The sequence below is a fragment of the Pelodiscus sinensis genome, chromosome 1, assembly GCF_049634645.1.
Source record: "Pelodiscus sinensis isolate JC-2024 chromosome 1, ASM4963464v1, whole genome shotgun sequence".
In the NCBI taxonomy this organism is placed as follows: Eukaryota; Metazoa; Chordata; order Testudines; family Trionychidae; genus Pelodiscus; species Pelodiscus sinensis.
Window position 1 is genome coordinate 263,102,222 of NC_134711.1, and position 72,089 is coordinate 263,174,310.

The following is a 72,089-nucleotide window of genomic DNA, read 5'->3' on the forward strand; positions in this document are numbered from 1 at the left end:
ATTGGGGCTGCCGGAGGGGGCCTGCAGGGTGGCAGTGCTGGCCTCGTCCTCCGATGCACTGCTGATGTCTCCTTCCCCCACCTCGGTGGTCCTGGTGACGGGGGGGGGAGGGCATGCTGCTGTCCATGGGGACGTCCGGTGCCTCTGGTGCTGGCTGGCCCAGGATGGTGTGGAGCCATTGGTAATGGGGGCAGGTGTCAGCTCCTGCTCCCTGGCCCTCGCTGTCCCAGACGTAGCCCAGGCGCAGCTCCTTTACTTTAGCCCAGACTTGCTCCAGGGTCCGTGCTGGATGGCCCTGCTGGGCTAGCGCCTAGGTCATGCAGGAAAAAATGTCCGCGTTGCGGCGCCGGGAGCGGGTCTCGTGCATGGCCTCCTCCTCCTGCCAGTGGTCCAGGAGGGCTTCCAGCTCCTCCAGGGACCAGGATGGAGCCCTTCTTTTTCTGGCCCTGGGGTCCTCCTGTGCTGGGGGTGCGGGTGGCTGATCCCCACCTGGAGCTGCCATCGTGCTTGGGGGGTGTCTGCTGGACGGCAGGGGCCACATGGCAGAGCTGTGGCCAGAGGTCAGAGAAGGGCTCCTGCCTTGTGACCTCAGCAGCATGCGTCTGATTTAAGGGGGCTCGGGTTACCAGAAAGTCCGAGAACTGATTGCCTATGGAGCCTCCGAGCGTCCAGTACGGCTTTTTTCTGTTTAGCCTGCTTTTGCGCAAAATGTCTTAGCTGCCTAACTGGCCCTTTTGCTCAAAAACATTTCTGCAAGAGGGCTTTTTCCGAACGGGAACGCCAAAGCATTTGCACAAGAAGCACTGATTTCGGACAGTAGATCGTCAGTACTTTTGTGCAAAAGCAAGCGGCCAGTGTAGACAGCTGGCAAGTTTTTGCGCAAAAACAACTGCAAAAAAAAACTTTTGCACAAAATCTTGCCAGTCTAGATGCACCCACTGTGTATAGTGTTACACACTGTATCTTTTATTAACTAGTCACAACTACGCCCATTACTTTGATATCAGAGTGCCTACTTGACACTATCTTAAATCTCTGCAGTGAATAGTACTACAGATGCCTGGCCTCCCCAACATGTCCCTCTTGCCTCTGTCTCTGCCCCTAGCCTCTGTGCTAGGGCTTGCTGGGGAGCAACATTGAGCAGTGTATGTCATCTTGCACAAATCCAGCTCAAAAGGGATTATTCTGTGGTCCATATTGGTTTCTAATGGCTCTCTGACACTGTTTCAGCAGCATGCAGGGATCATAATGAAGGAGAGAATCCTTTTTCTATATAGAAACCTTTCTACCATGACAGGGCTATCTTTTAGTAAAGCTCACAATGTGATAGAGGAATACTTGCTTATTATACTTGTTTATAATCAATCATTCAACCCAATGCTTTAACTAAGATCCAATATTGTCACTGTCTAGATCTGATAAATTGTCTAGAACAGACTCGTCCACCCTGTGAGTGGTCAGACAACCAACACAGGGTGCTCCAGGGATGGAGCTGGCATTTGGAAAGTAGAATAAGGGACCCTCTGGAGGTGGGCTGGGTTCTGGAGTGTTCCAGGGAATAAGGCATCAATTTTGGACATCATAGTACTTTCCTATTTACCAGCTGCTTAATTTTAGTTGTACTATAGTGAATATTGTCAGTAGTAAACTTAGATAAAGGTAACCATTATTGATGGAACCAAAAATGAGTCAGAATTTATAAGGACAAAGTACAATCCTCCCCAAAAAAGGACAGGGAACATGAGAATGAAAACTTCAGTTAATGAATCACCGAGAATCTGAAATCAAAAGGAAAAAGACAATGCTCTTAAAATCTCCAGGCAATGCTTGCTCAGTGTTATGGAAGGAATCTATTTATACTTGTACTGTGACAGAAAAATTCAGAGGAACAATCAGCCAAGCCTGGCACATATGACATTGAAGGGTAGGCTGTTTAAGGTGGGTGGCACACCTTTCATTTTTGTCTTAAATTGTTATCACAATTTAAGAAACTCTCAACTCAACTCAATGCCTATTATGCCCGCTGGCAAGTAGGGCAGCAATGAAGATTCTCCATTTTTTCCTGTCTTTGGCCATTTTCTGTCTGCCTCAATTGTACGCTGCCATGTTGTCTTGGGCCTCCCAAGTTTCCGTTATCCTTCAGGCATCCAGTGAGGTGCTATCTTTACAGTGGCATCATCCTCCCTTCTCATCATGTACCCTATCCATCTCCAGTGTCTTCTCATAATGATAGTGGTCATGTCCTCCTGGTGACAACACAGGAGCAGGTCATGGTTGGAGATTGTTTTTGGCCAAAAGATGTGAAGTATCTTATGAAGGCTGGTGGTGTGAAAGGATGAGAATTTGGCATGGTCGCACTCTGTCATCCGCCAGCACTCTGAGCCGTATAGTAGTGTTGATATGACACAGCTCTGGTACAGCTTAGGCTTGATGTAGACACAGTACTGTGTAGATCTCCATACATTGTTCATACTCCTGAGGACATTTCTGGCCTTACTTAGTCTGCTCTGGATATTGTTCTTGGTGCCTCCATCATGGTGGATGATGCTGCCTAAGTACGTAAAGCTGTCTGTGCTGGGTAAGTCTGCATCATCTATCTTGATTGGTGCTGGTGAATCTATATTGAAAGTCATAATCTCTGTTTTCTTCTGGCTAACTCTTAGTCCAATCTGGTGTCCAAAGGTGCATAAGCATTGTGTCTTTTCCTGCATGTTTTGATGGATATGGGAAAGCATTGCAAGGTCGTCCACAAAGTCAAGATCTTCCAATGTGGAAAAAGGTGTCCATCCGATACCCCTTGACGCATCTGCTGTAGTTCTCCACATCACTCAGTTGATCACCATGTTGAAGAGTAGTGCAGGCATGAACCGAACGAAAGACCGATCGCAGTATCCCATGCTGCATGTGAAGTTGGTGTAAAACTCTTAATGAGCTGGACCACTTGTAGAGGGATTCCATAGGTTCTCAGAATGTGCCAAAGGCTTTTTTTGTGTATGCTGTCAAAAGCCTTCTCAAATTCAGAAAAGTTTATGGTTGTTTATGTCTCTGCCACTCTGTGCACTGCTCTATGATGTTTCTCAGGGTGAAAATCTGGGCCATACATCCTCTTCCTTTGTGAAATCCAGCTTGTTCTTTCCTCAGAGACTTGTTGACAGCATCTGAGATCTGCTGGATGATGACCTTGGCTGGGATCTTGCTGGGTTCGGCTAGAAGGGTGATCCCATGCCAATTGTTGCAGTCTCTGAGTACTCCTTTCTTAGGAATCTTGACAATGACTCCTTTGGTCCAGTCCTTGCGTAGCTGTTATCCTTCCCAAATTGCTACAAACATTGGTTGGAGAATGGTGGCTGCAAGTTCTGAGTCTACTTTAAACAATTCCGTGTCCAGGTTGTCAAGTCCTGGAGCTTTGCCATTTTTCAGGGCTCTGATGGATGCACTGATTTCTTCTTTCTCTGGTGGATCAATATTAATATCAAGGTCCTCCTCAACTTCCTGAATGTCTGTGTCTTCTTCCGATGGTGGTCTATTCAGAACCTCTCTGAAATGTTCTGTCCAGAGTACTTCTTGCTCTCTCTATGGTGACAGTAACTGCCCTTGTTTGTCCTTAATGGGGGCACTTGTCCTGCCACGATACTTTCCACAAACAAGCTTGGTGATTCTGTACATGTTTCCTTGCTCCCCTCGATTAGCTGCGTCTTCAGCATTTGTTGCCAGGTCCTCCATGAACGCTTGTTTGTCTGCCCTCATTAGCTTTTTTACTTTTCGATATACCTCTCTGTAATTCTGCTTGTATCTTTCTTGAATTCTGGCTGATTTGGTGTCTACCTGTCTCTTCTTTATAGCCCATCTCTCTTTGATGCCTTTCCATATATCAGGCTTAATCCACTCCTTCCTCTTCTTCCTATCCTTGAACCCCAGACAGGCCTCGCCGCTCTTTGTGTAGACTGATGAAATCTGTTCCCATGCCATGTTGATTTAAGAAACTAGCCCATAATAACATCCCAGGCCCAATTGTTAGTTATTGCATTCCTGCACTTGGGCAAAAGTAGGAAGATGGGAGGTAAGCCAACTTTGCACTTTGTGATTTTTGGGCTGCACAGCCCCACAATTTAAGAAAGACTCAAGCTACAGGACAGCTTTATTTATGTTCTGCTTCCCCTGTTCCCTATTGGCTTTGGGGAGTAGAGAATAGCCATAGTGCAATGAATCTGACCTTTGATTCATGACTTCACTGGGGACTGCAAATTCTTACATCAGTTTTAGGCTGAGCTCTGGATGTTCTTGGGGCTGGCTCAGCTCACTTTACAGCTTCTTCACTCTATCTGCCAGAGTGGGATACATAGGTTTCAATGTACCTGCGAATCAGTCCACTTGAGATGTGATGAGACTTCAGAACTGCTTGATTTAAGAAGCACGCAAAATGGTTTATCTGCTCTTAAAAGGTATATAAATTATCTCAATTTGTGCATGGGGGAATAGTTTGTTTGATTATCTTGGAAGGAAAACAAGAACTTTTAATACAACTTATATGACTGCCAGCATAATCAATGGTTGTAAATTACTCACATGTTGCTCATTCCTCATTTGATTAAATTAATCGGGAGGAGAAGAATTAAGGCCATAATTTGCAAGGCACAAAATGTACATGGCAATCTTTTTAATTACTTTTTTGTAGCTTTGCTATTTATGAAAGGGGAAAAACAATATGAAGAAAGAAAATGAATAAATTAAATATTTATCAGAAACAATATACTATTTTAATGTTATAGCTAGGATTTTATATTGTACAATAATGAAGTTGCTAGTTTATTGTTCCCTGGACAAGGGTAACATCTGTTTTTTGAATGCTTTAATACTTAACTCTCAAAAAGCATAATCCAAAGCCCACTAAAGTCATTGGAAAGACTCCCATTGCCTTTGGAGGGTTTTGGATCAGGCCCACATTGCATTTTAAATCTCTTAAGTGCACAATAGACACATTGTCAATGGCTGCTTGCCTAGCTCACGGAAGTTTAATGGGATACAGTATGTGAGGAAGGTGAATGGACTTGGCAGTTAAACTGTAGGGTTACCAGGAGTCTATTTTTTTGACCAGAATGCTCAGTCAAAAAGGGACCCTGGCAGCTCTGATCAGCACTGCAGACTGGGCCATTGAAAGTTGAGTTGATAATTCTGCGGGGAAAAGGAAAGCTAGTCCTAATCTGACCTGGCTCTGTGGTGTGTTCCCAAAGCAGATATGGCTTCTGGAGAGGGAGACAGGGACTTCATGCACTGTCCCCACCCCTAACACTGGCTCCACACTCCCATTGTCTGGGAACCATGGTCAGTGAGAGATACAGGGGTGGTGCCTGTGGGTGAGAGCAGTGTGCTGAGCATCCTGCCCCTCCTCTGGAAACCAAAGCTGCTGGATGCTTCTGGGGCACAGTGTGAAGCCAGGACAGACAAGGATCCAGCCCTTGCTATTACACTGACTGGAAGCTGTCCAATGTAAACCCATGCCCCAATCCCCTTGTTCTAGCTCTGACCCCACCAAACCCAGAGCCTCCTTCTGTACCCCAAACCCTTCATCCCTGGCTCCAACCCATAGCCTACAGCTTTAGTTGGAGCCATCATCCCTCTCATGCTTCACTACCCCCATCTCAACACACAACCCCCTCCACATTCCCAATCATTTGGCCTTACTCCACCAGCCTGGAGTCTCCTTCTGTATTCTAAACTTCTCATCCCAAGCCCCACTTCAGAGCCCACAACTGCAGCCCAGAGCCTGTATGCACTCAGACATAACAGCCCTCTGCCTCAGTATGGACCCCTTACCCATTCCTGCATCCCAACTCCATAATCCAGCCCAGTAAAAATAAGTGAAGGTAACAGTCAGTGACAGTGAACCATGAAGGGAAGGGGAATATTGTGGGCAAAAGATAGAGCTGTACGGAAGGGACGGGGCTAGGATTTTTTTTTTGTGATCAGAAAGTTGGTAATACTAGTAAACTGATACCTACCTCCATGGGTCTTCTGAGTAAGCATTATAGTTCACATTTAACATATAACAAAAATCCAGAAAGTTTAACATCCGTAGCCGACTAAAGTATGTCTAAGGTCCGACCCTGGGTTCCCAAAGTACAAAATATGCCACACAGGTATCTGTCAAACACAAGTAGTTTATTTCCTGACAGCTAACAGCTGTGCCCCATAACTGGAAGAACAACATAACAAAGAAGCGGCATTTCTTACATCCCTTCCTGCAAGCCTGGAACCCCAGGTAGGCTACGGACGAAGTGGGAGGTTGTCTCAGCTTCTGAGGTGCTGGTACCCAAGGCCCATCGGTGAAGTTCGATTTGCTAGGCTCTGAAGCAGCCTTAAATACAGTTTTCCTGCCTTGTTCGGCAATTTGGAAATTTCCAGGGTTTACTCATTACGTGCTGATGTAGGGCTTAGCTGTTAGTTATCGATCTGGTTCTGATCTAGTTCTACTTGTTCTCCGGCCCTGTTTATGTGATCAGTACATTAGAGTAAACAGAATTGTTTATGTGTTCTTGCCCTTTACCCTTATCTCATACTTGTTCTTGCTATACTGGCAACAATGCTTATCTTAAGTAGCGTATGTTCCCAAAGACTTGCTTCTGACTCATCAGATATAGGGAAAAGGGAAAGGGGGGAAGGAATGCAGGCCTCACCATCCCTAAACTAACACGTACAAAGTTCTTCTGCAATTGACCACTACAACATCCATATTTTCAAAAGCAAATTCTAGTTTTATGTGCTTTTGTTTTAGGTGCCCAATATGGGTGCCTCTACACAGCACCCTAAACTCAAACTAAGATACACAATTTGCACTACACAAATTCTGTATCTTATTTTGATTGAATTCCGAAATAGCGTATTTCCAAAAGTGCCAAATTTCAAAATAACACACTATTTCAAGACATCCCTTAAGCCTCGTGGAACGTAGACATACCCTATTGAATTTCTAATGCCTGGTTTTACAGAGTTGCTGAGCACTCACAATTACAGCTGGTGCAGGTGAACAAGATCTGAAAATTGGGGCACATGTGTCTCTCAGATGGGGTACTCCAAAAGTGAGGTGCATAAAATTATAGGCCATTCCCAAAAACATCCATAAGTGACATGCTCAAGGCACGATGGTAATTGCCACATGAGATGTGATTATACATGTAGTTTGTGAATTCCTGGCTCTTATTTCTGTGCTCAGAAGTCTGAGAAAATCTCTGTAGCATAATCTATTACTGTCTATACTGAACAATGCAATTGAATTATGGATGCCAACGAACCATGATCCAGATCTTCAGCTAGTATAAATCAACAAAAAGCCATCTGAATCAATGGCTCCCAAAATATGACATTTCCTGATTTATGTGCACATCACATCTCAGTTACTATGGTGTCTTATTATAGTTGCCTTTCAATGTCCATAGATATTTTTAATGATTTTTATAAAATGGAGAAAATTATATATGAAGATAAATACACAACTGTGAGTCTGAAAAGAACATTTATTCCCAAGATATAAAAAAAGAAAAATAATTACATATCACACTGAAAAAGACACTACCACCTTGTTTATACTTGAAAGTTTCTTACCCACCCAAAGCAAACTTTGATAACATGTGCCCAATCTAAATTTGAGCTTACCTAGTTAGTGATGCAATGCTGCTAACAGTGAATAAGTATGCTCTTAGGGTTGATATCATTTAGATGTCCAATTTTTATTCCTGCCCTACAGAAATTCCATTTTTATTCCTGCCCTATCTGAAACCCTAATTTGCTTCAACCAGGCCAGGAAATAAAGGTTTGACATTACATATTACAGCTCAGTGTACGACTTGAAATGTAAGTGGTTATGCATTGAAACAAGTGTATAAATTCTAACATGTAAAATCACCTGACGCTTGATGAAACATCACACATGTTCATTTAAATGTAAAGAATAAAATGAATTAGAGGATTTATTTCTACATGCACATATAAAAATATGAGCATAATAGTCATACATGCCATATTCAACTGTCAAATATTTTACTAATTCAGCAAAAGGCCACACTTCTCTGGCGAGTTGGTGCACCAACTCAAAGATCAATTTGGGAAAAACCACACAGAACAAAAAATACTAATAAGAATACTTTCCCTAAGAAACATATGGGGAAAAATCATAATTAGAAAGCTCAGAAATGCTCTTTTTTATTTCTATCCAGTTTTACACCTATTACACTCAAAATTTATTTTATGATTCAAACCATTCACTGTCTATTCAACAGTATACATACTATGGATACACTTGAAACTGTGTGCCTTGGAGGTAAAAAAATATTTCTCACATAGAGAGGAGCTAGCAGTCCACAATTCCTCATAATACAATAAGTAGAATGGCTGAATAAGAAAAAAAAAACCCTATAAGATGGGTTTAGAAATCTTTTCTGCCCTCAATCCTTAGTCACCTTGATTGGCCAGTGCATCAAATGCTTGTCATGACTAGCACCTTCCCCTCCAATGACCTTCTTTAATGCCAGTTTCTTTATAGATTTTGATGATCAGGACAGGCTTTATCTGGATCCCAACTGCAGCTCAGCAGGGAGTAATTTCTTTATTTTCTTCTCATAAGAATTTATTTTGCAGTGCCTCCACCCCAATCACCACTTCCTGGCAGGGTCACCAGGGCAGCTTGGAAGAAATATTCTAACCATCGGGTAACTCCTACTTACTTACCTCACAATTGTAGACTGTGAAAATATTCAGTAAATGAACCTAATATATTTAACAGGGTAATTGTATTATACAGGAAACAAATACAACATAACAGAGTAAAACATCACTCTCAGATTCATTGACCACCATACTATTAAGACACATTGAGCCCCCAATCACATGACCTGCTATAGTGGGAGGATGGCATTCATATTTTGGACATCCCCTTGATGACCCTACAACAATATCTTCTGTAGCAGGAACAAGCATTTTGTGCGGGGGGAGAAGGGAAAGTAAGATGGTACGTCCTTCTACAAGTTTTACAGGCAGCAAGTAATGAAACTTGCCCCAAACTCTTACCCCCAGCTTGAGGGCAAAGTTCAGGGAATAGGGCAGGGGAGGGCCAAAAGCAGCCCATAGACCAGGTGCACTTCATCAGGCTTAGTCCCTGTCAGGCTACCAGACACTTTATTTATCTGAGTGTTCACAGCTATAGCCACTCATAGTTCCCAGTGGCTACCGTTTGCTGTTTCCATCCAATGGGATTTGCCGGAAGCAGCACAGGCCAAACCACTGCTTCCCGCAGCTCCCGTTGGCCACAAATGGTGAACTGTAGTCAACAGGAGCATCACATGTCCACACTTGTGGATGCTCAGGTAAATAAAGAATCTGGCAGTCTACCAGGGCTAACCCTGGTGAACCACTTGTGGACCATGGCCCTTTTATTGCCCACCCCTAAAATAGGGGTTTTCATAAACATTTTCCTGACTGATTATCTGGATATAAGATGGTTCACTCCCAACTCCAGGAATGATCCTCAGCTGCCTAGCTCAATCAGGATTCCCGAGCAAAAGCAAAGGGACTGACAATCTCAGTTGGCAGGTATTCTCTTTATCTGGGGATCAGGTTCCCTCAGTTCCCAAAATTTCTCATTACCATGAGGTTCAAGTTGTAATGACTATCCTAAAAATCTCAGCTCTAATCTCCTACCATAGCATGCCGATGCAATCACAGCAAGTAGGCAACATGAACTAGCAGACAGTATAACACTTTTCTCTTGGTAACTAATTTATCCAGAAGATAAAAGATTCTGGCTAGTTAAAGAGTTTTCCCAACAAAACTCATGAACCCAGGATTCCCTTCAACAGGGAAAAAATCAAGCTGAAAGATCTTGCTTACAGGCACCCAGAGGCAGTTCTCAGGTGGAAAATGTCATGCGCTCTGCAACTCATGAGCTCACCAAATAGCGAAACCTCCTATTTGAGTGGCTAGCTCTAAGCTCCTTCAAAATTGCTTCTTTGCTCTCCCAGTGCTCCCTTGGGTGGAGATAGCTCATTGAGGACCTTCCTTACCAGTCAAGGTAGTTCTTTTTCCTGGGCTTTTATTATCATTTATTTGACTCTCAGACACTGATTATCTTCTGAAAAATCATGTTGAATGGCTATCCAGTCACACCTCTTATCCTCATCTGACCAACAGGGGCCCTATCACTTGAAATAGATTATCTCCCTCTTTGTTACCTAGCACACTTTCTTCCTAGCAATCTGTGCTTGCTCTCTCCTTTCTCCCAGCGTGCTGCTCCCTGAATTACTAGCATTAAGAGAACCAGAAACCAAGGTAAGCTCCTTGGGAATTATAGTTATAAGAAAGCATTGAATGGAAAAATGGTTGCTGAGGTTATTAGCAATTCATATGAGTAATTATGTGGAGGGAAAGAAACTCTAGAAAGGGGAAATGAGTTCTTGCCTTGGCCAAGACTTACCCACCCCCTATAAAGGTATTTTGCTGATGTATCAAAGCTGAGGCTTAGGGTTTATTGAGATGATAATTCATACAAGTTTATGATTTACACCATGATTTGCCAATGTCTATCTCCACTAAAAAAAACTATTTAAAGCAAGATAACAACATTTTGAAATAGTGTCATGATAATATTTAAAAATGTACAGGCTGAAGCCAATTTGAATATTGCTCCAATTCATAAAAATGATTTGTGCAAAGACAGAAATCTAAAGCAGTCATTGGATCATTACAGAATATAATGCATATTTTTTAATAAAAAAGGGGGAAAATATTATTCTCAGATGGAAAGCTTGTTTGTAAAATGTTGTTTATGTTCGTTAGATATACCTGAGGTAGGATTAATGATCTTCTTAATTGTATGAAGAGAAGATTTACACATGAATGACAATGAATCCATATTTCAGTCTCCAGCTAACAGTTGCATTTTAACCAACTTCTTTTCTCATGTTTAGAAGCTTACGTGTTCTCAAAGGATTACCTTTGCAATAAGTAATCTAGCAGAAAACTTCTCAACATTCAATAACTGCTCTCAGAACCAATGCTGGGATCCTTTGCTGCTCCCCATCACTATACCATTCCCCAGCCTTGAGGTTGCACTGTTAGGCTATGTCCACACTAGGAAACTATTTTGAAATAACTAAATTCGACTTAATAACTTCTGATTTTACAAAATAAACATAGTGGGCTCGTCTACATTGACCCCTTTTCCGGAAGGGGCATGCTAATTTTTCAGATCGTAATAGGGAAATCCGCGGGGGATTTAAATATCCCCCGCGGCATTTAAATAAAAATGTCCGCCGCTTTTTTCCGGCTTTTAGAAAAGCAGGAAAAGAGCGTCTACACTGGCCCCGATCCGGCCCGATCCTCCGGAAAAAAGCCCTTTTCTGGAGCATCTCTTATTCCTACTTTAAAGCAATTTAAAGTAGGAATAAAAGATCCTCCGGAAAAGGGCTTTTTTCCGGAGGATCGGGCCGGATCGGGGCCAGTGTAGATGCTCTTTTCCTGCTTTTCTAAAAGCCGGAAAAAAGCGGCGGACATTTTTATTTAAATGCCGCGGGGGATATTTAAATCCCCCGCGGATTTCCCTATTACGATCTGAAAAATTAGCATGCCCCTTCCGGAAAAGGGGCCAATGTAGACGTAGCCAGTGTGTCTCCATTATGGGAATCCCTTGAAATTAGTCCAAGGAAGGCTTTGTTAAAGTGGATGTGTTACCTCAACTTAGAGCCCCAGGAATCTCTGGGGAGTAATTAGTTTGAATTACTTGGGGGAGTAATTTTTTCCAAATAGCAGCACCAGAGTGTCCACAGTAGCACTATTTCAAAATAAATATTTTGAAATGAGTGTTATTCCCTGAGAAAAGCAGGAGTGTGGATATCTAAATAAATGGCCCCTTGCTTCAAAATAACTGTCTTGGTAGTGTGAATGCTCCACTTGTAAATTTGACTTAAGGGAGGATATTTTGAAAGACAGCCCTAGTGTAGACTAGGGCACAGAGTTTCCCTTTATCCCAGATCAGGTGGAGAGTAAGATACAACAGGAAAAAAATGAAAGAATCAGTAGGAATTAGCTCCTTTTATGTTACAATGGTCTAAATAAATTTTAAATGCAAATCAAAATATTTTTATGACCTACATTTCACATTCTTTGAGAAATTTTGTTTTTTAAAAAAAGACTTTAGATTTCCAAGTGAACAATATTGAGGCTAAACCAGTTCTGTGAGTGAAAGTCATAGGCTGTGTCCAGACTCAGGGTTTTTTTTTGAAAAAAGTAGCCTTTTTTCGAAAAAACTTCACCTGCGTCCAGACTCAAGCCGCGTTCTTTCAAAATTAAATCGAAAGAACGCGGCTTTTCTTTCGATGGCGGTAAACCTAATTCTATGAGGAAGAACGCCTTCTTTCGAAAGTTCCTCTTTCGAAAGAAGGCGTTCTTGAATGTAAATAGGGCTTCCTCGAAAGAGAGCATCCAGACTCGCTGGGTGCTTTCTTTCAAAAAAGCAAGCCGCTTTTTCGAAAGTTTCGCGTGTAGTCTAGACGCGCTCTTTCGAAAGAGGCTCTTTCAAAAGAGGCTTGCAGTCTAGACATAGCCATAGTGGGAATAGATACAGCACGTGCAGCATACCTGTCTGCAGCATTAGCTATCATCTCTCCATAATAGGGCAAACTGAGAACTTATCATCTGTGTTGTTCTTACAGTTCAATTCATAAAGGTATATCCCTAGAAATGCTATTTCAAAATTCAATAGACTAGTCTCCTACACTTAGGCAAGTAAACAATGAAGAATCATTCAACTTGAATCACTAAGCAGTAAGAATGTCAGATATTGGGAGATGAATTTGAACAGCAGATTTTCTTTTTCCATGAGCTGAGGTGCATACTCTTCCAAAAACAGAGTTTGACTTTTCTACTTCAAAGTGCTGTATTTGTGGTATATACTAGTTAACTCCAATATATCTTACAGGTTTACTGATAGACATTATTGGACCTTATTCTCCACTACCTTTACCCTTCTCGTTCACACTATTCTGATCTACTAATATTTGATACCCACAAAGACCAGGTTTAGCTTATTGCAGAAGGATGGAGGGAGTCTGACTCAATACAGTACATCTAGGTCTTGTAGGATTATACAAAATCACTAGAATAAATATCCTGAGTTACATATAATGGTCAGTATTTGTTTCTCAAACATGAGACATGTGCAAGCTCTATTCCTGGAACAGGCTACTTGGTCTTGATGGCATGTTTATGTATTGTTTCCTTCAGCCATTTGGATGAAAAAGACTATAGAACCATTTATCAACATCTTCCCCCACCATAATCCACTGTAGATATGGAGGGTTTTTTTTACCATATATGGCAATTTAGTTAGCGTTCCTATCTCAATTATCTTTAAGTTTCAATGTTAACTATCATAACTATCAAAGCATGTCAATGGAACATTATTCTTTGCCACAATGTCTCTCTGATTAATTTGAGTGGTTTTGCATGGAAAATATATAGCAAAAATCTGCACTGAATTACACCTGTGACTCTGCTCCCCATATTTTTCATAGTGAATACATTAGGAGATGATTATGCATTCGTGCAAGATCACCAACAGCCTCCGCGGGCCTGAGGCAAGGTAAGAGAGACCTGGCTCCACACTACAAGAGGGAGTGGGACCTCAGGCAAAGGGCTTGGGCTAGGGGACAGCCACATCTCCACATTGCCTGGAGCACACCACCACCTATAGATCCAAACCAGTCCTTAGCACTTTCCAGAGCACGGCAGCCCCCAGCACTCAGAATTTCCAGTGGTTCTGTGGTGACAATTTAAAGGGCCTGGAGCTCTGGCCAACTCTGCTGTTGGTGGCCTACATTTGTGCAAGACTGGTCACGTAAGGTGTTATTAGAAAAGTTTTGATTTGTTGAATATTCTATGTGTAGGCATGTGTCATTTTTGTATTTGAAGCTATAAATATTGACTATGCATCTTTATTTCAAATGTGATACTGAAGAAGTCACATAGTGCTGATCGCTCCTCAGCAAAGACAATGGTCCCTGGAAGAACTTACCTTCCTGTGAACATTTTGTCCAGTCTATAGGTAATGGCTGCTATTACTCCATAAGAACATGTGATCAGACCACATGTCTCTGGACTCCATCTTGGGATGTCAGTAATTTCCCACAAGCCAATGTTGGAACTGAGTTTTGAGACACAGTTTTTCTACCATATGATAAAGCTATATAGGGCACTAAGTGACATCATCCAGAGTTCCTCACTCCCCACCCAAGAAGGATCCTGGAAAAAGCTAAGTAACAAAGACTGAACTGGGGGGAGTTCTGTATGAAAGCTAAAGGGATTTCTAGCCTGCACATGAAAGTACTGGAGCTTTCTAGCTGTAAAGCAAGCTCAGCTTCTGCTAACGCATGACCAATGTAAAGCTTAGTTTGCATTTTTTGTTTATTCTCCAGATAGTCTCTTTTGATCTGTTTGCCCTCATTTATAAACTTGTAAAAACTATATTTTGTAGTAAATACATTTGGGGTTGTTTTAATCTAAACCAATGAGTTTTGACTGGAGAGCATAGGGGGAGGGTGAATATTTGCTTCGTTCCCACAAATGGGCTTTATTCTCTTCACATTGAGGTAGAGGCAAACCAGATATTAAACCCATAGACTGACCAGATTTGATCAGGACAGTATTGCTCTGGAATTCTAGTCTGGGAAGCTGGTAATTAAAAAGCTTGTGTGTAACAGATACTGTATGTGTCCTTACGTATATAAATGCTGGGGAAAGTGCAAGCTGGAGGAGTTTGCACTTTGTTATAGCCGTACAGTGAGAGAGAGCCCAAGCTGGTGGATAAGAAGGCTCAGTGGTGCTACAGTTCCAGGTAGCACCCTGGGGAGAACCCATCAACAAGACCCATATAATTCCACTGAAATCTGCTGGGATGCATTGGTGTCCTTCAGACTAGTGATGGACAATTTATTCCCGGGTGTAGTTCAAGTGTCTTCAGCAGAGTTACATCAGGGATTAACTTGATTTATAGACTTCATTAGATTTTGAAAATGTTGCAGGGTCTTTCAGTTGCTAAGCAACCTGCTGGTTTTCAAAAACAAATCCTGTTCCTGTTTTCCCCTTCTGATGTGTGAGTTTAAAAAAAATCCTTTAAGAATTGTTTTGTTATGGAATCTTACATGTTTGAATTCTAAAGCAATTAGTCCAGCACTAAATTCTTCTTAATAAACAAGAAAATTACATGATTGAAAGGCACAGCTTGCCTGAAACACAGAATTAAGTCTTTCACTGAGCATCCCTGCTGAAAAGAGTCCCATGGCAGTGCTGTTTTTTTTTTCTCCAAAATCCTTGTTTTGTAAGATATACTTAGGCTGGGACAATTATGCAGAACAATTATTTAGTTATTGCTCAAACACAGAGTTCTGTTTTCTGAAATCTTGTGTTGAGGTCATGCAAGGATGTGGCACAATAGGTCTACAGATGTGCATTGAGCATCCTGCATGCCAGGGAAATGGATTTTAAAGTTAGGCAGGAAATAGGAAACGTTGACAGTTTTAATATTTTTTGCTTAAATTCAAATCAGGAGATTTTTCAAAGTTGACCCTTTCCCGTGAACAGTTTTGGTTTGGACAAATCAGAATTTTCTAATGAAAATTTTCCAAAGAAAATTGTTGGGGAAAATTCCTCACCATCTCTGGTTTGCCTCTCCCTCAATGTAAAGAGAATAAAGCCCATTTGTGAGAACCAAGAAGATTTAGTTCTTAGTCACTGTCTGGCTTTCACTTTTACTGGAGGGCTTGGGGGACAGGGTGAATATCTGCTTGACTTTCACTTTACCAAAACCTTGTACTTTCTCAACAGATCACCTGTTTTATCAGTACCTACGTGCAAAGTGATTACCGCCTTAATAAATCACCATAAGTGACAAAAATATAAAGCAAAATTGCCATAATGATCCAATAAAGTTTTACAATTATATCCTGTCTCTTTAATGATTTAAATACCCCCCAACCCAATGAAAAACAAATCTCAATTGTGTGTTGGTTTCAGTTGTGCAGCAGAACAAAAAATTCTCCATGGGATTTAAACACCCCAAAGGGCCCAGTGCTGCCTCCGCCTGAATAAGAAGAAAGAGTAAATAAAGGCTGTAGAAAGGGTAAAGTTCAGAGGTACAAGTTGGCATACTACTGCCTTTGATGCTGGGACAGCACGAGCCAACCAGATAGAGAGGGACCTGATGCCCAGAGCTGTTGCAAACAAAAGAGAGATGGAACCTCATCCAAGCAGGCTGACAGAGAGAACAGCTTAGCTTGCAAGGTGGGTCTATAGTGAGAAGAGAGAGTCCAAGTACAGCTAGCCAAAGGAAGAATTTTACAGTGTTGAAATTGATCCAGAAGAGGCAGGTCATATGCAGTAATAAAAAAGATAGTTCCCTGTGACAGAGAAGACATCCAGTAGGAGTAAATTCCAACAAGACAGCAGAGAAATGTCAATTTTAATGATCAATGTTAGGCTACATCTACACTGCAGTGCTATTTCAGGATACCAGTGCTGTCCTGTAATAGCTATTCCACATCTTTTGAGCACAACCGTTATTTTGAAATATAACAGGTTTGCTATTCCGATGTCCCTGTAAACCTCATTCCACGAGGAGTAAGGGACATTTCGGAATAGCAATTTCTCTTGAAATAAGTGCTGTGTAGTCAGCACCAGATTTCAAAATAAGCTATTTTGAAATATCATCGAAATAAGATACGCAATTTGCGTAGCTCAAATTGTATCTCTTATTTTGACCTACATTTCAATGTAGATGCACCCTTAGTGAATTCAATGATAATCAAAAGTAATGGGTGGTATCCCTCAAAAGTTTGGAGCAATCAGATCTGAAACACCATTCCAAATGAATGAATTCAACTTTGTAGACAGTGTTGGACTGTTGAAGGCACATGGACTGCTGAAAGACCTACTGTCTCCAACTGTGCCTGAAATTATTTTGCACTATAGGTACTGTAACCATACAGGAACATTTTGCTCCTATCCCTTGACTGATGGGAGAATATTATCAGTTTCAAAAGCCTTATCAGAAAAGTAGAGAATCAGTATCAAAGTGAGTTGCTGCTATACAGAAGTAATCAGAGTACAGTGAAATCGTTGTTATCTGTACTCGGTTAACCAGAAAACTTTGTTAACTGGCTCTGCCCCCAGCCACAATACTGTCACATCTTCAGTCACACAGGCCTGGGTTGGTTTACCATTGTGGAAGAAAACATTGTCCTCACTCTGCATTTGTAAGCAACAAGTAGCCAGAAGCAGTTTTATTACGAGCTGCAGCAAGGGAAAAACTGGTTCGGACAGGGGGGAAGCCCCCCCCCTCCGAGGCAGATCTTCAAATACAAGCAATTATGAAGCAGTTTATATACTGTCTATTAGATATAATAACAATAACAATTAGTCTCCTTCCCATTACAAACACCAATGGCTAACAGTTATTTAGTTCCACCCAGATGCTCCTTATCTCAAGGTCCCTACCAGAGTCAGCATTATATCCTTATCTCCGTATGGAGGCGAGAGGCGAAGGCAGCGTCTAATTACAGATCTCGCGTTGTCAGGCCACAGACTTAGCCTGACTCTTGCTCTCTTGTTAACAAGACCAAGATGGCTGCACACAAATTCCCTTATTCCCTTTTCCTGCCTCCACATTCGCTTAACAATTTTTTATTTAAGAAGTACTAATCATCTTTAACTCAAAATATGCGGATCTTTCAGAAAATAAAACCTTTTCCGAAAGATCCCTTATCCCTCATTTTATCATTTTAAGAGGGATAAGGGATCTTTTGGAAAAGGCTTTATTTTCCGAAAGATCCGCATCTAGACTGGCGCTTTTTTCCGGCAAACCTCCGAGCCGGAAAATAGCGGCAGCCATTTTTATGCTAATGAAGCGGGGGAGATTTAAATCCCCGCTTCATTTGCAATTGCGATATGTCTAATTTGCATCCCTTTACGAAAAAGGGATGCAGTATAGACACAGCCTTGATGTAGCTCAATTTGCGTAGCTTATTTCAAGTTAATCCCTGCTGTTACTATTGTCTCGATACCTTCTTTGCTAGGACAGGAAGTAGATTTGCTTGGATATTGAGGGTCAAAAAAGACAGCAGTGGGAAGGCATGTGTTCCTTGGTAGATCACATACACTACAGATTAAAACAACCTTTTTTGCTTGCAAAAAGAGGAGTTTCATTACAGAGTCATATTAAAATAAAATATAACAAAATACATGTTGTGTTACCATTGATCTTTATGAAGGAAGCACTAGTTTGGATATTAAAAATGTTGTTGTATCTGCTTCTAATTATTAACTTTTAAAACAGTATTAACATTAATGAGTTGGTTGCTTTTTTAAAAAAAGATGAGACACATTGTAAAATTTATAGCTGCAGAAGATCTGAGTTCAAAGAACTGAAGTTTAAGAGATACTCTTTTATATCCCCAGGTATTTGTAATTAGCATATTTATGAGTTTACATCTCATCAGCACTAATCCATGAAAAGACACAAACAAAGACAATAAATAGCTAAAAGTGATGAGGAAAAGCTATTACATTATAAAGGACCCTTTAGAAGAGAGAGCACAGAAAGAGGATAAAACACAAAGTCATAACATGATATTGAAATGTACCCTTGTGCATAAAATACTGTCAACAGAATTAATATCAGCAACAAAATAGTATAGTTTTAGCCCTGTCAGTACCAGGATATTTGAAAAACAAGCTAAGTGAGGTAATATCTTTTATTAGACACATTTCTTTCTGTGAGAAAAATCAGCTTTCTAGCCACACAGAGCTCTTCTTCAAGTTTGGAAAGATGCTCAGCATCAGAGCTAAATGCAAGATCGAACAGATTGTTTAGCATAAGTAAGGTAGCATATATGCTAAGGGACCATTCAAGGTAGGCGGCCCATCAACACCTCTTATAGATTGTAAAAAGCCATAAAGCCAATGTTTTTCTCCAGTCCGTGATTTTTTTACTGTCTTGCAGAGTTATGAAGTTAAGGCTTGAGATTCAACTTCTGAAAATGCCGTGCACAGATTTCCTTTGAGGATGAGGATTCATAGGTCAGACATGGAGTGATTTCTTTGTGAAAAATAGAATATATTAATCATAATAATATGATATTACCTCACCCAGCTTGTCCCAGCAACAAAACAGAATACTTTAAGATCTCAGCCTTTTCCTTACTCAGAAGATATCTTATACATCTTTTAAAAATAGAGAAGACTTTCAACAACATAGATGATTACTTAAAGCAAGTGTGGGAAACCTCCAGGCCACACATGTTTCATCAGGGTTAGTCATTGGCAGGCTGCCAGATGGTTTGGTTATCTGAACATCTGCAGGCACGGCTGCTTACAGCTTCCATCCAATGGAAGCTATGGAAATTGGCATGGCACTGCTTCTTACTCAATTGGAATATTGTGTCCAGTTCTGGGCAACACATTTCAAGAATGATTGGAGAAATTGGAGAGGGTCCAGAGAGGAGGAACAAAAATGATTAAAGATCTAGAAAACATGACCTATGAGGCAAGGCTGAAAGAATTGGGCTTGTTTAGTTTGGAAAAGAGAAGACTGAGACTATGTCTAGAGTGCAGACTTCTTTTGGAAGAAGCTTTTCCGGAAAAGATCTTCTGGAAAAACTTCTTCTGAAAGAGAGTGTCCACACTGCAAAAGCATATCGAAAAAGCATCTGCTTTTTCGAAAGATAGCTTCCACACTGAATGGACGCTAACTCACATTTCAGCTGTGATTACTATGGACGGAGTAGCCACAGGGCACCTGTGCTCTTTCCTCTTTCCTCTTCTTTTGAAAGAACTCCCTCTTCCCCATCTACACATGACTTTTTCTGAAAGAGCTGTTTCAGAAAAAGGCTTCTTCCTCATAGAATGAGGATTACCAATGTCAGAAAAACCTCTCTGTTCTTTCGATTTTCTTTCAGAACAACATGATTGCAGTGTGGACGTAAATTGAAGTTTTTTTGGAAAACCAGCTGTTTTTCTGAAAAAACTTTGTAGTGTTGACATACCCTTAGAGGAGGCATGATAGCAGATTTCAGGTATCTAAATGGGTGTCATAGGGAGGAGGGGGGAAAATGTTCCACTTGGCCTCTGATGAGAGGACAAGAAGCAATTGGCTTAAATGGCAGCAAGGGAGGTTTAGGCTGGACATTAGGAAAAACTTCCTAACTGTCAGGATGGTTAAATCCTGGAATAAATTGCCTGGGGAGATTGTGGAATCTCCATCTCTGGAGATATTCAAGAGCAGCTTAGATAGACATCTATCAGGGATGAAATAGACCATTCTTGGTTCTACCATGAGGGCAGGGGACTCAGCCACTGTTCCACTGAGAGCTGTGGGGTTCTTTGTTTGTGAAGACACAGTAGAAACATTTGTCAGCTTGCCATTAAGCTTGATGAACCATGTGCCACCAGTGCACCAAAGGTTCCCTACCCTGGGTATAGTGCAAAACATATGTATTACACACACATCAAGAAGTTACTGCATTCCAAGCATCTAGGGTCACTATAACACATAACTTAATTGCTTATATAGAGAGTTAGCAATATCTTCATGAAGGCCTCTGCTCAGGAGAGCAATTAAACATGTGTTTAACTTTCAATAGGCGGATAGTCCCACTAAACTCAATGGGACTACTTTCATGCTGAAACCAAAGCATGGGCCCAGTGTAGGAAAGCACTTGAATGCTATGTTTTCCACCATCCATTGAACACCTTCCCCTCGCAGTTGGCTGGCCTTTTCAATCTGCCACAGGAGAAGCCCCATTTTTTAACTGCTGCCTCTGTACCTCATTTCCACCTAGTCAGGAATGTTGCCATGCATTAAGGTGGTGAGAGGGTGACAGAAAAGTAACAGGCAAATTGGCAGTGGACCAAGATGGATGCTTCCATTATGTTCAGACAGCTTGGCTATGTCTAGACTGCCCACTCTTGCACAAAAACATGCAAATGAGGTGAAGCGTGGAATATCGCCATGTCTCATTTAATGAGTTAATGAGTGGCCATTTTTTGTGCAAGAGACTTTTGCAAAAAATATGCAAATGAGGCAAAGCATGGAATATCGCCACACCACATTTGCATATTTTTTTGCACAAGAGAGGGCAGTGTAGACGTAGTTCTTAAGCATCAGTAGACACACTCTTCCTGCCCAGCTCTTTCAGACCACTCCTTCATCTTTTTGAACTAGGTGTAAGCAGCAGCAGCCAAGGCTGTTTCTGCTTCTCCTTCCAGCTAAAGAAGGTGTGGAGAAGAGAGAATAAAGTATCTGTGTCTGCATGGAAAAGAAGTGAAGCCTCCCCTCCAGAAGCCTAGCTCCCTATCCCATCTCTTCTACCTGCAGCCCTGCCCCAGCTCTGCCCCCACTTGCCAAGCTGCTCCCCTGCTTAGCCCTCTCATAGCTTCTTGTATGTATTCGACCTCTTCCTTCATCATCACGGCCACAGAGAGCAGCTTACTGTAGGAAAAAACACCCTTTAGTAGATCCAAAAAATCAGTAACATTAAGAAGATAATCATTTTAATTTAAATAAGCTCTGATCTATTATGAATCATAACCCCCACTTTGATATAGAATGTAAAACCGACATACCCCAGTTATCTGCAGGCAAAATCAAACCTGGCATGTCTGGAGCTTAGTGCATGAGCTTCTATCACATGAGCTAAACGTCATATTGCTATCAGTTAAGGCTGTAGAGCAGACTCATTAGTCTCTCTCTAAGTGGTTTCAGTTCTACTAGATGGGACAGTACACTACACCCAGAAGCTGTGTGGGTTACATGGGACATCAACAGATAATTTGTTTAAGATATTAAGAAATGTGACCTGTGGGATTTTTATAGCAAAAAAACTAGCTCCATTTGCCCTAACTTTCAAGTTTATCTAGAGTGCATGCACTTCAATCACTGACATTTTCATTGATTCAAATTAATATCTTATCTGTTAATTAAACCCCAATGACACTTTTCTTTGCCAACGAGACTGTAAAGAGTAATTACTGAGCTCTTAATGTCAAAACTTTAACTTTCTCGGTGAATTCATTTATTTGTCCTATATATTTTACTTTCATACCTAATATAGGAAGGCTACGTATAGATTGCATTCCTCTTAAAATAAAATAAGGGATAAGGGATTTTTTGGAAAAGGCTTTATTTTCTGAAAGATCCGCGTCTAGACTGGCGCTTTTTTCCAGCAAAGCTCCGTGCTGAAAAAAAGCGGCAGACATTTTTACGCTAATGAAGCGGGGGAGATTTAAATCCCTGCTTCATTAGCAATTGCGATACGTCTAATTTGCATCCCTTTTCTGAAAAAGGGATGCAATCTAGACGTAGCCGAAGATTTAACATTTAAACTTTGGAACCCATAAAGAAAATTAAACCAAAAGTTAAAGTTTCCTGAAGTTTTGTTTTGCTCACCAACATCAAAACCTAAGGGGTTGACAAAGAAATCTGAGAGGCAGTTCCTGTGACAGCTAGTCAGGCTTAAAAAAAAAGAGCTGTGCTGAATGCATTCATTATGCCTGAGAATATGTTATTATAGTAGTGAAGCCTGTGCACAATGAAACTATTCAATATTTCTTCTACATCACCCTGGTGGGAGATTTTGGGGTCAGGGCAGGAAATTCTGTTTCATTGACCAAAACTTCTTATGTGAAGGGAAGTGACAAGGTCTCTGTTGCCACAAAGACTGCTGCAGCAAAGGGCAGGTCTACACTTAGGCTACGTCTAGACTGAATCCCTCTGTCGACAGAGGGATCCAAATCAAGCGTGTCAAAATTCCGAATGAAGCAGGGATTTAAATATTCCACACTTCATTAGCATAAACATGGCTGACACTTTTACAGATCCACGTCTAGACTGCTGGTTTTTTTTTGAAAAAGCTCCGTTTTGAAAACAAGCAGCAGCCATGTTTATGCTAATGAAGCGTGGGATATTAAAATCCCTTCTTCATTAGCAATTTTGACTTGCCTAATCTACATCTCTCTGTCAACAGGAAGAGAGTGAACCTAAGATGAGCAACTCAAGCTATGTGAATATTATACCTGGAGTCAATGTACCTTACATCAAATTTCCGTGACGTCCCCAGCGCAAGAGGTCAATGGGAGAATCTCTCCTATCCCTTACTCCTCTCAACCTGGTGGAGTACTGGAGTCAACGCTGATCTCCTGGTAAGTGGAGACAAGTCCACAGACCCTGCAGTAGTAACTACAGAGCCGTTCTGTAGCTTTGATGGAAAATGTCCATCCCATCTCAAGCAGCACAAAACTCTCTATGTGAAGCAGGAGCCACCTTCCTCCCACTTAGGAGAAAAGCAAGGTTTTGGTCCACACTGCAAATATGTTTACATTTAGTTACTACCCAATCTGTAGTCAATCTGTTCATATTCATGAGTTCAGTGACATTGTTTTCAAATGTTCATTTATGTAAATTCTGCCATCACTATGACTTATGTTCAGACTGTAGAACACTAATAAAACTGCTCAAAGCAACTGTTCAGAGCAACTAGCTGGGCCATGGCATAATTAACAGTTACTCTGTGGAATGAACATTTAACATCTCCCTTTTATTGATACACATATTGCCCCAAGACAAGGCTTGAATGTTGGTGTAGAAAAGAGAGATTTATGGTCCTCAGTTTGTAAACAGGATTTGAGTTTTAAAGTTTTCTCTGAGGGTATGTCTACACTAGCCACCCTAGTTCAAACTAGGGTGGCTAATGTAGTCATTCAAACTTGCAAATGAAGCCCAGGATTTAAATATCCTGGGCTTTATTTGCATGTTCCCGGGAGTTGCCATTTTTAAATGCCCCGTAGTTCAAACTCCCTGCCCGCAGCTACATGCGGCACGGCTAGGTAGTTCAAATTAAAGCTCCTAATTCGAACTACCGCTACTCCTCATTGCAAGTTCGAATGACTACATTAGCCACCCTAGTTCAAACTAGGGTGGTTAGTGTAGACATACCCTGAGAGAATCTCACATGCTAAATTGTATGAAATTCAAATCACCTACCTTGAAAAGAGAAAATGCTTCATCAGTTCCCCTGGCATTGAAAAGTTTCCGAAGCCTAGGAATTTTAAACATGAAACTCAGATCAATTACTCATTTGCCATCTTTGGGTAGTATTAAAGAAGTAAAACTATGAAACTTAAACAACTCTTTTAATATCCATTCAGGCTCTACTAATTGGAGTTCTACAATATCTTTACACAGACTCTGTTCTATCATCAAACCCAAAGAGGTGTAAATAGTAAATTGTACATATTATTTTTTAAGTAAGATACTAATTGAATTTGTAACCCGAATTAAGGTATAAATAAGATATTGCAATGTCTCATAGGAGAACAAAAAAGATCACATAAAGATGTATATATTATAATATACAATTGAATACTTATCACAGAAGTATCCTAAAGGCTCCAGTAAGGATCAAAAACCTATTCTGCTATGTGAGGAACAAATGCATAAATAGAGTTGCTCCTGGTCCTGAAAAGGCCACTGTCCAATTAAAAAGAAGACGCAACATTTGGGTGTAATAAAACAATATGGGGCAATGAAGTCAGGGTTTCAGTAACAAGATCATGACATCACGCAAAGAAATTCTATGCACAATTTGATGATTTCAAATTATTTGTGGTTTGGAAAAGGCTTTTTTATTATTTGTTTTTAAGATCTCTAAATCACTCAGTGTAGGCCTATCTCTGCACTCATTCAAGACTATGGTAAAAAAAAAAACCTTTTATTTTACACACATGAACCTCTCATCAGCACTTATTATTCTCAGCAAATAGTAATTTGTTTATAATAGAATTGGCTGCCAGCATTGTCTTTGGTGTAAGATGTAGAGTAGCAATTGATCTGGTGAAAGTGATTGATCTCATGGGACTGGGAGCAATCGAAACAAGCTGTGACTATTGATATGATTGACAGGACATACTGTGGGAGAAAGACTACACTATCTGACTATTACAGATAGTAAATTCAGGCACATAGAAGTTAAGAGATTTGCCCCATATCACTCAAGAAGTTCATAGCAGATCTAAGAATGGACCCCAGAAGTATTAAGTCACAGGTGACAGCCTAACCTTATTAGAGAGGAAGGATGATTTTGCAGTTATCTTTAATCAATGCAGAAATAAAACTCTTTTTGCATTGCCTAACAGAATAATAGTTACATAAACAACCTCTTGAATTATTTTATTCTTTCACTGCAAATCCAAATGTCCTTTTCCAAACACCAAACTTATTTCAAAAGAAGACTTTCAAATAATCCATTATCAAAACACTCTCTGTCTCAGAGTAAACCTTTCCTGTTTCAGGATAACCTGGAGATCTGGCACCTAATCAATTATCTCCTTCCCTTGATCCCCACTCCTCATCACATGTTAAAAGGGCTTTGGGTGAAACTCAGGGAATTCACCACAAAAAATTGTATAATACTGTTCAGCTGCTGATAAAGCACCCCCAGCTCACAAAGGCTATGTCTAAACTACATCTCTCTTTTGAAAGAGGGATGTAAATTAGGCAGATCGCCAGTGCAAATGAAGCCGGGATTTAAATACCCCACGCTTCATTTGAATAATCACATCACAGCGTTCTTTTGAAAAAACAAACAAACCCTTTTTTGAAAGATCCTGTACTCCTCATTTTTTACCAGCGGTGTCTTTGGTGTAAGATGTAGAGTACCAATTGATCTCGGGTAAGTGACTTAATTTACCATCTGTAATATTATTTTTTCGAGAGGTCATCAAGACCAGCCTTCTGCCCTCACAGCAAGACCAAGCACCATCTAAATCACTGGGAAAAGGCCCTGCAGATCTGTAGAGTCTAAATCCCAGGGGTAAAGATAGGTGCTGTAACCCCAAAGCCCTCGGAAAGGCAAGGGCTAGTCTGCACCAATTACACCTCTGGCATTTAGGGCAATGACAAAACTCCTCCACTCTTTCTCTTTCTGGAAGGCCTTTCAATGGTTCCCAGGTTTTTCAGATCTCCATGTTGTTTTCAGACATTTTCATTTGTCTTTTAGGGTGTGTCTACACAGCAAAGTTATTTCGGAATAACGGTCATTATTCTGAAATAACTATGTGAGCATCTACACAGCAATTATGTTATTTTGAAACAAGTTTGAAATAACGGATGGCTTGTTCCCACTTCTGTAAACCTCATTCTACGAAGAATAATGCCTATTCTAAAATAGCTATTTTGAAATAAGATGTGTGTAGATGCTCCACTTCTGCTATTTCAAACTAGCCCCTCACCAGGCCCATTCTAAGTTATTCCTCCTGGGGCTCTAAATCGAGATAGCACATCTACATTAGGACTAATTTTGAGGTTTCCCTGCATTATAGATGTGCTATTTTGAAATAAGTTATTTTGGAATAACTATTCTGGAATAGTTTATTCCAAAATTACTGTGCAGTGTAGATATAGACTAAATGTCCATCTTATTGCTATTCTGCTTATGAAATCAGTTTCCATCTGAAGCACATTGTCTATCCATATTCAGTGCTGTATGAGAGTTTGGACGTGTCATACTCTGTTCTTCCCTAGCATTCTATATTATAAAATAATGCTGAAATTATGCAGCTCTGATCCATGTTGAGTTTGGTTTTGGCAGTGCATTTTGATGATTTCTGGACTGTGTTTAAGCTCCTCAAGTGGTTCCTGGCTTTATTGCCTCTATTCTGACATAGTGGGAGTGCCTAAATTTACTTAGCCATGACTTGAGCTTTTAGCAGAATATTGAGGGTGTGTCAAATCCCAGTGACGCACAAAATCCAAACAATTTATTCCCTTCATTTACTGAGCTTAAGCAATGTTCCCCATAGCAAAAATAAGAGCCCCCCCATTGAAACAATTATTTGATCATTCTTGGTATTTAAAATACATATTCAAATCATAAATAGTATCAGAAGGGCAAGCCAGGAGTTCCTATGCCTCATAAGAACTTCTGAGTCATAACTGTCTGTTACATGTAACTTTAAATCTGAATTTATATTTTGCAATAGACAACACTTAAAATGACATACAGTACAACAACTGTCCATTTTCTTCTTTTGGGGAGGGCACAGAATGTTGTGAATGACTGTATTTTTAAAGGAGAGGAACAAAGGTTGAAAGATTCTTTTTATCCAAATTAAAGTACCTAAACTGTAAGCATCTTGTTGTTCATTATCAGGCACCCTGGAGAAATAAAAGTATGCCACATGTCTGTGTGTAAAACAGTAATTTAATCTTCACCAATCTAATAAATAGATATACTGAGGAATAGTCTACTTGAGCAGAGAGCAACTTCTGCAAAGTTCCAACTAGTAATGTTGAAAAAAGTCAGAAATATAAGTAAATATAGACTTATGTTCTTGACTTTGACCCTCCCTCCAGAGTTTATGAGTATCATACTCTAATGCTTTTTAAACTGATTGGGTTCAAAATCTCACTCAGCTTTTAAATGAACCTAGTATATCATATTGTGAAGAATGATAAGAAGCAACTTAAGATGGAAACTTGTTCATTTCTCCTTACTACGTGTGAGCATGCAGAATATGTGCTGAAAAGGAATACTTCCTTCATGACAACCAAAAAGAAAAGTTACTTATGTCCTTTATATTCCACCAAATTTTTCCATCTCAAAGGCAAGTAGGTAGTCAGGGATGCCTGGTAGTAGTATGTTCTCATATAGCAAGTGAACGATTATGATCTCAAAATGAGATATTAACTTCAAATTACAGGTCAGATGAACAACTATTAAGATGCAGTAGAGGTGGGCTCATCTTTCAGTGCACTTAGGAAGTTATGTACTGCTGAATCATCAACAGGGAGCCAGGCAGAGGTGAAGGCTGGGACAAATGGGTAGTAAAACGACTGGTTCTCCATTTATTCAAGGGAGTTGACAGCATAAGTGTAGGGTAAACTGAGGCAATCATTCCCTACAATAAGTAGAGCAACAGGGTCAGAAGCCATTCCTTTCAAATAAAAAAAATGCAAAGATTGTGGAACTAAGACAAGACACAAGCTTCTTTTTATTGTTCATTTCTTTGCTTTTGGCTATTCAACTTTTTCCCTCATTTAGATCATTGGATTATTGGGGCAGTGACCCTCTAGGTCTTTTTCAATTAAGGAGAAACAGCAATAATTTAAAAATAAGCAGAAATGTTATGGGGAAGAGTGAGCCTTCCATTGGACAGCTTACTAAGTAACCATTATAAACATGTTAGTTATTGAGGGTTAAAGCCATATTCATATGAGGAATTCTTTCAAGCTACTGATGTGCCTTCAGAAGCCCTCACATGAATGAAAAGATTAGGTGAACATCACAGATACATACAAATAATGTTACTGCAGCTTTAACAACTCTTAATTAAGAACATAAAAAATGTTGGACAAAAGGAATCCAAGGACTTGATAAACTCTTATAATAAAGCAACGTGTATCATCCTGCTGGACCACGGATGTTCCAGGACCAGAAAGTACCAGTGGAAGGCTGGCGGCAGGGCTCCTGCAGCTGGGCTACTACCAACAACCCACAGGGGCTGCCTGGTGCATCCAGGAGCCCAATGTGCAGGGAGCTGGGCTGCCTGTCTTAGCAGGGAAGGGTGGGGACTGGTGGGGCTACAGGGCTGGCAGGGAAGGGCAGCCAGGAGGCTGACAGTCCAAGGCTAGGACGCCAGTATGAGGGGAGCAAATATGACCTCCCCTGGTTCAACAAAATTCCTCTTTTGAGACTAGTCAGGTCCCGAGGGTGCCAGATCAGGGAGGTCCAATCTGTACTTTTCTTTTTTATTCCCTTGGTAGTTGCAGAACTGTAGTTAACAATTTACAGAGCTAAGCAATTCCTTTCTTAAGGCAGTCGAGGCGTCATTCCCTCTCATACTCAGTTACGACAATTGTACTGAATCAGGGGAATGAATACCCTATATGCTCATCAATTCTGAAGAATTATTACTGCTGCTCTGAAATTAATTTCATTTATAAAATACAGTAACAAATTATACATAGATTTATATTTCACAAGGGAAACGTGTTTGGAGAAATATGAACAGTTTAGAATGTTTTCAAAGATTCTATTCGGGATACATTACTGAAGAGCTGTGACTATCAACGTTCCTTCTAATCTTTTCCATCCATGTGTGGATTATTCCATTCATATGTGGAATAAAATTGTTGATGTGCCCCAAGGCAGGTGCAAATTTGCACATCAGTGGAAATAAAAATAGCTGTGGGTGCTCTGCTAATCAGTTGGGCAGCATTTGAATCTCTTCTGAACCACCAAACAAGCACACAGCTTACAGGGAACAGGCGAGTATCCTATTTGAAAAGAAAAAGAAAATAATTTGCCTGGTGTTCCAAAGGACCTGAAATGAAGAATTTTATTTCATAATATAATGTCACTGACATGGAGGACAAGAAAATTAATTTAGATAAATAATAGCAATCTAATCATTCAGCTAAACTTCAATGTGCTATGAACCAGAACCCCTGAAAAAAACCCTGCTTTTTCATTTTGGGGGGGGAGGGAAATATGGAAGCATCTGAATGTGGGAACAATAACCATTTTGAAGATATTCCCACTGACCTGGCTAAAACCAGTAAGTATTAAAAATCTTCTTAAAATATCCATACTCATGAAATTTGTAGCCTGACTTTCCCACCAAAATAGATCAGGCAGCTTTGTTTAAACTTTAGATGAGCATCAAAATGTGTGAGAACCATACCAATAGAAGCCTCTATGTATGTAAATGAAAGATACCTGTCACCACCAGCTTTTATATACTTTTGGCATTCAACCTATATAATCTAGCAGCTACTTGTGGCCTGGCCTATTATACTCAGAAGCACTTCCTATATGCATTTCACTCATTAGTCAGAGACATCCATTATAGATGGAGAAAAAGCACTTATACAAAGTCTGCCATTGATCTCTCCTGCTGCATCATTCTTTTCTGAAATACTGCTGCTTTTCCTTATCCCATATGCAGCAGTGACTGGGAAAGAAGCCAGGGCAGCAGGTCTAGCAGTGTTCCTTGGAGTAGGACCAATAGGAACTGTTACGAGATAACAGTCTGAGTGTATGAGTGCATATACTGAGGCAAGAGCTTGAGAGCTGATTTGTTTTATTTTCTAACAGTGATGCTTAACACTTCTGTACATGTAACTCTCAGTGGTACACTTTCTGACAGGCACCAGCAAACATCAGAAACCTAACATAGGTGTCTGCATACTTACCTTATAAATGTTACCAGCAAAGCAGTAGACTGGACTATTTTTTATATTTACTGAGGAAAAATCTTGAAAATAGCCAGCTATTCTTGACACTTAAATGCCTGCATATAAAATTATTATTCTTCTACATATCATTTTTGTCATTCAAATACAGACACCAGACTGAGGTGTGGGAGCCATATAGTTTTGGTTTTTTTGGCAAAGGCAAATGAAGCCGCGATATAAATGATTGCGACTTCATTTAAATTTACATGGCTGCCGCGCTGAGCCGACAAACAGCTGATCAGCCGTTTGTCGGCACAGCGCAGCAGCCATGTAAATTTAAATGAAGCCGCAATCATTTAAATTGCGGCTTCATTTGCCTTTGCCTATCTGTCTAATCTACATGGCTCCATCGATGGAGCCATGTAGTCTATACACAGCCATGCAGTACTATAGCAATTGATGGTTTTAGTCTGATGTGTGGACAGAAGCAGTGAGGAGAAACCATTTTATGCTGAATCCTGTGTCACTGCACACATGCAGAGAGCAGGGTAGGGTACTTAATAGTCTGACCTTTGGCCTGTGCTTCTGCAGAGATATGGGATGTGGTGGAGGACTAAAAGAGTATATTAATTCTACATAATATTCTCTCAATATCCCCAATCACTGATAATGCTGTGCCTTATACCCTTTATCTCTCTTACCTCCAAGCAAATATGCCAGCCATTGGATTTGACTGTGGTCTCCTGATTTTTCCAGCATTGAAAACCAACAGAAAAAAGAGCAGGATGAATCATGATGAGTAGAACTGAAGGAGTTAGGCCAAGTTTCAGGAAGGATGTGGCTGGGTATGATTCTGAAATTAGAGTTGGGTGATTTTTTAAAACAATTTTTGCAGGGAAGTAAAATAAACAGACTAGTGTTAATTAAATAATCGTATATATAGTAGCACCAATGTCTGTGACTCTGTAACACTGAAACACTGGCTGTTCCTTCTGAGTGGCACTGTTGCCTCGCGCCGTGGCACTTGGTTGAGTTCTGCGATGCTCAGCCGGGCTGCCACGCAGGAGCAAGTGGTGCAAGCGGCCATTTGGGGTCCATGCTCCCCATGCAGCACGAAAGTGCTGCATGGGGAGCATGGGGCACAAATGGCCACTTGCTCTGCTTGCTCCTGTGTGGCGGCCAGGTTGAGCGGTGCAGAATTCAGCCGAGCGCCATGGCAGAAGGCAACAGTGGCACCCAGAGGGAACAGCCAGGAGGCAGGGCCTGGACAAGGATGTGTCTCTGACATCAGGAAAGTGCACCGGATTCAAAAGGAGGAAAGCAGAGCGGACACAGAGGATGTGGAGGAGACAGAGAGGAGAACAGAGGAGGTGGAGAGGAGGTGGAGGACAACGAGAGAGAGAGTGAGAGAGACGCATCAGGAGGAGGAGAAGAGAAACACAGAGTGAGAGGCGGAAGGGGGAGAAGAGAGAGAGATGGAGAGAGAGGCAGGAGGCAGACGAGAGCTCAGAGAGAGAGAGGGGGCAAGGCAGTTAGGAGGAGGAGAGAGAGAGAGATGGAGCGAGAGACCGGTGGCTCAGGAGAGAAGACCGATGTGGAGGAGAGACCTGAAAATCCCGTTTTATGACGCACTAATTGACTAGTTTCTCAAATGTATGTCAATATGAGTGATGTGTTTCAGTCAAATTCTCATTAATTTAAAAATGGTTTATTTTGATATTTTCAAAATGAAATATTTTAATTTTTCAGGCTAGATTCACAGGGAGACTGAGGTACCATTCACAAAGCAACGATCTGTGGAGTGGAAGGGTAGTTTAATGGTGACCTTGTACCAGTTATCCCAGTGATTAGGGCACTTTCTTAGTGTGTAGAAGACTTTAGTTCAAATCCACATTCTAGAGCATGGACTTTCACCAGTGTTCCCTCTAACCTGCACAGCAGCACAGCTTCACAGGTGATTAATCAGTCCTGTCCAGTCAGAGGCTCAGTGCTCTGTGCATAGAGAGGACTGTCTGGGCGGGGCTGATAAATCACCAGTAAAGCTGTGCTGCCAGCAGTTTAGAGGGAACACTTTCCCAACCACCAGGTTATTAGTCATTCTGGGATGTTGTTCTGTCAGTGTCTCCCATTGAAGCTGTTGCACTTGATATAAACAGTAAAATATTAATTGGAGCAGGGATTGAACTTTAGGTGTCTTCCCTCTCACTACTGAATGCCTTAATCGGCAGACTACAGAGTCATTCTATCTTTACTCCCACTGAATATTCAAAGTGTTATACAAAGTGTAACATCTCTAAAAAGATGTAACTGAGAGCCATCATCCTTAATATAGCTTGTTAGCTAAAGCCCTCACCTAATCTACAGGAGGCCTTGGTTCAAGTCCCTACTCCAAAAATGGGTTTTGAACTTTTGGTCTCCCACTTCTTATGCACATATCTTAATCACTAGTTTAGCAGTTATGTCATCATATCACTTTTATGAATGACCCCAAATGCCACTGGTGAATCTGGCATTTCACTTTATTTTAAAGAAGAGCCTGAAATCAAAACAAAACTTCTCACTTGACAAAAAATGAAATATTTTCCAACTTATCAGTTCACCAAAAATTCCAACTTTGGGTTGACCTCAAATATTTTTCCCCTCATATTTTCAGAACTGCTAGTGAATCAAAAATAACTGTTTTTCTCACTATACCACTGACCAGTGCAAGCCAATTGGCAGTTACTGTCTCCAACTTTAGTCTTAGCATATTCAATAAAGATTTATTTTTTCCATGAAACTACCAGGACCAAGTTGAGTGTGGTCTGTCCTGATGATCAGAGCAGAATTCAGGCTTGATCAGATACCAGGAGGTCAGAGTCTGTGAGAACTCAGAAGACAAAACCAAGAATCAGGTTTTGGGAAGTAGGGAAGGTCAGGTCATCAGGGGCCAATAGGAGCAAGTATTACTAAGGAAGCATCCTTAACTGGAAGAACCCTGTTCTACAGACCACTTCCTATTCCTGTGTTTGGTGGAAAGCTGGAACCAATGAGGACCCCAACGTTCTGCCAATCAGATCCCAGGAACTCTGTCAGAGTTCAACTTCTATTCTGGGTGACAGGATGGAACTTTCAAGAATTGAAGAGCTACATAGATCAGAATTCAAGATCTTCGGTCCTGAACAGAAACACAAAAGGGGCCAATCCACCAGTCACTTTGCATCGGTATAATATCAGCACTTCACACATTCCACAACAGTCCTCCCTTGGTATAATTCCTCCCTTGGTATAATTCCTTCTTCCACCTCCTCCCTAAATCTTTCCAGTTCAGACTTGTAGCAAGTTAGTTTTTTTGCCCCATTCTTCCCTTTGGAAGGCTCTTCCAGAAGTTCTCTCCTCTAACGCTGAGAAATCTATGCCTAATTTTGAACCTAAGATCTTCATAAAGTTGCTTTTAAACATTTTATCAGCAGAAATAAACTGCACAATGAAGCTGATTTTCTCTCTCTTCACTCTGGATTTTTTTCTTGGCCTCAGCAGTAAGCAAGAAGCTTCAATCCACATTTTTGTTTTCTGTGGATTGTCAAATAAAGACACCTGTTGATGTCCTGTGGCTGTACATTGATTAGACATTTTTCCAAGAGAACACCTCCCATCCATCACCTAATTTATCTTATTTAAATAATAGGTTGGTAGGAATGAAAATAGTATGGTGATGGGAATACCTAAAAACCAGGAGAAATATTACAAAGTCATAAAACTTCCTTATATATTTTATTTCCCAGGATGGAATCTAAATATACCTTGAATGATCCTGCCATTTCCAGCTCAACAGATGCTAGGCACTTCTGCACATTTATCATTCTTTTTCAGGTGAAAAAGTACTTAAAGTCAATTCTGAATTTATTTCTTTCATTTCCACTTAGGCACACCAATCCTGTCATCTGAAATTAGCTAGAAATAGTTACTTGGACTTCTATTATCCACTCCATTTAACACTGCTGGCATTTTAGTGTGGTCTCGCTCTTTTTAAAACCACCTTACCTTTTTTTAAGTGTATACAAGATTCATTCTTTACAAACTTTGATGTTGCTGTGGTACTTCTTTTCTACTAATTGGGAATACCAGGAATATAAAAAATATTATATAATGTGAAAAAGATAAAAGCTGTTGAGCTTTAATATATGATTAACTGCAGATATGATTAACAGCATACAGAAATGCAAATCAATTTAATTAAAGTAGGCAATGAAAAAGTTTTTTGTAGGCATGTTGGAAGGAAGATTTTTCCCTCAATTGTGGATCATGATGTACTAATAATGAATACCAGGCTGCCAATATAAATCACTTTAGAGATAAAAGCTTTACTTCACAATACTAAAGAAAAGAAGTATTTTAAGCTGAGGCTTCTCTTTTTTTTCTTTTTGTGGTTAGCAGGTCTCCAATGTTATGTGGCTCTTAAAGACAAAATGAGTGAGAAAATGGGCTGCAGCTTCGAAAGATTAAGAGACAGAAAGTGGAAAGGCAAAGTCACAGAAGATCTGAAGGGGAATTAAAAGGAGTTGAAGCTCAATTGCTCCCACTGATCTTACTGTCCCAATGAAAAATAATTAGGAAGTGAAGAGAAGATGAGCTATTCATGGAAGAAGAGAAGGAATAGTTTGGTCAATGACAGTGGCTTATTAATACTTGTAAGCAGTTCATGGAAGATGAAATGTCAACTGTAGTCATCAAAAAGAAGGATGAGTACAGTATGTAATAATTCATTTATAATAGATCAATCCAGGATTAATTGAAAGGTTTATAGCTATTGAAAGAACGAGGAGTGAAATCTTGCTCCTGCTAAAGTTAATAGGGGTTTTGTAGAGGCCAGGATCTGACTCGAGCTTTTTGCTGCCTCTATACGAGTGGTTTTCAAACTTTTTTTCATTTGGAGACCCGTAAAAATGTAGAATGGAGATGTGGATCCCTTTGGAAATCTTAAACATAGTCTCCAGATCTGCAGTGATCCATGGACCACAGATTGAAAACTACTGCTCTCTATAAACATCATGGCTGGTGAAGGATGAAGCAATTGCTGTTAGAATGAAAAGTAAAGAGAGGTTTAGGAAGATGACAATGGACTTGCCATTGTCGGTCACCTGCTTTCTACCATCACAAGTCTTAATAGGCCTCTGACATTGATGCTTTTGGGATAAAAATATTTGCAATAGCACATCTGGCTGCATTTTAAAGTCACCTGCATGTCTGTGCCAATCATCCTTGAGAGGAACTAATAATGGTGAAATCCTGTTTCCTTCCTGGTCAATGGCAAAAGTCCCATTGACTTTATTAGGACCACAGTTTTACATTTACTGAGCTGATTTTGTAACCCACACACTGAGGCTACATCTATACTACAGAGCGTCCACACTACAAGCATGTTTTTTCACAAGAAAAAGTACAGTAGATCATCAGAAGGCAGGACTTTTTGTGCAAGAGTTATTTCTCTTTCTATGAGGAATAAGCCTTTTTGTGCAAGAGCTCTTGCGCCGAAAGGCATGTGTGGATGGACAACAGGGGTTTCTTGGTGACCATTCTGTGAATGGCAATCAGAGCTTTCTTAAGCAAGAGCACAAGGCAGTGTGGACGCTCACTTGCACAAAACACATCTCTGTGCAAAAACACATGGCAGTGTGGACGTGCTCTTGTGCAATAACCTTTTGCAAAAGATGTCTTCTGCAAAAAGTTCTTGCACAAGAAGGCTGCAGGGTAGATGTAGCCCTAGTGTGGTTCACTGTCCCATGTAGTGGTACTTAGACCACTTACAGGAAGAGATAGGTATGAGTGATCTCTACATCCTAAGCTGAGACCTTTATAGCTCAATCTGTAGAGGCTCCTACACTAAGCTCTGGAGATTCCAGGTTCAAATTTGCCTGGTGGCAGTTACATCTTATTTAAGATACAACATGTAAGCCCCCTCTTCACATATACTATCTAAAGGAGCTCTAGTAAACACTCTGTAAGAATGAGATCCTTGAAAACAGTTGCTCCAGCATAAAGGGACAAACATGCTTAGTTATGTAGAAAGTAACAGGCTTTTTTTAAACCATAAATATTTCAGGGCAGTTATTAAGAAGACAACTTAATGTTTGGAAAACAACCAAAAAACTTGATTAAAAAATATACTGAATCGATTTCTCCACTTTTAGGAGAGAGGGAAGGAAATTTTCTTTAAATAGAACAGAGCACATCTTGCCTGTTAGACCTTATGACTAACTTGATCACCAAACCCCATTCTATGCCACAACATTGCCTTTGGGCACAGTACTTTGTCAGTTCTGCAATTTTTTCATCCTCTGGCCCAAGCCATAAAAGATCATCCACCACAGAATCATCTTCCTTCTTAATCCCCTTGTTCTCCAAATGTTTCATTCTGTGACCAACTGAGGGTTCGTAGACCACTCTGGATACACAGACAACATTTTGACAATCACTACAGGTTTTTAGATACCTTTATCAGTTTCTCAAATGCCAGTGAAAGATGCAGTTTGGTTTCTTCTACTTCACTTCTTTCATTTCGCTTAACCAGAAAGTGGCATGGTATCTTCCTGAAATCACAATTTTCTTCCAAGCTATGAAAATTCAAAGTAATAGAATACATGGAAACACAAGGTTACTATGGCACTTCTTAAAAGATATTTCTAACAAAAGAGGGACTTTTTTTATCCTACAAATTATAAGTTATAAATTATTATAGCTGCATTATTAATTCATTTGAAATACATTTAGTAGTGTAAATTTAAAAAAGGAAAAAGATTGGAAGAAAGGACCAAAATAGTACCTCTCTCACCCTACCATTTAGAGTAGTACCCATCCAAAGGGCAAAACTAACCATATTCCAGCTGCATACCCAAGACACTATTTCTCTTCATGCACAAGTGTGGTTTAACTATATTCTAATTCGACATTACACACACATAGGTAGAAATGGACAAAGATAAGAGCTGATGGTTGCAAATTTTGAATCCTGGATATTTGTCTTTAGAATGCACATCAAAGGACTGATTCACCACTGTCTTGCAAACTGTGTAGTTATTGACACTTGAGCAAAGTATATCAAAACAGAAATATATCATTTCCCACATATGTGGCATTGGCGTACTTGTGTACACAAGGTGCAATCTAGCTCTGAGTAGGAAAAGCAGTCACTGTACATTTTCACAGGATGAGGACTCAAACAGTACACACTGGACAATAAAAATAAATACATAGACCTTCCCCCACCAAAACAAATGCAGAATAGTGTGTGCTATGATACTGATTTATTAGTGTGTGTGCATGTGTGAGGGTTGGCCTTTTTAGTAGAATTGTCAAATTTAATTTAATTTGATATCTGGTACTGTGAATGGGATGTATTGGAGACAATATGGAAGTTTATAGAGTAGATTGTTTTATTAGACTTATGAAAAATAATCCATCACATATACCACCATGTAAAACGTCATAAATAATGTCAGGTAATTTAAAGAGAATGAGTTTTTTTGTGTGAACGTGGTGTACTCCATAATATATGAAGCACCAATGCACTCCTCACATTTTGCAAAATTACCGTGATGGATTTTCAGTGCAAAATAATGTTAAATGCCACTAGGAATGGGTACACAGGTGCAGTTCATGAATTCTGGTTTTAATCATGATAACCATCAAATTAAAATGCAAATTAGCACTAGTTTACAAAAAACACATTAATGGATTTCAAAATATGAAGCTAAAACATTCACAGAAATATTAGCAATGCTGCTAAGCAACATAGATTTCAAGATCTTAAGAGAGAAAATTAAGAAGGAGAAAAAAAAGACACCTCTAATGAAACTTTTCCTGTTCATAAAGCTCCCATCATCTTGTCTAATTCATCTGAAATTTAAGTGGCAAATGGTGTGCAAATGTCAGCTAGTATTCACAGAATTGCAGAGAGTCTTCAGGGGGTACCCTAGAGCCAAGAGAGGGAGAATTTATTCGTAATGATTCAATCTCTTTTTCTCTTTGCTGTGCTTTAGGTTATATAGTCTGTTCTTAACAGTTACTGCCTGAATGGTCTCATTTGGCGGGCTGCACTGAGATGATCATTGGGAAACTTTTGCAACTAATTGCTTAACTCATTAGAAAATGTTAGCTATCTCAGCAACAGCAAATTGGATGTATAATCCTATTTTACATCATCTAATTTTATTTTGATCCAGGTAACATATGCCAAAGGCATAAAGGAAAACAATGTGAAATGTATATATGATCATATAAAAATATTAAAGCGATAATATAAAAATAGTCTTTCAAAACCAGTTTCTCTTGGTGTCCCTGTCTGAGGATTGCTTCGGTTACCCAGTGTTCCTTACTGACTAGCCTGTTTCCAGGGTCCCTCAGTCACAAATACATCCTGTTTTACTATCTAAACATATAACATTCCTCATTTCTCCACCAAATTGATCATGACACAGGTATAAAACAGGGAAAAAAATTCTACATCCCTTGTCTTCTCAGCACAGTACTTCACATCACCCCCCCCCCCCATTATAGTCTCACAGTTACTACTAATCATATTAGAAGTGTTACAGCTGCTACCGAGGTATTCTTAATCCCCCACCAGAAAGTGTTACATTGCAGTGGAGTCTGAGGTTTCTCTTGGCTGCAGTAATGTCAGTGATCAGGGTACTGCTTAACACTTGATAACAGTCTCATATCAAGTCACTGTTGATAGTTTGTTTATTTATTCAATCAGTTCCTAGATGGATTTAGAAGCAGAACTATATTTTATGTAACTCTTTCATTGTATTAAAAATAAGTGTTTCTTTTATTAATGTTACCTTGAAAAAACTATTCCTACCCACTTCCCGCAGACACAAAAATTAATATTGTGCTACTAACCTTAAAGGGAAACAAAGTTATAAAAATCTGAAAAATATTACATAGAAATTGCCATGATGACTGATTCATGCAGTACAATCTATTGTTTCTGATCATGGCCAGTAAGGCTATGTCTACACTGAGAGGTTATTTCTAAACAAGTTATGTCAAAATAATAACTTGTGAAATAACTATTTTAACTATTTCCTAATAAGCTTAATCCTCTGGGGTACATCTACACTTGCTCCCTAGTTCGAGCCAGGGATGTAAATGTAGGCTACTGAAATTGCTTATGAAGTGTGGATTTAAATATCCCGCGCTTCATTAGCATGATCTCGCCCGCGCGTTACTCCACTCAACAGCTGATTCGAACCAGGAAGCGTGTGCCGGGACATGTTAGTTCAAACCAAACCCCTTGGTTTGAACAAACGTTACTCCTCATGTTTTGTAACGTTACAAAAAATGAGGAGTAATGTTAGTTCGAACCAAGGGGTTTGGTTCGAACTAACATGCCTGGCACACACTTCCTGGTTCAAATCACCTGTAGAGCAGAGTAATGTGCTGGCGAGATCATGCTAATGAAGCACTGGATATTTAAATCCCCACTTCATAAGCAATTTTGGTCACCTACATTTGCATCCCTGGCTCAAACTAGGGAGCAAGTGTTGATGTACCCTTCACAAGTAGGAATTATTGTTTTGAAATAACAAATCCCTTATTTCAAAATAACAGACTTGGTAGTGTGGATGCTCACCTTCTTATTTCAAAATAAGGGGAGTAATTTTGAAATATCTCCCCAGTATAGACATGCCTTCATAGAGGTTTCAGAGAAAGATACACAAATTCCCATAATATGTAATTTTCTATAGGTTATTGTTTGTCTTCTTTGTCAGTATTGACTTTTGTTTGACAGTATTTATAAATGGTATGAGCAACTTCTCCCTATTGTCACATATAGGCTGTGTCTACACTGGCATGAATTTCCGGAACTGCTTAAAATGGAATACTATTCCGTTTTTAGTTTTTCCGGAAAAGGAGCATCTACATTGACAGGATGCTTTTCCGGAAAAGCCCTTTTTCCGGAAAAGCGTCTATGGCCAATGTAGACGCGCTTTTCTGGAAAAGAGCCCCGATCGCCATTTTCGTGATCGGGGCTTTTTTCCGGAGAAGACTACTGGGCTGTCTACACTGGCCCTTTTCCGGAACAGTGTTCCGGAATAAGGACTTATGCCTGAGTGGGAGCAGCGTAGCTTTTCCGGAATAGCGGCTGATTTTGTACAGTAGGGCATCATTGCTTTTCCGGAAATTCAAGGGCCAGTGTAGACAGCTCGCAGCTTATTCCGGAAAAGCGGCTGATTTTCCGGAATAAGTGGCCCAGTGTCTACACACAGCCATATAGTTTACACACAGCCATATAGTTTAAAATTAATCTCACTCTGGTCTCATTTTTCCCACCCTTACATATACATTTCTTGGTAAAATCCTGACCCTGTTTAACTCACTAGTAAGAACTCCTATGGATTTCAATGGGGCCAGGATGTCATGCATTAAATACTACTTTAGTACACAAAGTTCCTGATGCTCCATTCCATGATATCTATTTCATGTAGAGAACAAATCATGTCAAACCAATCTGACAGCTTTCTTTGATAAGATAACAAGTCTTGTAGATAAGGGAGAAGCAGTGGACATGGCGTACCCAGACTTCAGTAAGGCATTTGTTATGGTCTGACAATACCTTCTTATCAATAAAATAGAGAAACACAACCTAGATGGGGCTACTGTAAGCTGAGTGCATAACTGCCTGGAAAACCATTCTCAGAGAGTAGTTATTAATGGTTCAGAATCAAGCTAGAAGGGCATAGTAAGTGGAGTTCCGCAGAGGTATGTTTTGGGACTGGTTCTGTCCCATATCTTCATTAATGATTTAGTTGATGGCATAGAGAGTACGCTTACTAAGTTTGCAGAAGATACCAAGTTGGGAGAGGTTGCAACTGCTTTGGAGGATAGGTTCATAATTCAAAATCATCTGGCCAAACTAGAGAAATGGACTGAGGTAAATAGGATGAGGTTTAATAAGAATAAATGCAAAGTACTCCACTAGGGGGGAACAATCAGTTTCTCACATACAGAATGGGAAGCAACTGTCTATGAAGGAGTACTGCAGAAAGGGATCTAGGGGTCATAGGGGATCACAAGGTAAATAAGAGTCAACAGCGTGACACTGTTGAAAAAAAAGCAAACATGATTCTGAAATGCATTAACAGTAGTGTTGTGAAAAACACACATGAAGTTATTTTTTTGCTCTACTCTGCACTGATTAGGCCTCAGTTGGAGTATTGTGTCCAGATCTGGGCACCATATTTCAAGAAAGATGTGGAGAAATTGGAGAAGGTCCAGAGAAGAGCAACAATAATTATTAAAGGTCTAGAGAACATGACCTATGAAGGAAGACTGAAAGAATTCGGCTTGTTTAGTTTGGAAAGGAGAAGACTAAGTGGGGATATCATAGCAATTTTCAGATATTGAAAAAGGGTGTCACAAGGAGGAGGGAGAAAAATTGTTCTCCTTGGCCTTTAAGGATAGGACAAAAAGCAATGGGCTTAAATTGCAGCAAGGGAGGTTTAGGTTGGACATTACGAATAACTTCCTAACGGTCAGGTTGGTTAAACCCTGAAATAAATTGCCTAGTGAGGTTGTGAAATCTCCATCAGTGGAGATATTTAAGAGCAGGTTAGAAAGGCAACTGTCAGGGATGATATAGATAGTGTTTTGTCCTGCCATGAGGACAATGGACTGGACTCAATAACCTGTCAAGATCCCTTCCAATTCTAGTATCCTGTGAATCTATCTCAGTACTAATACTGACTCACTGTGCAGTAAAATAGTAGTCAATAGGAGTATGAGTAGTGAACCGGGGTAACAATTAGTAATCTCTATTGTAAAATCTCTCCAGTATTGTTCCTATTTATAATCTATTGTAAATGTGCAAATTTTATATAGCTATAATATAGTATTAGTACATTGAATACACTATTCTAAATAAAACTGGAGATGTTCATAGTAAATAATATTTCCATTTAGCAACTTCTAATGAACTCCTAGTTTTAGCTCTCAAGTTTGAGTTTTTATGTCATGAGTACCTGAAGAACTTCAATCTCCTTTATGCTAATAACTGTTTCTCAGTATGCATACAGCATACACTGCGTCACTGACTTAAGCTTTAAAAAATCCATAGTCGTCACGGAGGAGAATAATTCTTAAACCACCCAGGCATAAAAAGACACACCGATCTAAGACAAAGTTAATTGAGTGAAAATTCAATACTTACTTTTTTGGCTGATAAAAAAAAAGGCAAATTTTCACTGATCTGTGCCTGAAATCAGGGGAATGTTTTCATGTTAATTCTAATACAAGACCAATAGTACAAGTAACTGCCTTTGTTTATTTGTATGGTTCCTTATTAAATAACAGAATGTGTTTAATATTTTGAAAATTTGCAATATGAATTCTAAATTACCGGGGATTATGTTGTAGGTCAGGCTAATACTCAGGAGGCCCCAAAAAATCTGTAGAGATTAGAAAGGAGTATGTAAATATGTGCAACTGACCCAAAAGGTTTACTATTTGTAACTGTAGACTAGTAAATACAATTTCTGACACGCGGTTTATCCAGGTATCATCTTGCAGTTTGAAGCGCAACTTTGTTAGTAGCTGTATATCAAGGGATCTATGATTGATTGCCTGTTTACAGCATAAATTGAACTAATCATCTCCAAACTGTGTCACTGTCATTGGCTGTAATATTTCTTACGTGACAGCTTTGCATTGGAGAGAAGAAAAACATTTGTAAGAGCTTGTCTGAATTATTTGTCTGAGTGGATCAATAACCTACCAAATAAATTGCTTCAGACAACAGCAGAATCTTGACCTAACTGCAATATATTACGTGGGGGTATCATAGTGAGTATAAATTACAATAGGGCATTGTGTAGTTGCACATGATAACAAATAAGGATATCTGGGAGAGGTATAACTGGGCAGATCCCAGTACTTCTATACTGGAGTATTTAGGTATACATCAGCCATGTCCTTTACCTTACCAAAACCAGATCAATACTTCTCCCAACTGCATGTCTGAAAATGCTTACTTATGTTTCTTCTTCAGTGAAATGGTACCTGATACAGTGCCCTTTGAAGTCTATGGGACCTTTTCCCTTGCCCTCTGGATAGTGTTTAATATTAGCCTTCCTTTAAACCTGTTTTAATATAAAGTGATTAAATCAATTATGTTAATATATTTGAAGTCCCTTCTAAAGGGATGCATGTTGTTTCCCATAACATAATGTTAATTTCTAAGGACAAATCAGTGCCACTTGAGAGAACATATAAGAGCAAATACTCCCATGGACAAATTAAGTAGTTTCATTTAAATGGGACTTTGCCAGCTCAGGATCTAACCCATAGTGTCCATTTAAAAAAAATCAAAAAACAAAAAACATGCCAAAGTAGTTAATATAGGAAGTAAGATTTTATTATCTTTCTATTAAACAATTGTTTGGATTGGATTGGATTTGGATTTTACAGTACTAAAACACTTTCCAGTTTTGCTTCTGATAAATAAATAATGTTACCAAATACTTAATGCAGTAGCAACATTATTCCTTTAATATCTTTTTATTACGAAGGCATTTTTTTACTAGAGGACATGGCTTAGCATAAAATCAATTATGGCACTTCAGTCTATAAATGAGTGGATATGACAACTTGATATAATTATTTGATGTGTGGCTAGTTTATCTAATGAAATACAGCCTGGTTATCTCTGTACACTTTGAATTTCTTTTGGTTTTTCTTTTACACTGCTTTACTGTTTACTGTTTTCTGTACTGCTTTACTGTTTACATATGTCTGGCTATGACTGATATCTTGGTCTCCATGTATGTCTAGCCATTTGGCAGGCAGCAGACAGATAGGGTATCCAAGAATACTAAGCTGTTAATGGCTAGAGGAGCTGCCTTTTGTTACACAGTAAATCATCACTCCATAAGCTTTCACAAGCTTTTTGATGAACACTATAGGAATCTCAAGGGATGATGTGCTGAAATTTTTAGCCATGTTCCACATATATGCATACAACCATCCCATAAAATAATAGTGTATGGTGACACATTTGACTGCATATTTAGCAGATACATAATTTCATTCAAAATGAAATAATTTAAGGTCTATATAAACCTGTATTATTTGCCATTACAAGGTCTTCATAGCACTATTTTGATTTCCTTGACTTTATCAGAAAATGCATTATTTCTTTCCTCACATGCTTAGTTACTACACTGACAGCCATGGTAAAATTGAAATGAATCGAAGATAATATCACAAAGACAGTAATATGCAGTATAGTTTTCTTCGGTTGCTTTATCTGCGTTCTTCTCTTTCCATAAAGACAAAAAGCAGTTCCATCCCTTCCCTCAAGGAAGACAGGAGATTTTGTCACAACGTTCTTTCAGCTAGCTAGAATCAATGAGCAATAGAAAGACACTTTCAGTTTTCTCTGCCTTCCTGGCTCTCTAGAGTGGGAACAGCAGTTGGAACCACAATCATTGACTCACTAGGTAGTGGATCTTTGTAGCTATACTGCACCGTAGTTCGAAATAAAATATGCAATTTGAGCTATGCAAATTGCATATCTTATTTCAATCTTATTTTGAAATAACTTATTTTATAATTTGGCACTGTCTACATAGCACCACATTTCAAAATAAGCTGTTATTCCAAAATGTCCCTTACTCCTCTTAGAATGAAGTTTACAGGGATGACAGAATAGTGAGCCTAAAATAATGGACTTGCTGTGAAGATGCAGGATAGTTCTTTTGGGATGCTTGGAAATAGAGTTGTGGTGTAGCTGTAGCCTGTGGGGGGGGCACACATTTTGATTGACCATCTCAGGGCCTATTTATGGGAATTGAATCCTTTCAGGTACATTCATTTCCTGATTCCTTTGTCTTCCCTGTGCCATATGCCATCAATTCTAGAGGTGGTTAGAAAGTGAGATTGATTTTTCTGAAAATCGTGTATTTTTTGGCAAAAAAAATCTAAATGTCAGCTTCTCTGGTTCACAAATGTTATCCCCAAATTGAAAATTGATTTAGAGAATTTATCATGGTGCCCTATAACCAAACTATATCTCCCATAATGCAACATATCTTCTGTTTTCCTGTGGTAGGCCACAGAGGAGAATGGTGGCACTTGACACAACTGAACTATAAATGCCAGATGGCACACTGCAGCATTTTCAAATCAAGTTTTCTTTTTCTGTGTTTTTCTAGATAAGGAGATAACACTTTTGGTTTAGGTGGGTTTTTTTAAAGCTTTTTACCAAATTTCTCAGAGTAAGCTGATGCTTGTCATAATTTTTTAAATTGTTTAATTGAAACACCAATTGTCCATTACAAAATAGTTTTAATGCAAGATTTTACACCATCCTTAAACAATAATAGCAGTGAACTTCTGTGATGGTTTGATGTACTTTCAACCACTGAATAAAACCCAAAGGAAGGTGCTAAGAGTTAAATGGTATCTGTAAATATCACCTTTTGGAATTCCCCTGACACATTCCATTGTAAGTGGAATTTGTGCAGCTCTGTGAAGCCAAACCTGGCGGACTCCCAAAAATCTGCAGGAAGCCAGAGCCACAAAGAGGCTCCATGTCAGCTCTGGGTCCCTGTTTAGTACCTTTAACTACATGGTAAAATAGTTCCCACCAGGAACAATCTTATTTACCCCAGTAACTCCTATTTAAAGGATGATTCCTTATTGTTTAGGGAGCATCACAAGAAAGGTAACACAGCGTGAAGAGCTCCCAGGAGCTCCTCTCTGTCTCTGACTCTACTCTGAGAACTAGAGAGACTTAACACTGTGTTATCTGAGGATCTTTCTCACACTATGGCTGTGTCTACATTGGCAACCTTTTCTGGAAAAGGGATGCTAATGAGACAAGTCGGAATTGCAAATGCTGCGGGGGATTTAAATATCCCCCATGGCATTTGCATGAACATGGCTGCTGCTTTTTTCCGGCTTGGGGCTTTGCCGGAGAAAAGCGTCAGTCTACGTGGGATCTTTCGGAAAATAAAGCCTTTTCCGGAAGATCCCTTGTTCCTGATTTTAAATCCGCCGCGGCATTTGCAATTCCGACTTGTCTCATTAGCATCCCTTTTCTAGAAAAGGGTGCCAATGTAGACACAGCCTACGGGTTTGGTTCTAACATAGGACTCCTTGCTGTTAGATTTGTTACAATGGAAAGTAGCACACAAATTTGTATAATGTATGGTAATTTTTCCTGTCAATTAAAATAAAAAAGAAAGAAAACATGAGCAATGGAGTGAGGGGAATCCAGTTATTTTTCAAATACAAGGAGAAAATAATAATAAAAAGAAAAACAGAAAACTTACTTTTATTGGATTCTCTTGGCTTTAGTGCTTCAGCCTCTTCAGAGTTTTCACTAGTCAAGTCCTTCAAGAGTTCATCATTTCTTCCTTTTATTTTCCTTTAGGCACTTTAATTACCATCTGTAAATTAAAATACTGACACTAAAGTAACAAGTTTCATATACATGGATTGAAATATTTTTCCAAGAAGGTTCCTAAAATAATATGAAGGTAGCATGTCACTCATCTTTAATAGTGGGGAAAGGGAGCTCCTATGACAAACAGTCACCCTCATGTACCAGAACATGCAGCACAGTATTTACCTTTTTTACTAGCCACAGGCCTTATTGAGCACTGGACAGCTTTAGGCATTTACACTTCCTCACAGAGCTTCAGAGATTATTAATTTTGTAAGGCCTTAATTAGAAGAGTTCAGGTGTGTATTTGTATTGTCAAACTAAAACCCTTATATAGGATGAGTTTAATGGAATTCTCCTGAGCTATCATTTTTTGTATATGTTTACTTGATGAGTCTCAGCAACTGTAGATAGTACAGTATGTACTGTATCATGACCTCATACTTATAGTATGGTATATTGCCTCTCTCTGCTCCATTGGAATCAATAGGAGTTGTCATTAGCTGCAGTGGAAGCAGAGTCAGACCATTAGCTTGTTCACAGGTGTAAAATGTATTCTGTCAGATGTTTAGTATAGCCCTCTTATTTCACAGTGCTACATAATGTTACTTCTTTCTTTAGTGCATCTAAAAGTTAGTTTCAGTTAGTTTCAGTTTTGCTTAGTAGGCCATTCTAAGAAGTAAAGTAGAATTTTAAATAAAAATATTCCCTAATGGTTTCCTATATTTCTTGCCAGCTTGCTATGATTAAACTATGTTTAAATGATTTTTTTATATTTTACAAATTGTAACCCAGATATTTTAAAACAAGCATTTTTCTAAGCTTTTTATTATGATTATCTGAATGGCCTCATCTACCCTAATACCTGAAATGTGAGTGGCCACCATGCAACTGAAGTTGTGGGGCATTTCAATTCCATTGTGTTGAAATAGAGAATAGTATTTTTTTTACCAGGAGTCATGTGTATTGCAGTCCTTTATAAAGGAAGGACAGTTATGAGCCCTAGATTTCATTCCCTATCCTGTCGCAGATTCCTCCTATCTCGTTGTGCAAGTCACATAGGATACATCTTAGCTGCAAAGTTTTATCAGAAAAAGATACGCAAATTGCAAACCACTTTTTCCACTTTTTTTTTGGAAGAGGCTTTTCCAAAATTTGGCCTGTCTACATGGAGCCAAATTTTGGAAAAGCTTCCTCTTTCAGAGAATTCAGTATATTCCTTATTGCTCTCTCTGAAAGGAATCCAGGGAAAAAAACTCATCCGCTTTTTCTGAAACTGTTCCGACTCTGGCAGACTCTGCAGTCTAGACATAGCCAAAGTTTCTCTATAACTCAGTTTCCTATCTGTAAAATGGAGATATATTACCTTTCCCACAAGGGAGTTGTGGAAACAAATGCATTCAATTGTGAGGTTTTCAGATACTATGGTGATGGGAGTCATATTAATGTTTTAGATCAATAGTCTCTGAATCTTCTCATGTCAAGTCTGATCCAACTCTTACTGAAATCATTTGAAGATCTTTTGACTTTAATGGGAGTTGTACTGGGTCTTAAACATCTAATGTTGATCATGCATGGAGGGTATGTCTACACTGCAACGTTATTTCAGGATACTGAAATATCCCGAAATAGCTATCCCGCATCTTCACAGTAAGCCCAATATTTTGGGCTTACTATTCCTCTGTCCCTCATTCTAAGAGGAGTAAGGAACATTTTGGAATAACAGTTTATTTCGAAATTTGGTGCTGTGTAGACTGCTCCAAATGACAAAATAAGCTATTCTGAAATAGCATCAAAATAAGATACGCAATTTGCATGGCTCAAATTGAGTATCTTATTTTGAGTTATGGTACAGTGTAGATGCATCCGGACAGACCCCTGATTTCAGTGAGATTGCATGGGTACAGGGGTTTGCCCAGGCAACGAGGGTTCAACTGTAGGACTGGGTGCTATGAAGCATATAGATTTTTAAATCAAGAATTCAGTAAATGCAAAGACTGGAGATACATTAAATTTTAGAAACCCCACAATTACTCTCGGTTGTTATATAGCGAAGAATTCTTTGTTGTACACTGATACTGCTATTACAGTTTTCTATTGCCATTAAATGATTTCTTTCACGGTTGACTTTCGCTTTCTAAGCATTTTGATAAAAATATAGCTGGCAGAATGACTACTCCTCATAAAAATGCAGAAATAATAAACAAAATTGCTGCGAATGATTTTCTGTCATGTAGATGATAAAAAGTAATTAAAAACAAGGGCTGTAGTGATTGAAAACATGGCTGCAAGATCAACACACTACACTCTGGAAATGTGTAGAGGCAATTGTTTGACAGCCTTATTATGTCGGTGCCAAGCAACCATCAGTGTTTTGACATCATTAAATATAATGTGAATTAGTAATCACAACTCCTGTTAAAGAAACCAAGCAGTAATAGTGTTAATAGCAAATAGCAGTATGGTTAGTACACTGTGCTCAAATTACTGTTTAGAGTGGGTGTGACCAGGAAAATGTTGAGTAGCCCTCAAGGGGAATTACTTTCTTGAGCAGCAGCAGCAGCAGCAGCAGCAGCAGCAGCAGCCCTTTCAAATTTGCTCGAGTTTTCCCATATAACAGTGCTGATTTTGGTCACTTTCACCTCTCACCCATTGCTTGTGAGGCCTGGTGTAGACCTGCTGATTTCAGTGTATATCTGCACTGCAGTTTAAAACCAGCAGTTGGCCTGTGCCTGCTGACTTGGCCTCAGAGGGCCTGGGCTGCGAATTTTATGGTACAGACATTCTAGCTGGTCTGGAGCTCATGTTCTAAGACCTGTGCTGGGTCAGGATCCCAAACTGAGGTTCAGCCCAAGCCCTGGCCTCTGCATCACAATTAAACAGTCCCATAGCTCGAGCTCAAGTGACATGGCATGGGCAAACCTCAGGAGATAATTGCAGTGCAGCTATATCCTCTGGGGCTACAACAACTGGTGATTCTCATGGCTCAGCAACCATCTTGCCTCTCTGATGCATTCCCATGTGGGAAGAACAGCTTCACCAGGAAACTATGGAACTGTCTACTTCAGGGAAGTGCTAGAGGCCTTTGATTTCTATTTAAAATGTAACATGACAAAATGCGAGAAAATGTACCACAGATAATGTTTCTGAATTTACAGAAGGATGGACTAGATAATAATAGTTCTTTCTTATCTCTTACATCTAAGAGTCTGTGAAACAGAAAAAAAATTGAGAACATTATCCTCCCTAACCTGTCAAAATAACTTTTCGATCATGTACTGTATTAAAAATACACATTGGCTAGAGTTAATAATGTCTTTTAAGGTGCACATTTTAAATTAAATTTCAAGTCTCCTTCATTTTGTCATAAAGAAACATGCATTTTTCTATCCCTGGTAAAAATTGTTCATGTCCCTTGGTGGAATATCCATGGGAACGTACACAATATCATTACCAATGACATGTGTTTATAGCGAAAGACTTAAAATGAAAACCAGTGTGGCAAGATTTGAGATGTTTAAAAATCAGTTTTCTGTTACCGTTACTCACATTCACTTATCAATTTTAATGACACTTCTCATCTTTTAAATGGATTACAGAAAATAATGTAGCCTTTACTTGATTGGAACGAAGCCAAATATTACTGGTTTAACTGAACTATGGACAGAGTATAGAAGAATGCAGCTCATTGTCAGCATTCATTGAATCTAAAACTGATATATCTTTACTTGTATAGTAAAGCCTATATATATATATATATATATATATCCAAGGAAGTCCCCGGGTTACGTACAAGATAGGGACTGTAGGTTTGTTCTTAAGTTGAATTTGTATGTAAGTCGGAACTGGTACATATTGTAGGGGAAATTCTAGCCAAACATTTCTCCAGAGCTCAGTTTTATTCTCCCACACCTCACTTCCCTCAGTCCTTTATTCTCAAGCTGAGGTGCCTGCTGAGAAAAGCCGCTCCGCATCTCCCTGGTCTGCTGGGGGGGGGGAGGGACGCTAGCTTCGCATCTCCCCTGGTCTGCTGGGGGGAAGCAGCTAGTGCGGGGTTGCCTCACCCCGTTTGTAAGTAGGGATCCGATGTAAGTTGGATCCATGTATCCCGGGGACTGCCTGTATATATATAAAGAGAGAGAGAATTAATGTGAGATTTTCTCTTACTGTGGGTTGTTTTACCAAAGCCTTTCCCAGTGCTTCTGAAACAAGGTTGTGTAAGGAAAAAAATTTAAAGCCCCATAGTTCTAGGCTACATCTAGACTGCCCCCCTCCTTGAGCAAGAAAATATGCAAATGAGGCAAATCGATGAATATTTCCATGCCTCATTTGCATACTTAATGAGCCCCCATTTTGCGCAAATCTACACAGCTCCTTTTTCCACAAAAAGCCCCATTCTTCTTTTAAAAAAGTGGCAGAATGGCTCTTGCACAATAGGGGATTTTTGTGCAAAAAGGAGCCATGTAGATGGTTCCTTTTTGCACAAAAGCCCCTAGCGCAAAAATGCCATCTCATTAAGTATGCAAATGAGGCACAGCAATATTCACTGCTTTGCCTCATTTGCATATTTTCTTGCGCAAGAGGAGGCAGTCTAGATTTAGCCCTTATGTGTCTTGCAAATGAAATAAAAATGCAAGAATACTTTATTTCAAGTAAAGCATAATGATCATTATTGATATTTTTGGCATTGATAGAATCTAAGATGTCCTCAGAGGCTAGGAGGTGTAATAGTTAGCATCCCCTCAGTCATGGGGCAGTGGTAGGGGAGCACTGGACCACCGACTTCACCATGCCCCAATCCAGGACCTTAGTAATGTTGGCAGTGTTTAACTATCAGTGGGCTACTTCCTTCCACTGCTTCCCTCTGCTACTGGTCCCAAATGAGGTAGAAGGAAAACTAAAAAGTAACTAAATCCTCAGCCACAGCTGAACTCAGCATTCAGTCCTGGTATGTCGGAGCACTGAAGAAAGTGATCTAGGAGTCATAGTGGACCGCAAGCTAAATAAGAGTTAACAGTGTGACACTGCTACAAAGAAAGAAAATATGATTCTGGGATGCATTAGCAGGAGTGTTGAGAGCAAGACAGGAGAAGTCATTCTTCTGCTCTACTCTGCACTGAATACGCCTCAGTATTTTGTTCTGAGCATTACAGTTCAAGTTCTGAGCACTACATTTCAAGAAGGATGTGGAGAAATTGGAGAAGGCCCAGAGAAGAGCAGCAAGAATGATTAAAGGTCCGGAGAATATGAGCTATAAGGCTGAAAGAATTGGTTTTGTTTAGTTTAGAAAAGAGGAAAAATTATACTAGTTTTCAAGTATCTAAAAGGATGTTCAAAAGGGAGGGAGAAAAAATGATGATAGGACAAGAAGCAGTGGACTTAAACTGCAGTAAGGGAGCTTTAGTTTGGGCATTAGGAAAACTTCCTAGCTGTCAACACTGGAATAAATTGCCTAGGGAGGTTGTGGAATTTCTATCACTGAAGATTTTTAAGAGCAGGTTGGATAGACCCCTATCGTCCATCACAAGGAGAAGAAAATCACTCAACAGAGCTAACAAAATGTAAGTGCACATCTTCACTACGGGTGGAATCAGTGGGGCAGGAATCAATTAATCAGCAGTCAATTAAAATTGATCACCTATCACTCTCCTGTCAATCCAATACATGATCAAAATGAGAAGAGTAAGGGATCATCCTATCAGAGATGATCTAGATGGTGCTTGGTACTGCCATGAGGTCAGGGGACTGGATTTGATGATCTCTAGGTCCTTTCCAGTTCTAGTATTCTATTATTCTAAATATTCAACTATGCAGAACTTGTAACACTGCAAATCAGGATGTTTTTACTATATTATTTATTAACCAATTAATTTATCAATTTACAGTAAGTTGTTAACTTATTTGCTATGAGAATAATATACATATTTAAAATAAATATGAACTAAATATTTCACCATGATAATGTTTAAATATGAATAGTACTGGTACTATAGAAAATGAAACAATGAACTGACAATATTGTTACTCTTTGAGGAAACATTAATCACTATTTGACTCCTGAACCATGAAGGTCTGAGTATCACTGCTCTAGAATCTTCCAGAAAGGAAAAAGGATGAATAATTCAAGATCTACCACATTAATCTTGCTAGTGTCTTCAGATAGGTCAATTATTTATGGACAATTTTGTAAACATTTATTAGAAGACAGCCAGCCTGGACACCTGAATTTCATCCATCACAAGGAGAAGAAAAGTGATAGAAATGTAGCCATGGTGTTCTATTGTTGGTTTTCTTGGGTCTGTCTTGAAGTAGATGGTTTCTAGGTATTTGTCTGGCTCTTTCAATTTGCTTTTTTATTTCTCCAGGTGGGTAGTTGAGGTTTATAAATGCTTGGTAGAGATCCTGAAGTTTCTGGTCTCTGTCAGTGGGATTAGAGCAGATGCGGTTGTATCGAAGGGCTTGGCTATAGATGATGGATCGTATGGTATGTTCTGGATGGGAGCTGGAGGCATGTAGGTAACTGTATGAGTCAGTGGATTTTCTGTAGAGAGTTGTGTCTAATTTTCCATTGTTGATTTGTACTGTGGTGTCCAGGAAGTGGATCTCTCATGTAGAATGTTCCAGGCTGAGACTGATGGTGGGGTGTAGGTTGTTAAAATCTCTGTGGAATGTCTCCAGTGTTTCTTGGCCATGCATCCAGAGCATAAAGATGTCTTCGATGTAGCATAAGTAGAGAAGGGATAAAAGGGGACGGGAGTTGAGGAAACATTGTTCTAAGTCAGCCATAAAGATATTAGTGTACTGTGGGGTCATATGTGTACCCATGGCTGTGCCGCTGGTCTGGAGGTATAAGTTGTTCTCAAACTGGAAACTTGTCATCACCTCCAGCCCCCAACTTAAACCTGTCCAACACATTATCAATAAACTACAGCCTATACTGGAACAGGATACTAAACTACAAGAGATTCCGGGAGACAGACCCATAGTCTCCTATAGACAACCACCTAACCTCAAGATGATTCTTACCAACAACCAAAGGACATACCACACTAATACCAACCCTGGTATCTTCCCTTGCAACAAACCCCGTTGCCAGCTTTATCCACATATTCACTCTGCTGAGACCATTATTGGACCTAACCAAGTGAGTTATAAGATCAAGAACACATATTCCTGCGCATCCAGAAATATAATTTATGTTATCATGTGCCGAACGTGTCCGACTGCTATGTACATTGGACAAATGTCTCAGACACTTCACCAAAGAATCAATGCCCACAAAACAGATATTAGACAGGATCACAAAGAAAAAATAGTTTCTTGCCATTTCAACCAGAAAGGACATTGTCTCAATGACTTGATTACCTACATCCCACTTCAAAGACCTTTTAAGACTACACTTGAAAGAGAATCCCCTGAACTGTCATTCATGCTTAAATTCGACACTTTACACCTAAGCTTAAACAAAGACAATATCTTACCCATTACAAAGATAGTTTCCCCAGTTATAACCTCTAGTATCATTAACTCACAGATATTTACCTCCCCCCCCAACCCCCTTCTGTTCTGAAATTTGATTTGTCCTTTTCATATGTGTTCATTTTTTTAAATTGTATCCTTTGGTATATATGGTTGTGACAATTTTCTTCCACTATTTGATCTGAGGAAGTGGGTATGGCCCACGAAAGCTCATCACCTAATAAACCATCTTGTTAGTCTTTAAAGTGCTACATAGTCCTGTTTTTTGTTTCAAGGAGAAGAAAATCACTCAAAAGAGATAACAAAATGTAAGGGAACATCTTCACCATGGGTGGAATCATTGGGGTAGGGATCAATTAATCAGCACTCAATTAAAATTGATTGCCTTTCACTCTCCTGTCAACCCAATACACAATCAAAATGAGAAGAGTAAGGGGAATGAATGTGAGACTTTCTCCCGTTAACTCAGCGTGATGTGGATCCCGCGGTAAGTAGATCTAAGATATGTTGATTTGAATTGTTCTATTAAATGAACTCAAATTATGTAACTTACATTTAACATGGTGTAGACCTGCCCTAAGTTAAATATTCAGTCCTAAAAACAAACTATCCTATGTTAAAGATCAGAAGACTTCTGATTTTTCTGGACTTGCTTCACTATGAACTTCTCAATAACACAAACCAAAAAAGAAGAATTGAGGGAAGGTGGTAAGAGATTTGAAATGTAATGAGGAAACCCTTTAAAAAGAGTATATTAATTGCTTAAAACTGATCAGGAAATTTTGACAAATCTTCTCCCCACTGAGAAAATAATGATTTATAAAAACTGAACTTCTTACAGGAAAAGGTTTTTTTTTATTTCTTATTCTTGAAAAAAAATTGAAATTGCCTAAAAAATTCATTTAGACATTTTCAAAATGAAACAGAATGTTTCTAATCTAAAATGACTTTTTGGTATTAATTGTAAGCTTATTACAGTCATACGTCTTAAAAATAAAAGGTACAGTAGTTGAAATTTAAATGAAAAATGCTCTTTTGGCTCTATTTCCCCTCCTGTGATCCTACTTTGTTTTTCTGCAAGTGCTTGCTTAGATCGAGAAGGCTTTTCTTCTATAGGTGATAGGGGAAATACCAGTCAGCAATCTGTTCAGCCCACTCACCCCCAAACCTTAGGTGGGGTAGGTGGGAGTCTTCATGGAGGCTGGGAGATCTAGAGGTTTCTTCACAACCTCCCTATAATAACTGAACTAGCACAGGACAAATGAGAATGAGTCTTTTCACTTTAAACAAAAACTGACTGGGAGCGCTGACATTTCCTCCCAGGCCTGAGCAGGGACAGAATGGAATCAATCTATCCTCTAACCCAATTGAAGTCAAAGGAAGTTTGCCACTGACTTACAATGGGAAAAGAAGGAGGTCCCAAAATAATGTTTTTTTTTTCCCAATCACTTCCATTAGATATATTTTCCCAATTTCCCACAATCAACAATAAATCAATATTTGACATTGAATTATCCTCCAAATGTTAAACTGTGAAAAAAAATCATAAATAATAACAAGAAAAAGGTCTTCTAACAAATTGAGACTTCAAAAGCAAAACAGTAAAGGTCATTAATAAGTAATACAACACATCCCCAAAGGAACCTCCTACAGGGAGAGCTAAAACCTGAGTGTTTTATAAGCAAATAACTTTAATTTAAAGAACAAACAGCTTAAGAACCTCCAAAGACTAAATAGGAGCCTAAAGACTCAGCGATTAAAAACAAGGCTTGCTGCTTATTAGTTCCTGGTCTTCCTCTGTGGCAGTTTTCCTTTGAGATTGTTTTCATGAAAAAATAAAGAAAAATGGGGAATTTTTTTATATTGATTTTTGGGAAGCATACGTACATATTTAATCACAAAGTATAAGCTTGCTGGTTTCTACACATAGCCTGTGTCTACATTGGCAAGATTTTGCGCAAAAGCTATTGCTTTTGCGCAAAATCTTACCACCTGTCTACACTGGCCGCGAGTATTTGCGCAAGAACACTGACGCTCTAATGTATGAAATCAGTACTTCTTGCGCAAATACTCTGACGCTCCCGCTCAGGGATAAGCCCTCTTGCGCAAGTATTCTTGCGCAAGAGGCCACTGTAGAAAGGCAACGTTAATTTCTTGTGCAAGAAAGCCCGTTGGCTAAAATGGCCATCGGAGCTTTCTTGCTCAAGAGAGTGTCTACAATGGCTCGGATGCTTTTGCGCAAAAGCACATCTTTTGCGCAAAAGCACATGCCAGTGTAGACGCTCTCTTGTGCAAATACTTTTAATGGAAAATCTCTTAAAAGTAATTGTGCAAAATCATGTCAGTGTAGATGTAGCCATAATGTCTCTTCAATTTCTGAAGTGGAGTGATATTAATCCTTTTGGGCATGTCTACACTACAGAGTTATTTCAAAATAACAAGCGAGCATCCACACAACAAGTGCACTATTTCAAAATTATTTTGAAATAACAGGCTGTGACAGACCGGGCCGGGTCTGGGCATAACTGAGGGTGTCCGCTCAGGACGAAATGCTCAAATTCGGGGCTTCTTACAGCCCCCAGACTGGAGACCTTCCCAAATAGGCCACAAGCCAGTCCCACGGAGCACTTCAGCTGCCTGCCTGGCCAGCCAGAAGCCTCACGAGCAAAGCCCCTCTGACACCCCTGTTCTCTTCATGCCCCAATGGCCCCGGGCCTGCCCACAGGTGAGGGGTTTTAGAACCCAATCTGACCTACCCCGAACAAGTTCTGTCCGGTTCCAAGAAACCAGCCCCAGATCCCAGGTCAATTTACACTCTGGATCTTACCCACACATTATGCTGAGCCAATCCTTTAGAATCTAAAATCTAAAGGTTTATTACTAAGAGAAAGAAAAGCATGAGAGTATGGTTGTTAAAGTATCATACATTATATGCATCAGATCGTCCAATTCTCAATGCAGGCGTGCAGCAGAGATGTTATAATTGCTGGCTTAAAAGTCCTTGATATACATCCTATGTCAGGATGGGTCCACAGTTCTTCCCGGCTCGTGATTCCCTGCGAGGCCACATCTGGGGTCAGGAGCAGATCTGAAGACAAGATGGAGGCTGCTACATGGCATCTTTATACCTCCTTCCTGGTCTCTTCTTGGCTGCAGCAGGTCACCTGGCCCGTGGCCTATCCCTGTGTTCCCTGCTGGTAGCCCTTAGGTATCAGTCACCTATCTTGAGGTGTGTCCTTGGCCTATAGAGGGCTATTATTCCATGGAGACTTGTCCATTAGCATGTCCATAGGCTGAGCATTCTTTGTCTATTGCTCAATCCCATACAGAGAACTATTAACACAGAGTACGTATTCATAACTCCACACACAGACATTATACAGATATATGAAGAGCATATAAAGAATCAGTAGAAGGCAAGCTTTCGTTGGACACCTTACATGGCCCCTTTGTGCCACTTTTGGGGCAACCCCCCTGCCCCCGATGTGTGCAGCAGTAATCTGGCTGCTTCCCTAAAATCCAGCAACATAACACAGGCTTACTACAGCAAAATAATAGCCCCTCATTCTATGAGGAATAATGCCTATGTAAAAACTGATATATTGAAATAGAGTGAGTGTGGTCACTCACCTGTGGTTATTTTGAAATAATTGACCTTCAAGGCTTCTCACACCTGCCCTGGTGGCCACTCTGTCCACCCTCCGCCCCCCCCCCCCCCAAAAAAAAAAAACTCTATAGCTTCCCCTCTCCTGCAAGTTTTAAAGCTGCAGGCAGAAGGGAAAAGGCTTGGGGCATGAAGTGAGTTCTGTTAGCACCATGCAACACAGCAGCACCCTGCTGTGACTTCTCTGCTGACATGAGTGACCCCAGAACTCCCTCTAAGCCCCCCATGGCTGCAAGCATGCTGGCAGCCAGCTCAGATACCCCTGGCCAAGGGCGAAAGGGGGCACTGTCTTGGACTGGTGTGGAGATCCTGGCTCTCATAGAGGTGTGGGGTGAGGAATCTAATCTCCAGGATCTCTGCACCAGGCAAAGGAATGTGGATGTTTGGGGCCAGATGGCTGCCAGCCTGACTTAGAAGAGTACTCCCTGCTAGAACAGGTGTGCATACAATTAAAGCCAGGCTCCCCACCGGGACATCCATGCCTCTGCAGGAAAGTGCCCAATGTCTAGGCCTCAGAGGGCCTTGCTCAAAGCACATTGCCAATATCTGAACTTAGACCTTCAGTGTCAGCTCAGAGATTAGGGCTAGGCTTCATGCATGTTGACTTCTGGGATGACTGCTCTTCTCAATTATTTCACATCCGGGCCAACTGCAAGCACAGTGCACCCAACACTTCCAGCACCATCCTCTCAACCCCGAAAAACCCACAAGCAAAGGAGATCCCGAGACAACCTGGTGTGAGAACACTTCGAGTGCTAAAATGACAGGAGCAGTTGTCCTGGCAGCATGAGATTATGTGCATAGCATTCATCACTGCCGTTGAGTACCTGGTCCAGGCAGGTGAGGAGATACTGGAACCTTCCCTTGAAGCAGCTGAAGATACCCTCCACAGTGTTGTGGCACCTGCTGAGGCTGGTGTTGAAGCATTCTTTCATAGGGTCCAGGCATCCCATGTAGTGCTTCATTAGTCAGGGGATCCAGGGGTAAGCTGCATTGCCCATGATGCAGATAGGCATGGGGGTATCAAAGAGGTGATACATTTAGTTGTTCATCTCCTAGCTCAGGCCTGGGCACCTGTGGGCCAGATCCGGCCTACGGATGATGCTGAGGAACTCCAGGCAGGCTCACCACTTGCCTCGCCCCACATGCACATGGCCCAGAAACAGAGCTGCAAGGAAGTTTCACTTTAAAAAACTGAACCCAGAGAAGAGGGGGGAAAGCTTTAGGAGCTGTTCCCATCCCAGCACAGTCTCATTGGCCAGCGTCTGGTCAGAAACTGGCCAGTGAGAGCTGCCTGTTTCAATAAAAGGCAGCTGCCAAGCACAAGGGGCTCATAATTATTCACAGAGCACATGGCTGCAGCCTTTGCAGGGGTGAGGCAGGCAGAGAGGCTGATTCAGGAATGGGAGATTGGCTGGTAAGTCTCCTGACCAAAGCCTGCCTCTGGGACCCTACCCCCTTTCCTCCCCAAGCCTCTGCCGCCCTACTCCACATACCCCTCCAAATCCTCTGCTCCCCACCTGCATACATACCCCTCCCATATCCGGCACCCCAATCCCTTGCTCCAGATCACAGTTCCCTCCTGCCCTAATTCGCAGCCCAATCCCCTGCAATCCCTCCTGTACCACAATTCTCTGTCCTAGGTCACAATCCAACCTCCTGCACCCCAATCTAGTGCCACAGGTCACAGCTGCCTCCTTCTCCCAAACTCCCTCCCTTACCCCAAGCTCCTTTCCGCACCTAACCTCCATCCCAGACCCCACACCTCCTCCATTAATATCATGGAAGAGTGCAGCCCTCAACTACTTTCCAAATTCTTGGAGTGGCCCCCTGTCAAAAGTTATTGCCCACCCCCTACCCTAGCTGATTCCTTTGAATATGTCACAAGTCTTACAGGACAGATGTAAAATGAGAAGTGATGTAGCTCACAGCCCTCTCTCCTACATCTCAATTAACTGAATATTTTCTTGGGAGACATCAGTGACAATGTTGATCACGATTCACCAAGGCTGGCTTAATATCTTATGAATACCATGAAAACAAACCTTTGGCCAATGGTTTCTGACTGAAACCCCAGGGGTTGATTCCCACTGAAGTCTGTGAGTTTGGGATCTATAAACAATTCTCAACTGGACCCTTAGCTGAATTTAGTTCTCATGTAAGTGAAAAACAAACAGAACAATGCAAGTAATGTTGAAACTACTTATGACAGATTAGACCAGCCAAGAAAGGGTCAAGTTGCCTTCCTGTCACATGATTCAGCAGGGTGTTAAAGAAAGGATATGTCTCTCTTTCAGTGTCAGAGAAGGAGTTGCCTCTGTAGCCTGTTTTGTGAGTTTGTGTTTGAGTCAATAAAGTACACCCCAATGAAATAATCTGAAAGATGGAGTAAAGGACTGAGTTTTCCTGGGCCGGTGAGGGTGCTTACCAGAACGCTCTCTCCTACAGAGCACTAGAAATGCAACTCAGCCTTGACCTACTGCTCAACACCATGGGTTTTTGGTCTCTTTTGATTAGCAACTGATTATATGCTGATTTTGATGTTCCGAAATTGTGCACAATGGGAATAAGGTGAGAACATAGCACTTGAGTTTCCAGAGGTGAAAGCATTAATTCACCAGCAACCTGCTCCCTACTGATCCACCAATTTATTTTTAATTGTTGTCAAGCACTGTGAAATATCTGGTTTATGAAGTCAAATTGTGCAATTTAATGTTTGATCTTGACATAGTTCAGTGACAGAGTTTTTTGAATAATACAGAATTAAATTATATAACCCAAATATCTTTAAATGCTTCCCAAGATTCAAGAGTAGCATTTGGATTTTTTTAAGTTCATACATTCAAATAGCAAATATTTTAATGATTTCTTAGACTTCCTGTGTGCTCTTAATTTCAGTTATAAAAGTGAAATATTTCTGGAATATCTTATTTATAAAATCATGAATGTAACAGTTCCCCATGTTGAGGAGAGACAGCGGTCAGTGCAGAATCTATCTTAGGGTATGTCTACACTTGCTCCCTATCTCAAGATAGGGATGCAAATGTAGTGTATCGAAATTGCTAATGAATATCCCATGCTTAATTAGCATAGTTATGTCCAGCCACCATTTTGAAATCGCGTTATGGCGAAATAAAAAGCCCTGTGTAGCAGCGTTATTTTGAGAGAAAACCCTTCTGTCGAAATAACTGTTAAACCTCATTGTTTTAACGATTACGAAATGGTGGCCAGATGCGATTATGCTAATTAAGCATGGGATATTTAAATCCCGTGCTTCATTAGCAATTTTGGTACACTACATTTGCATCCCTATCTCGAGATAGGGAGCAAGTGTAGACATACCCTTACTTATGAACAAGCATCTTTATCACATTCCCACTCAGCTGCCAGTTGTGGAGTGAGGCTCCTGCAGTTGTAACTAATAGAGAGAACAAGGTCTGCTAAAAAGGGATTGGAAGGGGAGGCAGAAGGACTTGGGGTAAAAAAAGTTGCCTCCAAGAAAACAGCAAGGAGGAGGTTGCATGTTTTAAAATTAAAGGACTGATACACTTCATTGGCGATGAAAATCCAGGAACTGGCCTGACTAAGAACATGCTTTGGAGGGCCAGCCAGGAGAAACAGAGAACCCTTGAAAGACCACATCAGAAGGTGGTAACAATGAAACATTCACTTGTTTGAAACCTTTTTAAAGTGAACATTCTTTAGGAAAGCATTATGGAACTATGGTAGTGGTACCCAAACACACAATGCATAACATGGTAGATCTCAATGTAAACTCCACTGTGCTGCACACTAACCCTCTAGCTAGGCACCTCAACGACTAACGTCTTAGTTAATTTGCCTATCCTGTTCTATTGCTTGCAAACCAGACACATATTTCTGGGGTGCTAAACCCCCAGTAGCTACTGATGTCAAACGGGGTCCTGGACAAAAATGCTTTGTAGGATTGGACCTGTAAATGTAGCTTTGAAATACGATAACTGATAAGGCAGGAAGGCATCTCCTTTTAAAATTACTTTTTAGAAGGATTGAGATGATCATTTTAGGGATTAAAAAACGTTGGCAATTCCTGAATAGTCTAGAGTATCTTGAGAAGACTGGACATTTATGGCTATTAATTATTTCTTAAAGTAATTGCTGAGGTTTTTTCTTTGGCTAAAATTAGTCTAATTGGATTTACATATAGTAGAGTTTTCAGCATGTAGTAAAACTACATGGTATGTCTCATTAATCTCTACTTATAAATATTGAAAAAGGAACATAGTTGCTAGTTTTACATCATAAATAATGTAGCTCTCTGAAGAAAGAGATGCAGCATATTATCAGATCAAAACATTTTAGGTTTTGTGAGATATTTTTAATTCAAAACTTGATGACACTGTTAAAACCACAAATAATAGTGTCGCTGCTGCACTAGTAGATTTTTTTTCTAGAACTATAATTTACTATCTTTAGACTTTTAATCAGACCTGTAAATGTAGTAAACAAAATGTAATGAGTGTAGAAGATTGTCATAGTTAAAAGAGAAATCAAACTTAGGGAGAGTGAAAAAAATTTCATTAGAGCTAATTTTAGATGGAACATGCTCCTATAAACAAGGCACAGGATTGGACCAGGACTAGCCATCAAACACAATTAGCCTTTTATCTCATGTGATTGTTGCCAAGGCATGAAACATTGACATGATTTAGTTTCCTGTTGGCAAAGTGAGATGATAAAATGTTCATACTGCGTAAGGGCACTAGGAAAAAGAATACTAACACCTTTGCATTGACCAGACATTCTTTAACTTTAATGGGCTTTGTACCAGACCTGAACCATAGAGATAAGTGCTTTAGGAAGATCTATAAATAAATTACCTTTAGCATCTTCATTATCAGGCAACATTAATTTTACACAACTGCTTCTCCAGGGAAATATACAACCCTCAATCAGAAACCATTGTTCAATGTAAATTTACTTAGACAAAAAACCTCTCAGAAATATTTCTTTTTTGTTTTTCAATAGATAGACATTTTATTAACAGTCTGGAAACAGAATGAAAATATCTGTTGATAAAAAAACAAGCATTTATTTTATACAAAAAGATAGAGGTTAAGATTTTTTAAAAAAAGAACCTCACAAAATTATTTTAGAAAGGATTGCAGAATTTGAAATTGAATGACTCTGGCATTGCCACTTCTCTTACAAGCTGAACTAAGTAACAATTATCTTCCCGTTGACAAAAATGGAGACATTAACTTTTATGTGAAAGATTTTAAATAACAGAATGAGCCTTTCAAAGAAACATAAAGGCTCCTGATGCCTGTTTAAATTTTATATGTTTTTTATTGTGGTGTATTATGTCATCATTTGTTCATTGCAATGTAGAAGTGGGTGAATTTTGGACTGGAATTCTCCCCTCCTCCCCCCCCCCCCACACACACTGAAAAATGTTGATTTTGGTGAATTGCTTCAATTCAAACAAACCAAATATTTTTAGATTTTTCAGCCCAGATTCACATAGGATTTAAGTGCCATTCATGAAATTGCTGCTACCTCCCCTTTATATCCGGTATCTGAGTGGTTAGGCACTCACCTAGTTTGAATCCCCACTGTACTGCAGGGAATCAACTCCAGGGGCCCTTCTCTCAAATAAGTGCCCTAACTGCCAGCTGACCTTACTATACACAAGATGCTGTGGTAAGTATGTGGACTGGATTAGATGGACAGTGGGGGCTAGTGTAGACAGAACCTGGTTTTGTTGTGGATGAGAGGAGATACACGGTAAAAAATAACAGCAGAGCAGGGGGGCAGAGTTCTGTAGAGATTTTACTTCACAGAAGGTTTACCTCACTGACTTGGATAATAGGGTATGTCTACACCACAAAGTTAATTCGAACTACTAGACGTTAGTTCGAATTAACTTTAATACGCGCTACACATACAAACCGCTAGTTCGAACTTAATTTGAACTAGCGGAGCGCTTAATTCAAACTACGTAAACCTCTTTCTACGAGGACTAATCTCTAGTTCGAATTAAGTAGTTCGAATTAAGGGCTGTGTAGCCACTTAATTCGAACTAGTGGGAGGCTAGTCCTCCTCAACTTGCCCTGGTGGCCAGTCTGGGCACCACCAGGGAAACTTGTCTTCCCCTCTCCCAGCCCCAGAGCCCTTAAACCAGCCACCCGCTGCCACCTAGGCCTCCGCCTCTTCCCGGGACAAGGCCGGCGGCTCCCAGGAGCCCACCTGGTCTAGTGCAGAGATCGTGGACCTCATCCACGACCTCCACACTAGGCACAGGAAAGTGGCCGACTAGGGCAGGATAGCTGCCAGCCTGGCCACCCAGGAGCAGGTTTGCATGAAATTCAAGGTGGTCCAGTGAGACCCCCCAACTCTGAGCCCTGAGCTTAGAATGGCTGTACTGGGTCAGACCAAAGGTCCATCTAGCCCAGTAGCCTGTCTGCCGACAGCGGCCCACACTAGGTACCCTGGAGGGGATAGACCGAAGACAATGACCAAGTCTATAAAAGCATGAGTGGTGTGGAGAGGGTGCATAAAGAAAAGTCTTCCACAAACAGAGGCCAGGGACACCATTTCTACCCCCTGGCTAATAACACTCCATGGACCCAACCTCCATGACTTTATCCAACTTCTCTTTAATCTCTGTTATAGTTCTAGCCTTCACAGCCCCCTGCAGCAAGGAGTTCCACAGGTTGACTATTTGCTTTGTGAAGAAGAACTTTCTGTTATTAGTTTGAAGCCTGCTACCCATTCATTTCCTTTGGTGTCCTCTAGTCCTTCTATTATGGGAACTAATGAAGAACTTTTCTTTATGCACCCTCTCCACACCACTCATGCTTTTATAGACCTCTCTCATATCCCCCCTCAGTCTCCTCTTTTCTAAGCTGAAAAGTCCCAGTCTCTTTAGCTGCTCTTCATATGGAACCTGTTCCAAACCCCTGATCATTTTAGTTGCCCTCCCCTCTCCCACCTCCTTTTCCCAGTCTCCCTGACTTTTGTTCAATAAAGAGAGTTTCTATTTTTGAACACGTGTCCTTTATTTTGTACATCAGGAAGGGGGGCTAGGGAGGGGTAAGTGGAAGGAGGTGAGGGAGGAATGGGGTACGAGCCCCTGATGGGGAAGACTGGGGTGGCTCTGTGGGTTCCTCGGGGTGGAAGCTCTCCTGCAGCCCCCCCGATTGCTCTCCCCCCCTGGATGGTGGCCTGAGGCAAGTGCAGCCGGGCTGATGGCTGAGTGCTGTGATGTGCCGAGTGTGGGCATTCAGGGCACTCCAAGCCAGGACTGCTTTGCTGTCCCTCATCAAGTTAGTCAAGTGAGCGGGGAACCCCTGAGAACTGTCTGTCCGGGGTGGGGGTTGGGTCCCTTTAAGCACAGCCCTCGGCTAGCCTGAGACAGCAGCTCCACGCTCTAAGTCCTAATCTGATGTCCTTCCGGCACTGCTTCCGGCCATCCTTAACCGTGGTTCAGGGTCCACTCAGTGTGGACATGCTAGTTCGAATTAGCAAAATGCTAATTTGAACTAGTTTTTAGGTCTAGATGCACTAGTTCGAATTAGCTTAGTTCGAATTAACTAATTCGAATTAAGTTAGTTCCAATTAGTGCTGTAGTGTAGACATACTCATATAGTCTATACGAAAAAAGAACGTTAAGACTTGAATTAAGCTCTTACAAGTGAAGAAACATCTGTGTTAAAGTTGCATGTTTCACTGCTGTGCATGTGCATTCTGAATGCCTTTAATTATATAATTGCAAATTATTTTTCTGCACAACTCCTGCCTTTTTCAGGGTGACAGTCACTGAATTATGCAGAGAATCCAGCACAAGGGTAGCAGAGGGAGATTACCGTAGGAATGAGCGAACAGGGAGTGCTTGAGGAAAGGGTTAGTCACGCTGTTCCTGATAGGCTAGAAGAGAAAGCTGCATTAGATGTGGGCTACAGAAATCCTATTTTTATATGTCCAGAAATAGCAGCTAAAGGCACTCAGGTTCCTGGTTCAGGGCTGGGTCAGTCTCCCACCCTCCTGCACCTACCTATACAGGGCCTGATACTGCACTATTAAAACCAATGGTTTCATCCACTCCCAGAACAGACTAGTACAATATTTTATGTCAGACACTAGCTCTTGCTGCAGTGGAAGGTGCAAGAAAGCACATAAAGGCTAATAATGGAAAAAACTGCCCACAGGGGAATTTTCTTCCTAGACTCAAGCCACTTATCTTAAGCTAATGCCCTAATGAACAGGTTTTCATTTTTGAGCTGCCTAGAAAATATAATAAATGGTCTAGTAGCACTTCATAGACTAACAAAGTGCTACCAGACTATTTGTTGTTGGTTTTTTTGTACAGACTAACTTGGCTGCCCGCTGAAACTTTATAAAATATAAATCAATGCAAAAAAATCAGGAAAAATTCACCCCATCTTTCATATTTGAATACAGAAACAGTTCAAATTCTGTGAGGCTTCTAGAGGTATCCAGGAGTGTTAGGTGCCTCACTATCACCTGCCTTTAGAGTGGCAAAGCTTTGTCTGTGGGGGTATGTCTACACTACCCCGCTAGTTCGAACTAGCGGGGTAATGTAGGCATACCGAACGTGCAAATGAAGCCCGGGATTTGAATTTCCTGGGCTTTATTTGCATAAGCCGGCCGGCGCCATTTTTAAATGCCGGCTTGTTCGAACCCCGTGCCGCGCGGCTACACGCGGCACGGGCTAGCTAGTTCAAACTAGCTAGCCCGTGCCGCGTGTAGCCGCGCGGCACGGGGTTCGAACAAGCCAGCATTTAAAAATGGCGGCACCCGGCTTAAGCAAATGAAGCCCGGGAAATTCAAATCCCGGGCTTCATTTGCAAGTGCGGTATGCCTACATTACCCCGCTAGTTCGAACTAGCGGGGTAGTGTAGACATACCCTGGCTGAGGTGGCTCTGTTCTCCCTATGTCATCAGCCCCTGGCAACAGAAGCAATGCCTCCCAATCCTTATAGGTCCTTTTCTTTCATTACAGTTTTAAAATGGACACACTAGAGCGCCTGAGTTCCCCAGTGTCTGCAGCCCCTAACCCACTGGACACTCACTAAATTCCCAGATCCTCAGCTCTCAAAGGAAGAGTACACCCCAGTTTATCACTTATTATTTAGATTATGACTCCACTTAACAGAGCACATTTTGATATGTTTATGGGAAACCCAAGGGCTGTGTTTACACTGGCCACTTATTCCGGAAACTCAGCCACTTTTCCGGAATAACTTGCCAGCTGTCTATACTGGCCCCTTGAATTTCCGGAAAAGCACTGACGATCTACTGTAAAAAATCAGCCGCTTTTCCGGAAATACTATGCTGCTCCCGTTCGGGCAAAAGTCCTTTTTCCAGAAAACTGTTCCAGAAAAGGGCCAGTGTAGACAGCACAGTAATGTTTTCCGCAAAAAAGCCCTGATGGCGAAAATGACAATTGGGGCTTTTTTGCGGAGAAGCGAGTCTAGATTGGCCACGGATGTTTTTCCAGAAAAAGTGCTTTTCCGGAAAAGCATCCTGCCAATGTAGATGCGCTTTTTCCGGAAATACTTATAACGGAAAACTGTTCCGTTTTAAGCATTTCCAAAAAAGGGTGCCAGTGTAGACGTAGCCAAGAAGTTTATTTAACCAGAGAGCAGAGATTCAACTGATAGCAAATGGAAATATTGGAAGCAGGGCTACACATAAAGCAAAGTTTGTACCCATGGATCCCTCACCCCAAAGATGTCAGTTACTTTACTTTCTGCTAGGTGGTATCAGGATAAACCAAGGATGACGCAGCACCTTGGCCTGCCATGGGACTGAAACAAACACATGAAAATGATTTGCTTTTACTTAAAGCCAGCACTTCATTAGTCTCCAGTACTCTCACCAAAATGCCCTTGTTCAACGTCTCTGCTTTACTTAATCATATATACACACAATAGGTTATAGAGTACCCCAAACTAGTAATTACCTCACAAGTCTGGAGAGTTCTTTAAGTGATTTAGCTGCAGATTTCCACTGACCAGCCTTTGATCTGTGGCTGGAGGTCTTTCCACTGTGTCAGACCCACAATTCCCCTCTTGAACCCCAAAAGTTACAAAGACATGCCAATCGAAACTGTCATAGTGCTGACCAAACAAAATCAACCAATCAACCATTAGGCCAGTGATCTCTAATCTTTTTAACCACAAGATCACTTTTTCAGTTTAAGTGCAATGTAAGTTCTACCTCAAACCCAAATAACCTTTCCCTGTTCCCTTCCCATCCCTTCTTTGAGACTCTGCCCCTGCTCCAGTCTTTCTCCAAGACCTCACTCTGCTCACTACGTTCTCCTTCCTCCCCAAACCTCATTCACTTTCAGGCTGAGGGAAAGGGTTGGGGTGCAGGCTCTGGTCTTGGGTTAAGGGATTTGGAGTGTGGGAGGAACTCCAGGCTTAGTCCCAGGTGGGGACCAAGCTTTGGGGTCTGGGAGGGGCATCAGGGTGCAAGCGCTGGAAAGGAGTTTGGGTGCAGGAGGACTCATGTCTTTGGCAGGAGGTTGGGTGTAGGAGGAGGTTCAGGGCTGTGACAGGAGTTCAGGAAACAGTCTCTGGCTGGGCACCATTTAACTGAGATGGCTTCTGGCTGGTGGAGCCGGGTAGAAAGGCAGGCTTACTCTTGCCCTGGCCCTGTACCATTCCTGAAAGCAGCTAGCATGTACAGCAATGACTCCATGGCACCATGTGCTGCCCCTCATCTACAGGCACTGAGCCCACAGCTTCTACTGACCACGGTTCCGAGTTTTTGGTCACTGGGAGCTGCAGGAGTAGTGTCTCCAGGTAAGGACAGCATGTGAAGACCCCCTGCTCTGCCTCTCTCTGGGGCTGCAGGGACATGTCAGCCACATCCAGGAGCAGCAATTACCACAGGGATAATTACTCCAGCCACAGCAGGCTATATTTTTAGAACTCAAAGAATTAAATTTAAGCATTAGAAATGAAAATTGTGACATTCACAGACCAGTCACAAACCCAAACTAACCCACTTTGCAAACAGCAAAAGAAGTAACAACAATCCCCCACATATGTGTTGGGTCAGGAGATGAGAGGGAAGGACAGTGTGCACCTGAGAGAATGACAGAGACACACACAGCGTGTGACAGTGACAGAGATTTGCATTGCCAAGCTCCCTCCATTCCCTTCTCCCTGTATGGGGATGACGTAAAGAAGTGAAGTCAGGCAGTACACCTTGACATCTGTGCTCCCCCTTCTCCCTCCCACACTCTGCACAGCAAACAGATGGCTCCCAGGGGGGCACCTCCAAGGCAGAGGGCAGGAGCAGCATGACAGTGGTTGGAGGGGCAACTGAAGTACCACCACTGGAGAGTTTCCCAGTCAAACAGTCAGGATCCCCTATCAGAGGCTCCAAGATCTACCGGTAGATCCCAATCTATTGGTTGGTGAGTACTGCATTAGGCAAAAGCAGGAATTACAAAAAAGTCATTAAAAGTGGTTAAACAAGAGGTTTCAAGCCATTAGTCTGACAGTTATATTTCCTCATAATGACAGGCCTAAAATATATTCAGACTTTTTCTTTTTCACAGACATTTACCCCACTATATCAGAGAGGGTATAGCTACCTACCCTGCCTGTCTTGTGTTATTTATGCTAAGTTCATACAAAGGCTTATTAAATGGCTAAATGCAACAAGCAGAATAATTGATAGTCCATTCTAAGGATTGGCAGTGGCTTAGATCGCTGGCTGGTTGCTTAAAACAGCCCTCTACAAAGTCATATGTGCATTCTGGAGCTTAGAATTAATTAACAAAAGCTCACCCACAAACTTTCCAGCATTTTTCAGCCAGACTTGACTTTGATCCTGCTTTTTAATTAAGCAAACGTATTTTCAGCTTTCTTCCTAGGTGACAGTTTCTTAGTGTCTGTCCCTACAGTTACCATCCAAAATAAACAGTATCTTCACTTGCAAAGTAGTCTTCCTCCTGCTAGTTTTTGTTTTTCTGTGAATTCCCTCTCCTAAAAATATAACACTCCCTTCATTAGCATTTGGCTTATATTCTAAATGGACAGCTATCATGAACAATGCAATACTTAATTTACATGTACCCAAGCAAATAGATAGCACAATTTTTCAGGCAAGATAAGTTTAATTACCTTCTGTTGACCAGTCCTAAGTCAGAGACCTTGAGAATTATTCTATTACTAGCAGAAATACCCGGCATCACCTGGGGAAAGTATAGTAAAAGGTGTGATGAATGAACTACGTCAATGATATTAACATAGCATATTTTATTGGAAATATTTTCTCTGATATATTACTTTAACAAAAAACATGCCCTTCCTGCATGATTATGGACCATTAATAACTACTCTTTGGGAAAAGTTATTGAGCCAGTTATTTACCCTCCATATAGCCTAGTTTGTTAATGGGATCATGTGAGACTGTATTACATGCTTTACTAAATTCTAGATGTACCACATCTACCACTTCTCCCTTAATTCACAAGGCTTGTTATCCTGTCAAAGCTATCTTGTTGGTTTGGTATAATTTATTCTTGACAAGCCATACTGACTGTTACTAACTGGGGGTATGGCTACACTACAGCGCTAATTCGAACTAACTTAGTTCAAATTAGTTAATTCGAACTAAGCTAATTTGAACTAGCGCATCTAGAACTAAAAACTAGTTCGAATTAGCATTTTGCTAATTCGAACTAGCGCGTCCACACTGATTGGACGCAGGGGGGCATTTAAGGGTGGCTGAAACCGGTTCCGGCAGGGCATCAGGTCAGTAGTTGCTTTGTGTGGCTGCTGTCTGAGGCTATCTGAGGCTCGTGCATAAAGGGACCCCCCCTGGACAGCCGGTTCTCACTTTTTCCGCTTGCTTGCCTACCTCGCCGAGGGACAGCAAAGCGTTTTTCTCTGCGCCTGTCTGTGTCAGTGCTTCCCTTTGGGGACACCGCCGCAGGTGGCAACATGGAGCCAGAGCTCGCCCTGCACTTTCTGGTGCAGTTTATGGACTTGCTGCTGCAAGCCTGCCAGCAATGGCTGGAGGCTGCCTGGTTCCACCTGGTGCACATCAGCCCCCTGCCTCTCCGCCTGGCTACCCTGGGGACCATGGAGCAGCTGCGGCAGCGCCCGGGCGCCGGCATGGCCCGCCGCATCTGGCATCTGGACACCAGCAGAGACTGGTGGGACCGCATCGTCTTGGAACACTGGGGAGACCAACAGTGGACCCAGAACTTCAGGATGAAGAGGGACACCTTCCTGGAGCTCTGCGAGTGGCTAGCCCCTGCTCTGCACAGAAGGGACACTCGCATGAGGCCCGCCATCCCCTTTCAAAAGCGTGTGGCCATTGCCCTCTGGAAGCTCTCCACGCCGGACAGCTACTGATCCGTCGGGAACCAGTTCGGCGTGGGGAGATCCACTGTCGGAGCGGTTCTCATGGAGGTACGGCACTCGCCGGCCACTGGGCTGGGGGTGAAAGGGGCTGCAAGGAGGGGATGTGCTGCCCCAGGAAAAATGGGGGATCAGGGTGGGGAGGAGGCAAAAGTTCCCCGCACCGGAGGGGCCGGTCTCTCCCGGCTGTACTACACGCCGCCCGGGGGGGTTGATCCCAGGAGTGGGGCACGGGGCACTGCCAGTGCACGAGCACTCCCAGCCACCCGGGTGCCCCACTGATTCACGCTTTGCTGTTTCTCTCCGCAGGTGGTCAAGGCCATCAACCGGGTGGTCCGCCTCGCCAACCCAGACGCCGTCATCCGGGGGTTCGGTGCCCTCGGCTTCCCCAACTGCGGGGGGGCCATCAACGGGACGCACATCCCCATCTATGCCCCGGAACACCAGGACTCCCAGTACGTGGGGTACTTCTCTGTCCTCAAGGGGTACTTCTCTGTCCTCCTGCAGGCTGTGTGTGACCACCGGGGACAGTTCACGGACATTAATGTGGGCTGGTCCAGCAAGGCACACTACGCCAGGGTGTACCGGAACTCCTCCATGTGCCAGAGGCTGCATGCTGGGACCTTCTTCCCCGACCGCCAAATCAGGGTCGGGGACGTGGACATGCCCATCTGTCTGGTGCAGGATGCGGCCTACCCCCTACAGCCCTTGCTCATGAAGCCCTACACGGGGAACCTCAACCCCTCCCACCAGGCCTTCAATGCGAGGCTGACCAGGGCCCGCTTCATCATTGAGGGGGCCTTCGGGTTACTGAAAGCCTGATTTAGGTGCCTCCTCACCCGCCTCGACCTCGCCGAG